Genomic DNA, 72,089 nt, shown 5'->3' with positions numbered 1-72,089 from the left:
GTGGATGGTTTCCAAAACTGTAATGAGTGCTCTGTTGGACATTAAGCTTTATTAACAAGGCCCTTAGTGATTGTTCCTAACCTGGCAGATTTTGCACTTAGGTGTCGAGTATGGAGCCTACATCTCAGGCTTGTCCTGGTGGTCCATCTGTGGTGTGCTAGCTGAAGGCTCATTGGATTAAAGCCTCCCAGGTGTCCCTGCCTCCCTGGAGTATGCCTGGGTCAGTGTCTACCCTCTCAGCATTTCCCTGTGCGTGTTCATCCTCAGACTCACTGCTGGACTCATCATGTGCAGCCGCAGCCAATGTGTTTACGTCTTCATCGTCCACTGCGTCCCCCCTTTCCAGCGCAAGATTGTGGAGAGCGCAACATGCAATCACGATCACCGACACGCGATCTGGGGGGTACTGGTGTGTGCCCCCTAACTGGTCCAGGCATCGGAAACGCATCTTGAGAAGACCGATGGTTCTCTCCACCACAGCCCTTGTGGAGGTGTGGCTCCTATTGTCCCGCTGCTCAGCTTCTGTTCTTGGATGGCGGAGAGGCGTCCTGAGCCACCTTTTGAGGGGATAGCCCTTGTCACCCAGCAGCCATCCATCAAGCCAAGCCGGAGCACTGAAGAACCCCGGCACCTGGGAGTGTCTGAGGATGTAGGTGTCATGGGAGCTGCCTGGGTGCCTTGCACAGACTTGTAGAATCAGCATCCTGTGATCACACACTATCTGCACGTACATGGAGTGAAAGCCCTTCCTGTTGACGAAGGTACCGGGCTCACCTACTGGCACCTTGATGGCCACATGTGTACAGTCTATTGCACCCTGGAGACGGGGGAAGCCAGCAATGGCCGCAAAGCCTCTGGCTCAGTGTGTCTGGCTTGCCTGGACTGAATGGAAGTGGATGAAGGTCAATACATGCCTGAACAGAGCGTCTGTAACCTGCATGACACAAGTGTAGACAGCTGATTGGGAGACACAGCAAAGATCATCCACCGACCCCTGGAAGGAGCCAGAGGCATAGAAGTTGAGGGCAGCTGTGACCTTCAGAGTCACTGGCATGGGGTGTCCGCCCACAGTTAGCAGAGATCTCAGGCCCTATCATCTGACAGATATAGATGACTGTCTCCCTTGAGAGATGGAGCCTCCTTCGGCCCTGCACCTCAGACATATTGAGGTAGCTGCTTCACCGCCTGTATACCCTGGCAGCAGGATAGTGGCGTCTTCTGCAGCCCCTTCCACCCTGGACTATCTCTTGGCCCTGTGCCTCTTGTGCCTGCACCTGTCCTCCCAAAGGCGGCTCCGCTGGAGGCTGAATGTGCACTCCTGACCTCCTCCCTCTTCTAGCCTTCCCTTCCTCCTCAGAGGAGCTGCCTCCACTGGACAGTTCAGCTCCCATTCCCAGGCTAAGGGAAGGCTTCATGAAACCTGCAGGCCCAGAAAAGATTACTCACTGCAGAGTGCTGACCTGAAGGTTAAGAGTCCAGAAAAAGCAGCTGGTACGCGTTTTGAAGTACTGCAGATCACACAGGCAAGTTTCAAAGGCTTTCAAAAATAAATACTTGACTGTGCACAGTCGCGACCCCAGTGAGTTGTCTTATCCCACCTGTGGATGAGGTTAATACAAATGTGTCCTACCCGCCTGCCCGTTGCGCCCGTGCGCCAACCTGAAGATTGTACGGATGCCGAAAAATCGGCATCGATTGGTGAGTCAAGGGCCTTAAGTGGCCCTTTAATTAATGGCGGGCGTGCGTTGGACATCATCCCGTGCCCGCCCAGCCAAATATCACAATGGCGCGCGGTGACGTTGGGACACTTGCCCGATGTCACTGCGTCATTTTACGCGCAGACGTGCGGGGCCCACCCCTGCATGCCAATGGGAAAATTCTGCCCATAGTGTTGGAGAGTTGATTTTATTTCCCACATTCTGATCTTTCCACTGAAGTTCACAGAACATTAATTCAAACTCTTTTTGGAGACACGTTTCCTAGTCTCGCTATAACTTTTACTTATTTTGAAATTAAAAACCTTGGCAATAATTTCCAAGTCAATAGAAAATGAAAATGTGTGTGGTGACAAATCAGCTGCCGATTCATTACGAGCCAGTTTAGTGCTGCTGCTGCAGCCTGATTTCACCCCCAAACTATTTCCTCTGATGGCTAGGGTCCAGAAAAAAGGGGGCATAACCCCAACATTAGAGCTAAGTAATTCAGGAGTGATAACAGAAAGTATTTCGTCACACAAAGGATGGTGGAAATCTGGAGCTCTCTTCCTCTAAAAAGGTATTGAGTCTAGGTCAATTGACAATATCAAGACTGAGATTGATATGATTTTTGTTAGGTAAGGATATTATGGGCTATGGAATCAATGTGGGTAGATTGAGTTAAGCTACAGAGCAGTCATGATCTTATCTAATGACGGAAAAGACTCAAGGAGCAGTTCCTATGAATATGTTTGCAATGTATACTGCAAGACATTAGGAGATCACATTTTCCTTTAATTTGCAGCTTGTGCACATGCTTAGCATACAGTAAGTTTAATAACCTTGTGGTGCTTCTCCATTTTACTGCCTGTCTGTAAAGCATTACCAATCACAGGGGAAAATCAGATTGGCTCTGATAGTGAGCTGCTTGATTTTGCAGAGATCGAAGAAACCAGGATGGTTCTCCTTCGAACACGGAAAGCTAAGGGGAGATTTAATAGAGGTGTTTAAAATTATGACGGTTTTGATAGAATAAATAAATAGAAAAGACTTCACTGTTGAGGGGGTGAGGGGGTGAGTGGCTGGTGGGGCTGGGATAGGATGTTGGTAACCAGAGGGCACAGATTTAAATATTTGGCAAGAGAGCCAGAGGGGGCGATGGTGATTTTTTTTTACACAGCATGTTGTTCTGTTTTGGAATGAATTGTCCAAAAGGGCGGTGGAAGCAGATTCAATAGTTTCTTTCAAGGTAGAATTGGAGAATTACTTGAAAAGGGAAAGGTTTGCAGGTCAATAGGGAAAAGGTAGGGAGCAGTGCTAACGGTTCTTTCAGAGTGTCTGGATAGACTGCGGAGACAAAGGCAAGGAAGCCCATTATAAGACTAGTGCTAAACAAGCTCCTACAAGGCATTGTCTGTTTCAATGCTAGACTAATCAAATCAAGCATTAGTTAGCCTGTTAACTTAGGACAAGGTAGCATGGTTTATTATTTTTCTTAATTCCATGGAAGGGCTTGAAGTTAAGTGAAGTGAGTGAGATTTGATTGTGTTACTTTGCATATTCACTTGCTGCTGGTAAAATACAAATATTTTGTTCTGACCAGGTGACAAGGGGTGAACTGGCTCCCCTCTATTCAACCTCCTTGGTTGGTCACAACAAAGATTTACATTTCTTTTTCACCAGGATATGGCTTTCCCAAATCAGAATATATTTAATTATTTAAGCTGTGAGCCATAAGAAGCCAATCAAACAAGGTTTTCTTGAGTCAAAAAAGAGCAGATTTAGTAACCATTAACCCCAAGAAAAATAATAAAAATGCTACATCAAGCATTTGGTCCTCATGCAGTTATTAGGGCCCACACACAAACATGCACATACAGGTATCAAAAATAAGGAGAGTTAGAGCCCTATTAAAAAAAAGGTAGAAGAATATATGGGTAAGTGTCCTTTGATTGTCCTTGAAGCATAGATTTTTGAATGCTGTGGCTGATTTAGGTTAGCTGGTTTCTTGGGTGCAGTTAGATGTAGAAGATATTGCAATTATTATGAGATCTTAGTTCACTGGTAGGTTTCTGGTAGAATTGGCTTCTCGAACAGGGCAACGCACTTATTTTAAAAGAGAGAGAGGGAAAGATTGCAGCCCTCAGCTTGTTTCCTCTGCTGATGATTTTCTTGTCACTGCCTGTGTCACTTGCAATCTCTCTCTAGTGACTGGCAGCTTTGTCTTCAAATACTTCACCCGTTGTGTATTTTTAAGAGGTTTTAGGTGTGTCTGTCTTTGGCATCCATTGTTTCAGTATACAGTACTTTGCATTTTTAAGGCCTCTTCCTTAGAGAGTTACAAGTTTTGATGGGTGTCTGGATTATAGGAAATGTTTCTCATCTTCACCTTGGAATGTGGCCTTGTACTTTTAAGTAATTTTTCTGTCTCCGTTCAAATTGCAAACTTTCCAGTCCATTGAAAGTTGAAAAATCATATTTTCAAAAATAAAGGAGCAGAGCCTCGTACCAATATAACAACTCATATCTGTGCTTATCTCATGTACTGTTATAGGTCTAAAGATTGGAAAAGCGTATGTGAAAGATGCAATATCCAGTTCAAATCACAAGGTGATAGTGTGGTTACAGCTCTCTCAAGTATGGTGTTCTATGATTAGATACTCTTTCAAGTTATCAACAGTCACAGATTGCAACTCTTTTCGAGTACAATCACAGTTCTTGGTTTCTGGGAGTGGGATATGAACCCACAACCCTCTGATTCAAAGGCGAGGGTGCTATGAACTGAGCCACAGCTGACACCTCATTGAACAGTACAGGCACACTCCTGAATGTAAGATGAGGGGATTGCTTACAGGTGTGACCAGTGCCCATAATTGAATATCTAAGGAGACCTGAAATTTTTAACACACAAATAGAAAGAAATAAAGGAATAGAACGTTATAATAAAGTTACTTTCAGGTGCATCATCAGATTGCATCATATTTTACTAACTTTTTATATTCTCAATTATAATGCTAATACCTATCTACCCCTGTGCTGTTGCTTTAAGACTTTCTAATTTTCCTGAGCTGATTCCTTGTGGCTAGAATGACGGAACTCTTCTTGTTTTCTGCCTTGTGTGCATCTCTTGAAGCTCCCACATAGTAAAACATAATACCTCCATATCATGTTGATTCACCCCTGTGGTAGTCAGTATGTTTATCCCTTCAATATGAAGAATTTCATCCTTGTATTGCTAGACCTTGATACTGTTCACTAGAAATGTGATTTTTTTTTTGTATTCTTCTTTAAACTAAATTAATTTGACCCAAAAATGGCATGTCTGTTGAATTTTCTTACTGTGATTTCCTCCATTTTAAAAGTTCTTTTGAGTAATCAAGGTTCCTTCCTCTCATAGCTATCATATTAAATGTTGATGACATTCTCTTTTGTGATGAGGAGGTGTGAGACCAAGGCCTGCCCTGAGCACAAATTATAATTCCAATAGAATATGTCACACTAATATTCAGAAGTTGCAGCATGCCTAACCTAATTGATTCCACCACAGACAATTGACGTAATTACTGTTTTAACTACAGCAGCATTGTAGTCATATTCAATCTGTCAGAATTTGTGAAAGGGTGAGATATGAATAATGCCAGACTTTCATTCTTCTCAGTTAGGCGGTGCATGAGAGGTCAGGATCCCTCTGATTTTCCTTCACTCCTTTGGGAAAGTGAACCATCTCCACTCATTCCTACAAAGTTAAACAAAGGGCCCCATCTGTCCAGGTGGACGTGAAAGGTCCCATGCCACTATTTTAAGAAGAGCAAAGCAATTCTCCCTGATGCCCTGGCCAATATTTAACTCTCAGCCAACACCTTTAAAAATCAGATAACCTGGTCATTATCATATTTTGGGGATCTTGCTGTGTGCAATTTGGCTGCCACCTGCCTGCCTGTGTTATAACAGTGACCACAGTTCAAAAAAAAATATTATTGGTTGTAAGGGATGTTCTGAGATGGTGAGAGGTGCAATATAAATGTAAGTATTCCTCTTCTTCCATCCTTCCTTTCCAGCTCAGTACTTCAGTGTGTGGGAATTATAGGAATTACATAATAACTCACTACTACATGTTGCTGTTCCTTTAAGGAAACACATATTAAGAAAATTGCTCATTTCAAATGTAACTCATGGTGTATTGCAGAAGACATTGTACTGTATTTCCGGTGGTTTTGGGGTAAATCTTATCAGGTCATCCAGAAAGGCAGCTCTGGTTAATTTCATTGGAAACTGATACATCCAGTTGAGCAAGCAAGAGCAAACTGGAAATGAATTCATCCCCACAAGAATTTTAAGTTCCAAATGGTTCTGAAGGTTTTTGTTCACTTTTTTTGGTAGTGTAGCTGAGATGTACAGTTTAATTGTACTTTAAGTTTCAATTACTACTTGTGAACAGAACTTAAGATAATTTAAACTACATATCTGCATGAGATTATGCAAAGTAACAAGAGAAATGGCTTCTCCCACTCCCGTTACATCTCCAAGTCTCTATTGTTGGCCCCCCCTCCTATTTCTCATCTTACATGCTGCCCCTTGGCAACATCATTCAAATACAGTGCCAGTTTCCACATATACTCTGATGACACCCAGTTCTCCCTCACTACCAGCTCTCTCAACCACTCCACTGTCATTAAGTTGTCACACTGCTCATCTGACATCTTGTACCAGATGAGCCGAAATTTCCTTCAACTAAATATTAAGAAGGTCGAAGCCATGGTCTTCAGTCCTCACCAGAAATTCTATTCTCTTGCTGCCAATTCCAACCCCCTCCCTGGCATCTAGCTGGGGGTGAACCAGACTGTTCACAACCTTGATGTTATGTTTGATCCCGGAATGAGTTTCTGACACATCCATACCATTACTACCATCATCTATTTCCACCTCTGTAACATTGCCTAACATCCCCCCTGCCTCAGCTCATCCACTGCTGAAACTCTCATTCATGCTTTGTTATATCTGGAATTGACTTGACAATGGTCTCCTGGTGGCCTCTCATGTTCTCCATTCTGTGAACTCAAGGTCATCTAAAACACTGCTGCCTGTGTCCTAAATCGTACAAAGTCCCATTACCCTACCACTACTGACTGACATTGGCCCCTGGCAAAGCAATGCCTTGATTTTAAAATTCTCATCCTTGTTTTGAAATCCCTCCATGCCCTCCTTTTCTCTGTAATTTCTTCCTGTCCTACAACTGTCTGAGATACCTATGCTTCTCAAATTCTAGCCTCTTGAGCATCCCCAATCACTCCAGCATGAGTGACCAAGCCTTCGGCTGCCTCGGTCCTAAGCTTTGGGACCCCCTCCTTAAATCTCCCCAACCCTCTACCTCTTTTTTTCCCTTTAAGATGATCCTCAAAACTTACCTCTTTGACCAAGCTTTTGATCATCGGCCCTAATATTTCCTGTGCCTCAGAGTTAAATTTTGCCTTATAACACTCCTGTGACAAACTTCAGGATGTTTTATTAAATTAAAGGTGCCATATAAATACAAGTAGTTGTTGAAGTTGCTCAAAAATAAAAGCATCTTGCTGCCAGCTGGGCCGAATATATTCAACGTTCTAAATAACTCAAGAAACCTATGATGTCTGAATAGTGTCTGTATATAATTAGGGTCTGTTAGAGATGATGATGAGAAACAGAATGGTATCTTATAAAAAGCATAACATATGTGGTTTTAACAAATTCATGGAGCGCAGCTCATGTAGCACAACCAGGAGATACATATGTATCATACCATGCTCAAGAAGTTAATGATAGCATTGTTATAAAGTTCAGACTACATATGGTTCCAGTTAGTACATCACATGTCTACTGACTGGCTCAGCAATTTAGACCAGCTGTTTTATTCTGTTGAAACATGCATTCTCATACTGTTCTTTTTTTGGTCAGCTGAATTATAAAGGTTTAGCAGATACACCCATTTGCTTTTTCTCCTTGTTAGTTTTCTCATTTTACCTCCTCTCTCTAGCTGGGGTCAGTTCCATGATTGCTGACCACTCAGGTCTGGTACCTCACCCAAATGGACTCCAGAGTTAAATTGCAAGGAGAGATTACACAAACTAGGGTGTATTTCCTGGAATTTTGAAGGTTAAGGGTGATCTGGAAACAGACTCAATAGTAACTTTCAAGAGGGAATTGGACAAATACTTGTAAAGGAAAACAATTACAGGGCAATGGGGAATGAGAAGAGGAATAGGACTAATTGATCTTTCAAAGAGCCAAAGGAACAATGGGTGAATAGCCTCCTTCTCTGCTATACAACTCCATGATCTTCTGTTTGCTTGACATAAACTAAAAACTAATTTTCCTGTATGTGAAGTTACCCCTTTCCAGTTGCAAATCATCTTGTCATTCCCCTAACAGAATGCTATGGATGTGCAATGAGTAATTCTACATCTTTTTAGGCTGTGTCATCTCCATAAAAAGAACAAAGCGGTAGCTAGTTGATCAAAATTTCAACTGCAACCCCAGGCTTTTGGGAGAGTCTAATTCCTTCAAATAAAGACACTGATGAAACTATGCAGATAACAAATTCATAGGCAAATTTGATCATGCTCTTGGGAAACACTTAATTGTGCTGAAAGGCTTAACCTTGAAATTGAGGTTGTAATTTCAGCACAGTTGGAGTAAAGGGGCAGGAATTTTGGTGAAATCCCTGTCTGGCTTTAAAAAAATTCCGCTGGTGCTTTTGGAGAAGACCTGACAAGATAGGATGCCTGGGTTCCCTGGAAACAGAGAGCCTACTTAAATCTACAGGTTCCATAAGGGAACACCACAATGCTGTATCCATAAGGGAGGTACTCTGAAATCCTGCTGGCTCTGTAAGGCACCAACAATATTATTTTAGTGATCCTGTTCCAGGGATTTGGATGGTGTCAGGGCAAAGGCAAAGCTTCTACTCTTTTATTTTTAGTTCATTGCAGTTGTTTGAATGATTTGATTGTTTTGTCTTCTTCTTTTATTGGTATGTTTGTCGAATCAGTCATGCAGGGGTTGGATGTTTTCAGAAGTCTGGTAACTTCTCAAATTGGGAGTTTTCTAGCTGGTTTTCTCACCTTTTGGTTTAATGTTCCTTAACTCTTCTGATCGAATTAACTCAAAGTGAAAAAGCAGCTAACCAACACATTTTGGTGAAAGAAATATGGTATGAAAGAAGCATTGCATTGAAGGGAATGCACATTGCAACCAAGACTTTTAATATATTAAACAAAATACATAAAAATAGAGGATTCCTATTTCTAACTAGTGAATCAACAGCTTTGCACTACAGGTTCTTGAACAGCTCATGCCTTTTTCAGAAACTGGTCACATTTTGTTTCCTTTATCTGCCATAACTTGCCAATACTTCTTCCACAGATCCTTGTTGACTTGTATTATTAATTCAATATATGCATAGTAGCCCATTTCATAGGAACCTAAACCTATTCCAAATATGTTTATTTGTATTTATTTATTTATTTTCTTCCTTTTGTTCCTCCCCCTTACAGCTTGTGCTCAGCCAGCCAACGGGATGGAACAGTTTATAAACTTCGCCAGGGTTGTTCTTAATGGCACTTTGTAGTCAGTGGCAGGAGATTGGCTTTGTGGGTGGGAGAGAATCTTTTGCCAATTTTTCATCCCCTGGAGATAAAGTACTCCTTTGCACTAAGATCAAGGAATCTGGCTGAAAACTATTGAAACCTGTCCATAGAAGTTAGCCAAATCTGAATGTTAGCTAAGACTGGGATTCAAACCGAAGCACTTTGAATAGAAGTCCATTACTGTGCTGTTGGAAGTATTGGGCTATCTTTCAAATATGTAGGGAAGATGCAGTCCGGAGTGAATGAGGGACAGGTTAATTATGAAATAACTTGGAAAGTATAATCTTCAATGACAAAGGGAAGGATTTTATGGCACTCCCTGCCAGGCATGTTTTTGGTGGGGGGTGGGGGGTGGGCCTGTAAAATCTGAGGAGTGGCCAAGCCCATCACCTTCCTGCCCACCTGTCAGCTATGCCTTATAGCAGGATATCGGCAGCCCGTCCTTTTTAAATAAATAATTAATGGTCAATTAAGCTCGTTACCAAGCCAATTGACAGGATGAATATGCTGCCCATGCCATAAAATGGTTGGCGCGGGCAGGCCTTTTTTAAATGAAACTACTTGAAAGGCAGGAAGGGGGTTACATCCTTTGGGTGGTGCCCTGTGCACACCTTCTCCCATAATGATACCCCCCTTTGCTCCTTCCCACCTGGCCCCCAAAACTCACCTCCCTCGCTGGAGTCCCCCCTATCCCCCCACCCCCCCCCACCCCACCCCCCCACCGTCCAATGCTCCAGACTGCTCTTTCCGGGACCCAAATCCTCTTAATCCCCTGGCCTCCTTGCAGTTCCAACAGTGCTCACTACTACATTCTGGCACTGCTGGGACTGCTAGAGTAGCCAGCCAATCTGATTGGACTTCTTCCCAACTGAGAGGCGTAAGTCCCACTTTCTGCTCATTTCGCCTGCTGGCAGCACATTATGTCTGCAAGGTCAGCTTCTTTCAGGTGCCTCTGCTGCAGGCTGACTTGTGCAACAGGAGGGCGAGCAATTTGCTCCCTGCCCATGTGAGATCCAGCCCATAGTCTTAAAATTCGACTTCAGTCTTTCGATTGCAATAATGATTAATTGAAAATAAGCTGCTTTTGCATTCATTGCCATTTTGATGAATTTCAACATTTTTTTTTATTTTTCAATGATAGCATTACTTATAAATGATTAAGAACCTAAGCAATGTGTTATTTACAGTGTTAAATGCATTTGTGTTTTTTAAATTTGAAACTCATGCCATCTGCAGTACAGACTGGAAATTGTTGTAGCCCTTCGGCAAGTTACAATGCTCAGTTATCACTTTCACAGAAAAAGGCTTTAAACTACTTTGTAACGTATGTATTTCCATGTCATTATTATTTATGATATTGTCATGTTGTCTCAGATGTTGGTTGTGTAGCAGTCAGACTGCAGCCATCATCCCTGAATGGGGATAAGTAAAATTGGAGAAATACCCATAAATGCAACAATGGGGGTAATTTTGATTTCAGGTGAATTTACAAATAGGTGATATTGATTTGAACACCCATTATATATCTCCGCACATTTTTACCTCCACCTCTCCATTTCCCTCTTCTCCTGTATAACTCAACTTAAAACAAATCTTACATTCTCCCTTCCTAATTTCTCCTCCTTTGGCTCAGTGTCCAATTTTACCTGACATTTTTGTGAAATCCCTTGCACCAATTTTATATGATAACTATTTTATATTAATGCAAGCTGTTGTTATCGAAAATACAGGATTAAATCTTATGAAACTTCCTGAAGGAATATTGAATGCTTTGGAATCCAACCCATGAAATAAAAATGGATCACACGTACAGTTTGATGAAGCTCCACATTGTCTTATTTTTCAAACAGAGCAATTTTCAAGTGCTTACGATTTCTGCACTGTAATATAAGTTCCCTGATTGCGTCCCCACCTCACCCCTTCTCAATTTCAAGCAGGAATAAAAACTTAACATGGACAATTTAGGAAAGCAAAGTAGCAGGTGCTAATGTATCAGCTTTAAGTTGCTGCAATAATAACCACTTCCTGAAATAAATACAGTCCCTCTGCATACAAACTGCCTCGGAGAAACCAAATACTGCACTCGGTTCAATTTATGGTATGTGGGATGTAGAGCCATCTGGTGCTGAAAGGAAGAAGTGATGGTGACTGACAACTTGTTTTGCAAACTTAAGAAACTCAGGCTCATTTCCTGTTACCTCATACTGGAACTATTTTTGGGGGTGGGGTGGGGAAGTTAGGTGTCTGACATATGCAAAATACCCATGATCCTGTTTAACAGCTTCCAAATAAAATTACCAAGAAATCTACCCTAATACAGAGTGCATACCCTTGGCTCAACTCCATTGGAAGAAGCACTGAGGGTAGCAAGATCACATAATGTGCTCTGGATGGGGGAACTGGTTGGATTTTCTCTTGGAGATAAAAGTTGGTTTGTGGCAGGTAGTGAGAGATACAAAGTGGGAGAAAAACCCATCTGACCCCATCCCTATCACTATTATTGATGCATCTGCCCATATATTAATAGGAGAGACCACCGCACAAATCTCATGGAGGTTAGGTTATGTGTTCACACAAAGGACATCCTCCATTGCATTGTATGGCAACATACATGTTAAATGAGCTGGATTTCAGAACAGACCGATGAGTTCAAAACTGGGTATCCATAAAGCTCTGTGGGCTATCAACAGCAACATAATTGTATTCTGCTAGAATCTGTAGCCTGATGACCCGGGCTAGTCCGCACTCTACCATTACCATCCAGCTAGGCAACAGCACTGATTCAGTGAGGAGTTTGGAAGAGCATGCCAGGAGTTGCAACTGAAAATGAGGTATCAACCCGGTGAGACTACAAGACAGGACGACATGCATGCTAAACAATGGAGGCAGCATGTGAAAGGCAAGGCTAAGTGATACCACAAGCAACAGATCAGATCAAAGCTTTGCATCTCGAGTTATGATTGGTAGTGGACAATTAAACAATTAACAGGAGGAGTAAGTTCCATGAACGACCCTATCCCCAACGATAGCAAAAGACAACACTGAAGCATTTGCAACCATCCTCAGCCAGAGGTGCCAGGTGGATGATCTTTCTCGGCCTCCTCCTGGGGTCCCAAGCATCACAGGTGTCATTCTTCAGCCAGTTCAATTCATTCCACATGATATCAAGAAAAGACCTAGTGCACCTGGTAAGCAAAGGCTATGGGTCCTGACATCCTGACTGAAGTGCTGAAGATGTAATCCATAACTAGCTGCATCTCTAGCCAAGCTGTTTCAGTATACCTACAACACAGGCATTTACCCTACAATGTGGAAAATTGCCCAGACACATCTTGCAGGGCAAATCCAATCTGATCAATTACCACCCCATCAGCCTACTCTCAATCATCAGCAAAGTGATGGGAGATTTTGTCAACAGTGCTACAAGCAGCACTTACTCATCAATAACCTGATCATCGATGCTTAGTTTGGGTTCCTGATTTCACCACAGCCCTGGTCCAAAATGGACAAAAACGCAAATTGAAAGTTGACTGCCTTAATATTAAGGCAGTATTTGAATAAATGTGGCATCGACGAGTCCTTGTAAAATCAGGGGGAAAAGCTCTCCATTGGATGGAGTCATAACTAGCACAAGGCAAAATGGTTGTGATTGTTGGAAACCAAACATTTCAGCCCCACATGCAAGGAGAGTTGATGATACTCCTAGAATGATACTACTACAGCAACATGCAAAGTGCCTTTGACATTGCAAAATGTCCCAGGTGCTTTATAGAGGCACGATCAGAATATATGGATTGTGAGAAATGGAAGGAGATATTCGAAAAGGTGACAAAAGCTTAGCTATAGAGGTTGGTTTTAAGGAGAGCCTTAAAAGACAGATAGGTGATGTAGAGTTTTAGGGAGGGAATTCCAGATGTCGAGGCTTAGGCAGCTGAAAGCCTGGGCGTCAGTGGTGGAGCAAAGGCAGGAGGAAATGTACAAAAGGCTGGTCAGAGGGATTTAAATATGAGAATGATAAATCTGAAACATTGTGCGATTGGGAGCCAATGTTAGTCAGGAAGGAGGGGGGTGATGAAGGAATGGCAATTGACATGGAATTGGATCTCGGCACCAAATTTGGATGAGCTGAAATTTACAGATGACAGAGAATAGGATATCAGCCAAGAAGCATTGGAATAGTCTTGTGTGGAGAAGACAAACACACAGATGAGGATTTCAGCATAAGACGAGGCAGGGGTAGTCACATGCAACATAACGGAGATGGAAGGCAATTTTTGTGATGGAGCATATACAGGTAAGATACTCAGCTCGGGGCCACAGAATAGCGAAGGTTAAGCATTCAAGACCAATCTGAACAACTTTGTGAAAGAAAACATTGTGTTTCATGAATACTCTAAAACATGGGCCAAAAGAGGAAACATAATGACATCTAGGAAAAGAGCAAATGGAGATGCAGGATGATAGAGCTGAAAGAAGTGTTGTAAAATTACAGTTCAGAGTGCATAGCAATCATATGCAATGGTAATATCTTAACTCAGAACTTAAGAATTTTGAAGGTGCAGTTAGAAGCTCTCAATGCAAATTCTGTGAGTATCCAAAATGAGAAACTCTGGTATTCTTATATACCATTACACCATCCAAAAGCACATTTTGAAAGAGAAACACATGAAATGTATATATTCCCAAGGGGATGGTTTCTTCAGAGCAAACGAAGAATGAGATAGTTAGGTCACAAGTGTATCATTTGGCTTGACACTCCCGATAATCAAGCCATTTTTCTCTATTATAATGGGGTATTAAAGGCTTTAGGTATCTTGTAGTCAACATTACACAATTATGTGCAGTTCTTTTAAGATGTAGACTAATCATGTTTAGGTGTAATCATTCTTTGAGAGTAAAATGTATCTTACAATACCCAAAATCTGAAATTAGGAAAATGAGGGGAATCATTATGTCTCTTCCAGGCAGCAAATGTGACCCTTACTGTACCTGTAATTGTAACCCCAGAAAAGGGGTAATTCAATTTTTTTCTACAAAGAAACATATCTTTTGTGCAAGATCCATAACACACATCTAGGTTCTGTTGAAAGGTCATGAGGACTTGAAACGTCAACTTGATTCTTCTCCGCCTATGCTGCCAGACCTGCTGAGTTTTTCCAGGTAATTCTGTTTTTGTTTTGTTATTTACCGTTGCATTGATCTATAAAATGTTGAGACAGGAATAGTTCCGATAACAAATTCAGGAGGCTTCTTTACACAAAATGGTTAGAATGTGGAACTCACTCGAGGCAAATCGTATAGCTGCATTTAAAGAGGAAGCTGGTTGAGTTAGATGAGGGAGAAAGGAATAGAAGGATACGCTGATAGGATGAAATGGAGTAAGTTAGGAAGATGTTTGTATGGAGCAAAAACATCAGTCAGACCTGTTAGCTGAATGGCCCGTCTTTGTCCTGTAAATTCTAGGTAATTCCATTCCACATATTGCTCAGTGTGAAGAAGAAATTACTGATACAATGTTGTAAATTTACCTTTTTACTGGTTTGAACCTCTGACCCCTGAAATTAAAAGTATTCTGGATTTACTGTTTCCATGTCACGAATTACCTTGTGTATCTCTAAGGTGACCTTTTGATCTCAAAGCTCAAGTTTCTTCAGCCTTTCCTTATAACTCAGACCTTCTGCAATAGGGATCAACTTGGTGACTCTTCTCCACACAACCTCCAGCAATTGAACGTATTCCTTTTTTTTTGGTGACTAGAATTGGACACAGTTCTCAAGGTGTGGACTGATCAGACGACTGTAGTTTAACCAGGACTTTCTCTGATTTATATTCTACTGTTTCAGCTTTGTAGTTCAAAATTCTGTTGATTGCTTCCATAGATTGGACACAATATCTACTACAGCTCCTAAGTCATTCACATTCACCGTGTGTAGTATTATATACTTACCTAGATTAAAATAATCTATTACCTTTATGCCCACTTACACAATTCATTTTGTAATTTGTGAACTGCCTTCTCCCTTTCACTGGCAAATGATACAAAACTAGGAAGAGCAATGTGACTAATTTGCATTGAGTTTCTGAATCCAAATCATTGAAACAGTACCTCGAGGCATTCATTCAAAACCTCTCCTTACCCTATTATTCCTCTAATAAATACGTGTTGTTTTCTGCACTTCAGAATATTTCTTATTCAATCTCAAGATTTACCCTGGAATCTAAGCTTGGAGCTTAGATAATATCCTTTTATGTTCAACCTTGTTAAATGCCTTTTGGAAGTATGAGCACACAAAATAGTTGGGTTTCCTGGTCAATGTGTATAGTCACTTTCTCAAAGTAATCGAAATTGGTCAGGCAGGATTTTTCACTTCAGAATTGTTGTTTACTAGATTGTGGTTGTATATAATCCTCAAGTTCATTCCTGATAATCAATTCTAATATTTTGACAATGTACGTAAAAGAATGGATTGAGAGAAATCGTTAATCAAATCTCAAGTGTGCAGGTAACAAGAAAAAGTGAGTATGGTTTACCAAAGGGGAAGGGCTGGCAGTTTGTTTGAGCATCTTACTCACTGTATGCACAGTATAAAAGCACACAAAATATTAACATGTAATCTAAATAGAATAAAAGCATTGATTAACCTTTGGTCAGTTAATCAGAGACATTCTGGGGGTGAAACTGGTCCATTTCAGCTGCATAAACCAGCCTCCAAGTGAATCGGCAGCCTATTATACACTCTTGACAGTTTTTATTTTCCGTTGACTTGGCTCCATGCTAAAACATTGCGAGGATTTTTAAAATATAATTTTAAACTATGCAAAAGCAACGAGACTAGAAAATCAGTCTGCAGAGTTTGAACTATCGTTCGGTGGACTTCAGTGGAAAGATTGGGCGAGTAAAAATTGGCTGCTGTTTCGCGACAAGCCCATTTCACACTGCTGGTGTAAACCAATTTCAATCATTATGTTCTTTCAAGTTTTCTATGCAACCGACAACAGCAAGAGGAAATGGCCATTAGCTTTCCACACTGAACTGAAAGTGGCAGCATTTGAACATTATGCGGCTAATTTAGGCTTTCTTTAATACTGATCAATTATGCAGTATTGAACTAAAAACAAGGCTACACACTTAATAGACAAAAGATTTATTAATATTTTGTTCTTGTTCACATTTTATTAAAGGGAATCAAGAGATTTAGAGCCAATATCAAAAAAATATGAAGACAGTGTAAGATTTTACCGGTAATTGGAGTTAACGTTTTGATACTAAACCTTACCAGTAGAGCTGGCACATTAAAGACAAAGATACATCTGATGTGAAAGCAGCAAATCAAAGTTTGATACAGTTTGAGAACATAATGCAGAGTTGACATGACAATTACAAACATCTTGGTTCAGATCTAGTGCTTAATGGTGGTTAAAAACATCAATATAACTGCATTTCAAAGGTAAAAGCCATTCATTTATGAATTTGTGCTGTTTTAACACAGACGAGGAATGCCAATTTAAAAACATGGTTTCTGCAATTAATACAAGTTTGAGGAAATTCAACAATCGTCCCAGTACACGTATAAACACTGCATAACATTTACCCAACATGCTGAATGTCATGGCATCCATGTGCAGCCATATTGTTAAATCCTCACATATGATTGGGTCCTGAATGTTGATACCAAAATGCATTAACAGATGCTACTACATTTCCATTTAAATTGAAGCAGAGATAGTCCAATCAAAAAGCTTAATTTCCAAAAATCTAACAAAGGGAATTCATTAATGAATTAATTCCCTTGTGTGATTGCAATATTTCGACAAAATGGTGGTACAATACATAAAGAAGCAGGTGCAATTTAGCAAACAAAGATTTTTAGAGTCAAGATATCTAGGATAAAAACTGCATAAAAAAAGAAAAATGTGGCGCTTTTCCCAATCTAATCTAATCCAACGCAGTCTCAAAGCACTTTACAGCCAATGAAGTACTTCTGAAGTATTGTCACTGTTGTAATGTAGGAAATGCAGCAGCCAATTTGCACTCAGTAAATTCCCACAAACAGCAATGACCAGATAATCTGTTTTTATGATCTTGATTGAGGGATAAAATATTGGCCAGGACACTGACAACAACTCCTCTGCTCTTCTTCAAAATAGTACCATGGGATCCTTTACATCCACCCAAACTGACAGATGGGGCTTTGGTTTAAACGTCTCACCTGAAAGACAGCACCTGACATGGGTTTTATACTGTCACTAAGTAACACTTAATGCAAGAGTTCTACCAATGATTCACTGAATATTGACTTAGAGCTTGAAACACATTAATACCATCTGTTAACCTTGGACAATCTATCTAATATTTATATCATTAACAAGTGTAACCTGGTTAATGTCAAAATATTGAGTGTTACAATTAAATTACAGTTGCACTTAGTGCATTTTAGACACTGAGGAACTTCAGAATCAGTATAACTTTGATGTAACCACTGACACTACAGGGGCGATTTTAACTATACCTGCTGTAACTTTCGTGCCAGGTGTTCACAGCTGGGAAAAAGATTGGGGTCCAAAGATGCCCAAATAGGCAAGTGTCGTCAAGTTATTTCCATGCAGACTTTGTGCTTCTTCCCATTGGCTGCCTACCCAGAATGGAGAGGTCAGCCAGTGGAATTTAAATGAGGCCCCAGAATGGAAATAAACTGGGTGTCAATACTGGAGCAGTGGGAGTTTCTAACTCAAAATGCTACCCACCCAGTCAATGCTTTCACAATGTTGAAGTGCCTTGAATATTATGCTGACATGAAATATATATTACTACCTACAATTGTAAGTATATCAATCTTGGGAGACTCTGGTAAGAGTTAAGTTGCAGTTAGCTCAGGGTTGGGCTGCAGTCCTGCTGCTGATAACTTTGGTTTGGTTAGTAATTAGTACCTTTCAGACTGGGCTATGTAGCAGTCTGAAGTGAGCAAATTTAGACATTGTATATAAATCTCAAACATATAGTTAATTCTTGGATGTGGATATATGGCAGAGGTATGATGCTCTTCTGCTATTAGTCACAATACACAGCTCTGGAATTCCCTCCCTACATCTCTCTCTATCTCACTTTCCTTCTTTAAGTCACACCTTAAAACCTCTCTCTTTGACCAAGTTTTTGGTCATCTGACCTAATATCTCCTTCTGTCGCTAAGTGTCATACTTTGTTTTATAATGCTCCTGTGAAATGCCTTGGGACATTTCATTACTTTAAAGGAATTATATAGATAAGTTGTTGTTGTCATTTGTCAATAGCGGAGATTGTGTAGAATTGTGGACTGCCTACACTGCAAAATTTTACATTTTATAAACTGATTTGATACAGGTAATATTTGCTATCTAAAGGATATTTCACAGAAACACAAGGGCAACCTTAACTATCAGTGGAGAATGCCTACTGCTCACACCTTCTTGCCAGTGGGAGGCCCAAGCCATTTCGAGGCAAAGGCATCATTTGCAGTCTGCAGTGGCCAGCTGTACATGCCCCACAGGTTCTGGGACGGTGGTGAATGGGTCAGCACACAAGCCAGGCTAGTTAACAAGTCAGAGCCTGGGAGGGGAGGGAGAGGCTTTGGACAAGCCAACAGCCTCTTGAATTTTTTTTGCTGGTCCAGGAGAATATTTTCTGGGATGCTTTGTGAGCAGATTTCAGTAATCAGTGTAAGGGCTGCCAGCCATTTGTTATAAATGGGCGAATCACATATCGTTTAACCTCCATCCATTTTGTATCTTGAAATTGCAAGTAGGTCATATATCGGGGCAGCTAGTCGAGGACCATGGTCATTATATTACTGTGCTCATTGTGATAAGTTCTGGCTTCTAATAATAATATTTACCAGAATTATGCCAGGACTAGAGTAGAGAATCTGGAATTGCCCTCCTTAAAGCAGAGAAGATTAAGAGAATTTTAATTTTAGAATTTTAATTTCAGATTTTCAGCATCTGTAGTATTTTGCTTTCCTTTTAAAGTTAAGTGGAGTTTTAACAGAGATGTTCAAAATGATCAGTCTTCTGAGCAAGGAGAAACAGTTTCACTGGCCAGTAATCACAGGGTACAACTAACAGAGGAGGAGATGAGAACTTGTTTTAACGTGGCAAGTTACGATCTGGAATGTACTTTCTGAAGCACAGTCAATAACCTTCAAAAGAGGATTGGATATAAACCCATCGCCTTTTATTCCCCCAAGTAAAGAGCAGAATAGATACAACTTCGACTATAACCATTATGCAGACCACAAAGGCTAAAATAAAAACATGGAGGGAAAGTAAAGTACAGATTAAAATATATAGAACATAAACTCAAATATGACTTACCAGCCTTTCTTTCTGATTTACTGCTTTAAAGATGTATTTGAGTCAAAACTAGAAATAAGATTCAATCTAGTTTCTAAGTAACAGAATTGCTGTATTGCAGAACAGCTGATGTAATTACTTAAAATAGGCCAAAAATATATTCTCCAACAGCTTAATGTAATTTCTGGATGTTGGACCTCAATCTGTTATGAAAGAATTGACATTCCTTTGCCAGTTTCCAGTTTAAATGACCATTAACAACCAGAGTTTGAAATGTTGAAACTTCGCAGTTCTGCTGAAGGTTTTATAAACAAAATACATAACTGACAGAGGTATTTGTTTAAATATTTGGGTGATGTCATTGTATTGGGTCAATGTAGCTCAGGGAATCGCTACCATGGTGTTAACTGGGGTTTCGCTACAACTGATTATCAGGCTGATATGTTTGCTGCATTTTCTCCAAATCAGGCACAGTGAGTAAATGGAATGTGCTTATTTTGTTGTCTTTAGTACATTTTCCTCCTCACTTCTACTTAAGCACTGAAGCAACCTGCAACTGGACAACAGGATAAGAGATAAAATCTAGTTTTCATGTGCCCCTTTCTGCCACATGGTGCTAACATTTCCCCAAAAGATAAATGGCAAAAAAAATTCTACGAGGGTAGAGTTTATCCTTTAGGCACAATCCGGGTACCAATTGCACTAAAAATTACATTCGTTTTCCAAAGTGAATTTAGGTTCAAATTTCCACTCCTTAGTTGCATAATCACAAATGGAAAATCTTCCACAAATCAGCACAGTTAGGCAGCATTTTAAAATGCAATTGTTTATTGTTTCTCCTTGCATTAAAATTTTTTATATATTAGTCCACTATCTGAAAGTAAACCCCATTTTTCATAAGATCATAAGAAATAGGAGGAGTAGGCCATTCGGCCCCTCACTGAAAAGGACTTTGATAAAACTAGTCAGATCCAATTACCAGTTTTGTTGGTGCATCCTTGTAAATTTCTTAGCCAAAGAACAGGTGTATATTAGTGCCCTTGTGACCAAAAAAAAATGTTTTAAGGAACCTCCTCACCGGACACAATTAACAGAGACTTGCCACTGTGATTAATTTGATCAGGACTTGTGGCCAGGGATGGCTTTCAGCATGATTGCTTTAAATCAGTGTTAAAGATTGTGGAAACTCAATTTATACTGCATGTAACTTAGGCTTGAAATAAGGCAAAAGTTTGGCCAATTTTGGGTGAATCGTGCTGGAAAACCCAGTGCAACCTAGCAAAAACTCCACACCTGTATATTTGACATTTGTCTGTTCCTTACATGGTACAGAATAATTACTTGCTGCTTAACGATCACTTGTGCCAGTTGAGTTTGGAATATCTTATAAAAAGTCAGTGACATTGACCAAATTCTAACAGAAAATGCTGGAAAAACTCAGCAGGTCTGACAGCATCTGTGGAAAGCGAAACAGAGGCCTGAATTTTTCCCCAGTCAGGCAAGCTCGGCGGGAGCGGGCGGTCATGGAGCCGACCACCGCCCGCAATCGGCTCCGCACTGCCATTTTATGGCGGGCGGGCCAATTAAGGCCTGCCCAGTGTAATATGCGAGCTGTAGCGCTCAGCTCTACCTGTGGAGGTGGGGGGAGGAGGGTGTGTCAGAGCCAGTGCTCTTTCGTGCATGCGTGAGAAAGAGCGCTTCAATCTCCAAGGTATGGAGCTGCCCCAGGGAGACTGAAGCGCTTTTGAAATAAATAATTAAATGGAATAAAAATTTAATGAAACATGTCCCCTCATGACTGTGTCACCTGAGATGGGACATGTTTTTATGTCAGGAGTTTTTAAAATAAAATTTGTTAAAGCTTTAGGAAACCTCATCCAGCTCGTGGATGAGATTTCCTAAAAACGTAAAGGTCACTTGGCCTTTTCACCTGCCCGCCAACCGTTAGGCTGAACGGGTAGCGCAAGTTTGAAATTAATTAGTTCCTTAATGGCCTTTTAATTATCGGCAGGCACACAGCTGACTCCGTCACGCGTCCGCTGAACGAAACATCGCGAGACAGCATAATGATGTCGGGACGCATGCCTGTCATCGCGTGTCATCTTACGCGTCGGCGTGTCAGGCCCAACCCTGCACGCCGACTGGAAAATCCTGGCCAGAGTTAATGTTTAGAGTCTGTAGAGGGTCATACAGACTCGAAACATTAACTCTGTTTCTCGCTCCACAGATGCTGTCAGACCTGCTGAGTTTTTCCAGCATTTTCTGTTTTTAGTTCAGATTTCCAGCATCTGCAGTATTTTGCTTTTATATTATTTGACTAAATTCTACCCTGGTAATTACTTTAGAACCTTACCCTTGTTAGATGACCAGTTTACAATACTTTCTAGATCTAAGCTATGCAAATTCAGTAAATGCAAAGTCAACACTTTCACAAGCTGAACCAGTATTGATTTACATTTAAAGAAAAAAAAAGACCAATTTTTTAATGGATTGGTTGTAGACTTTACACCACGTAAGCATGAGGCAACATCGCCAGTAAATTTTTGACAATTCCAGCAAAATATATATTCAGACTGATGTTTGAAGGAAAGAGAAGTATGAATCTTGCAATACCTTGTATTCAGTTTCTTACATGTAAACATGGAGGAGGGTATCACAAAAGAACATTACTTCAGATTAATGGCAATCAAGAACCATTTTAAAGAATGATACCAACATGGAGAACTGCCCTTCTGAATATTCTTGGAAACAGTAGTACTTTAATTCAGATCTGTGCACTTTTGACCAGAAATGGCTTATATAAATTCTATTCCTTCATATTTTATATCCCCCACTTTTGTTTCCTCTAAAAGGAAGCGTCCATCTAAAGTAAATGCCATAATATAAGTCGCTATTTTCCCATTATCTTCCTCAGATTTTAGCGACACAATGATCTGATCGTCCGTGTCTGGAATGAACTTAAAGGAAGAGAATCCATGAGTGGGGTTAATCACTCCAATCTTGCTCACCAAGATCTCCTTAAAATCTTGAGTACATTTAATAATGAGGTTTGTTCCTCTGTGCTCGTCATCCTTCTCATTATAGCGCTCACTGCTTGCTCGCCGTGGCAGGAAAAACCAGCGCTGCAGTCGATCACTCCAAGCTGCAGATTCATGAATGAGGTATCCTATGTTGTGGAGGTGGGAAATGAAAACGTTTAATTTTCAGACAAGGTCATTAATATTACGAAGACACAATTACATTGAATCCTTGCTTTTAAGCTTCCTGTAAAAAATCTTTCCGAATTGCACTTATTTTAATGACCAAGCAGAGTCATTTAACAAAAAGAAAACTGCACGTAAGACAGTAAGTAAAATATCAAAGAAACCTAGAACATTAATAAGCATATTATAAACTGCAGCTTTTAAAAAAAATGTGGCCTCCTGACTTTAGATATATAATATACAAAAGCACAATAAAACCAATGAGAATGGCTAGCCAACATTTGAAAATGGCATGGTAAAAACAACTAAATTACATTATAATTCTAACTGATAGACTTAATCCTGAATGCAGTAGACAAAAAGTGCTAGTGACAAAGGCAGCATCGGGTAATTGGCTAATAATAGTATCAATGACCCTTCTGAGGCAGTATGAAACTACACAATTTTGAAAGATTAAATAAAACTATGCAGACCCTTCCATGATGAAGGCATACTAAGGTTACAAAGTAAAGGCATTGAAAATGGTGCCTTTCCAACTGAAAGCCAATAACCACCACCAACAATATTTGGATGCTCTTAAACTCTACTTTAAAGGCCTTAATAGTTAAGTGGTAAGCAGTGAAAATTAATACTTTTGGTTATCTGGATAACTGGTGTATTTCCAAACAGATTAGCCAATTAACTGATTGGTGTAATTCCCAACTGATTATCCAGTTCCATTAACTGTGTTAACCAGTTCTAGGTGTATTTGGCATGCTTTCCTGGTCCTTACATTAAAATATAACTAAGTTGTACGTTTCCAGTATAAAGTAGTAAAGCCAAGACAGTTAGCACGCAAAGTGCATGTGGCAATAAATCTAGGCAAGCAATGCCAATGGTAGTGTTACAAAAGTTTTTTTCTTGACAAAACAAACTGCAGCATAGGCTATAGTTTAAGAAAATCATAATTTTATTAGCACAATGGGAACAAGATAGCATATTGCTTAGGTAATAGGTTTGGCTAATATTTTATTATCAAACTAAATAAATGGCCATGATAGAAACCATTGGCCCTGGCAGTATGGTATGCCAGAGCTCTAAAGAAGAAAGTTATGGGACATAATTTTACTGTCCTGAAGTCAATGTATTTTTGAATGTCGCCACATTTACGACCCTGCCCCACCCCCCCCTCCGCTGCAATAGGGCTGTAAAATTCTGCCCTTGATCTTTTGAAGGTCGCGGTGAACACTTTACCATCCTGACAGAAATTTAAGTCTGACAATATTACAAAAAAAGAGATGAGATACAACCAAGATGTTTTTGTGAAATGAAGCCATCTACACCAAACCATCAGATTTCTAGGATTGTTTCACAGGAGTAAAGTGGACTTTGTGTAGCTTGTCTTTGTTTAGGCTAGCATTAAATTCTAGAGGAAGTTAAAAAAAACATTTTAACATAAGTTGAGTGGGCAAAAGAAAATTCTTGCAGGTTGTTGAGGTAAAACCATTGTGGGGGGGTGGGGGGGGGGTGTAGAAACGGGGAAATGGAAATGAAGGAATGACAGGGGAAAGGAAGGAAAGAAGGATAAGTCCATAGAGGTAAGGAATTTTTAATAATCCAGGACTATTGTTGATGGTGCAGATCATGGCTGAAAAGGGCACCCAAAATCAATGCTCTTTAAATGATAAACTTAAATCTCATCAGGAGTCAGTGAGATACAAATTCTAGAATTCACATTCTTATCTTGGGTTCAGAGAAAACAATGGCTTTTTAAAAATTCATTCATGGGATGTGCTGCTCATCCCTAATTGCATCTGAGGAGGTGGTGGTGAGCTGACTTCTTCAACTGTTGCAGTCCATATGGTGTAGATACATCCATAGTGCTGTTATGAAAGGAGTTCCAGGATTTTGACCCAACGACAGTGAAGGAACGGTGATATAATTCCAAGTCAGGATGGTGTGTGGCTTGGAAGGGAACTTGCACGTGATGGTGTTCGCATGCATCTGCTGTCCTAGTATTTCTAGGTGGTAGAGGTCACACGTTTGGAAGGAGGTGTCAAAGGAGCCTTGGCGAGTTGCTACAGTGCCTCTTGTAGATGGTACACACTGCTGCCACTGTGGGTTGAAGGTGGAGAGAGTAAATGTTTAAGGTGATGGATGGGGTGCCAACCACACAGGCTGATTTGTCCTGGATTACATTGAGTTTCTCCAGTGTTGTTGGAGCTGCACTCATCCAGGCAAGTGGTGAGTTGAGTCAATAAAATCCCCATGAGCTCTGAAGTACACCAGTCAAAGCACTAAATTCTAGAGGAAGTTAAAAAGTGCTTTAACATAGGTCAGGTGAGGCTAAAGAAAATTCTTGCAGGTTCTTTCGAGGTAAAACCATAGGGGGCGGGTGGACGGTGGCGGGGAACAGAAATGAAGGAATAACAGGGGAAAGGAACATTCTGCTGGGACGGTCAGTATCAGTCAAAGCTGCACTGGGACATTCACATGAGTGATTGGGATATTAATACAAGTTTTCTCCATGTACATGCAACACCAAAACATCTTCCCTTCTCCAAAAGTTTCTTACCTGGGGCTTTGATTCCAGCAGCCGTACGGAGTGCATTGTAGTGAGACACCCAATTTTCATGATTTACATCACCTTTGTAACCAATAACTTTCACCCACTCCGGATTTTCATTGACTACCTCTCCTGTGGTGGTAGTCCATTCCTTACCAAGTCCACCCACATAAAGGTGCTCGTCTTTTACTGCCAACCATTCAGCTTTGAAACCTTAAGGAATAGCAGAACAAAGTAAGGTCAGAGCAAAGGGCGGCAGTGGCATTGTGGTATTGAGTTTGAGGATACACTCATGTTATTTGCCTCTGATAGTTGTGGATTGCTGCTGTGCTTGGGGTTCCTACCACTGCTCCCACAGTACCATCATTAAACAGGTACAATGGGAAAGCTTGTTAAAGGTGCTTTTAACAAAGTGCCTCAAACAGTAGTTCCCATGTAGCTGTTTGGAATAACTACTCTTTTCTCCACAGTATTTTAATTTTCTTAGAAAACCGTATTTTGTATAGATTAACCTATTTGGTAGAGATTGAATTCCAATAGGCTGGGTAAGTGGTTTTGGGAGACGACCAGAGTGTGAAGAAAAAACTCTCCACGCACTCAGGGTAAAATGCTAAACCCAAGGGCTAGTTATATTGGCAATGACAATGGATTGGGACAGATCACCTTCCCAAGTTCTCAGAGGGTCAAAAAAATGCAACTTTCACTATCATACATATAAATAACAATTTTAGGTTTAACAAAATAATAAAATGTGTTTAATAATCCAAGAATTGACTACCGGTGATGACTATAATAATTTAAAGTGATCAAATAGTATGGCAATAAGCTCTTTCTGAAGAAGAAACATTCAGTAAATCTTCTGCCTGTCTCTCTACCTTCACCTCTTAAGGTGTTTGTAAAGACTCCATGCTAAGGCGACGAGATTTTTAGTGATTGACTAACTACAATACTCCACAAGACTAGCAGAAATTATTTGTGCAAACGAAAAATAGAATAAGTTACTGTGGTACCTTTCTCAACAGTTCCATCTCCATCTGATAGAATTACCCAAGGGACTGCCTTATCACCATCAACATCATATACCACTCCTGTCCTATCATCCACAGTGTAAAGCTTTCCATTAAATGCTATGAGTTCTGACAATTCCATGCCACGTCCTTTTTCTGCCAAATGTGTTTTGAGAATGGACTCATTTTTGTCCCATTCTAGAGTCACTTTATCACCACTGTTTGATAATATCAAGTAGCCTTTCTTTAAGTAACTAAACCAAGTGTCACTGTTCATTTCATTCTTTGAGTTAGTGTCCAGGTCAGCAATCAGCCCAATACGGTATCGGATGCCTTCCAGGGTCTTCTGTGGGGGCGAAAGAGGGTAAGTGTCATTGTATCTGTCCCTTGGAAAATTATCAATCTGCCAGTTGTGAACATTTCGTGAATGAGGGCTATTTGAGGAACTCTTGTGAAAATATAACAGGTATAGTATGAAGAGAACTATAGCAGCTGCTAGTATAGCCTTCCATTTCAGGTGAAAACGTGAATCTCTTGTTTTTGTCATGGAAGCTATAACAGGAAGACCACCAATAGATATGTGAAGGGAGCTCATAGGATTACTTCCATCGGATAAACCATATAGGCGTACAGACATGAAGCTGCAGCAGAAGTTGAACCTATGTGAAAGAAAAACAAGATTAAACAAATTAAAATTCAGAAGAATTTCTTTATAGCTTATTGATTGACAATAGAAAATTGTGAAGAATATCTTGCATGATGGTTCTAAAGAGTGCTAATTGTATGTAATTTCAGTGCAATTATAGTATTCAGCAAAAACAGAAGACATTGCTTTGGTAACTATTGTGGCTTCAATGCAAATAAGTTACTTTTACAATAATTGGCATTACTAGATGCCACAGAATGCAAATCTTTACCACATATAACAAGTCTGTAATTAAAAAGATGATATGCATGTTAATCCACTCAGCAGCAGCTACAGTCAGGGAATTTAAAACATCCTAAAGGGTTTTAAACTTTAGTTGACACTGAAGCAAAGCCTAACATTATACCAATAAATCTACTCAAATGCAAAAGATAACTTTCTTGCTGTAATCTTGACCTTGCCTAAAAATACTCAAATTTTTGATTAATAAAACTGCTTAACATGCTCTTCCCTGCTCACCCTATTTCTTCTGTTCTGATTGGTTTAGCATGACAAAAATAAAATTGAATGCTTCACTTGTGCTGTTTGCAAAATTTGCATTGAATTTTAGAATCTAATCTAAGTTGTTGTGTAAAGTATAAGTGGTATGATAGCAACACTGAGCTCTGGGGCACCCACAGAGTACTCCCCTCTGACCCCACCCTGACATTAGCCCACTGATCAGTTCTCACTATTTTCAGCCAGTTTCTTATCCATAACCAAGTCTTCCCCTAAATCCCCATAACTTTAAATTTAAAGATATACATGAAAAATGATCAAATTCTTTTCAGAAGTTTTCTTAAGACATATATGGTTTACTACAGTCAACTTGGGTTGTCATTTTCTCAAAAGAAATCAACAAGGTTGGAACTGCTATTTACTAGGTTGTTGCACAGATGTCCCTCAACAATGCACAGATAATCATCACATTTACTCCCACTAAATGATTCAATTATTTTGCTTGGAATAGAAGACTAATAAATGTTTGGATGCCTGCATCTTTTTTGGCACTCTTTTTGAATATGGCCATCATGCTGGCCTGATTACAGTCTATCAGTATTTCTCCAGTGTTCATTGAGTCAATCAGCACTCTAAATCTCCTTACTAGTCTCAACATTTTGAGTTAAATACGTTTTAAACTATATATATGTATATATATATCCGTGGGCAGACCATGTTATTCATAACTATTCCAGTGAATGCTTTGAGAAAGTGTCATTCAGAATACTTATTATCTCTTACTTATCAGATTCAAGTATATTTGCATCTTTTAGGATTTTCACTTTTCACTGCAATACTGAGAATTTTTTTTTTACTGTTTGCAGTTACAGCTGTGTGTTTTTTCAGTGTCTTATTTCCTCCTCTGATCAACCTTCTAATTTGTTTTTACATAATCCTACATTAATCTTAGTGAGTGCCTTCTCATTTCTCACTGAAGGATTTGTGGAGGTCACCTTTTCACTTTTGAATGTTACCTATTTAGGATCATGCACATTTAATTTGAGCTTGTTGATCTTAGGCTATCTACTTGCGTTGCATGTGAAGCATTATATTATTAAAGGTGTGGTATTTGCTTTCTACTGAAATTTTGGCAAACCACCTCCTCAAAACAGTTTATCTCAATTCGCACTCACCTATTTGAGTTTACCCTTTTAAAAAAAATTATAAACCAGGCTCCTGGTCTCTTGTATAATTGGGTCCCAGGTTATGTCAAACTTGATTGCTCTGGGGTCATGTCACAGTCCAGGGGTGCTATGATTTCCATTTTTTGAAAGTAATCTGTGTCAGAAATCTCTGCTGCTTTTGGACCTAGAAATAGCAGTTAAGAATTGTAATAATGCATTACCAACACTGACTCTTACCCACCTGAATTTCCTAATTTATATTATGCTGAATAAAGTATTCCCACTTCATGTAGCTAAGAAATTAAAGCTAACTAGAGTAATTCTTCCTATGGTTTATTCCCTTCCATTAAATCAACTTCTTTTACCTCCCGGTTATTCTAGAGATTTTTTGGTCAGTAACTTTTCTGTCCTTTCTGAATACTTGATTGCCTTGAATATTGAAACAGATTCTATGGCCTCAGGTCATCTACGTTTCAGATGTTCCCACCACATTTATAAATGTTGTACAATGACCTCCAGTTCTGTCATCTTATTTCTACTTCTTCCAGTGCGCATATATAAGCACCTTAATGTAGATTTAGCGGAGAACTAAACATATATTTCTGTTCCTTTGAAGCACAAACGGAATTCTTTGAAGAAGAAATTCACTTTCAAACGATCACAAAGATACCTAACTGCCATTTCTAATACTTAGGTAAACGGTTTAATTTGTTTTTGACATTTTTATGCCACAGACTCTTGGAGTCTGCAAACTTACAATACTTGTGGAAATGGCCAATTAAAATTGACCAGCTCAGTCAGTCAAACAAAAAGCTTTTAGAGGAAATTAAATTTCAATTTAAAAATAATTATCAGGATTCAAATTGATTGTTCCTATTCCAGCTGAATAGAAAACCTAATTTTGCAGCAAGACCTGATGGAGGTTTGTGTTAGAAAGGTTTACTCTTCAAGATATTCCCTATTGCTTGTGAAGTCTAGTTGTCTTTGAAATATTTCTGAAATTAATTCAGTAACTATATTAAGGTTGGTTTTGCTTTTTTCGAGTTCCTGCAAAGTCTTCTCTGGATCCATTTCCATTTATGGGAGGAAATGAAACTTGGAACATTTATGATTTTTTCATACCACTCCAATACATTGACTTCTTATGCCCCAATGCCTCAAACTTAAGTTTCTCATCCTGGCATTTAAATCCCCACAGAGCCTTGCCCTTCCCTATCACTATAACCATCTCATGTCCACCCAACATTCTTTGGAATCTTGCCTATTGCGTATGCACCCAACTCTTCATCCCCTCCATTGGTGGTTGTGCCTTTAGCCCAATTATCAAGAGATCCACCTTAAAGAAAGAATGTTGTTTTCTCGTGTACAGGGCACGGTCGTCAATTGCATGATGACTAGAACCAACCAAACTTGCCCAGCTACTTCTTCAGTATGCCTCTGCAAATACTGTTCACATTCCACTGGGGTAGAGTCCCAACAATAACTTCACATTCCACTGGGGTAGAGTCCCAACAATAACTTCAATTTCTCTTGCAAGCTTTTCTAAGTGCAGTTAAAGACACGGGTCTCATTTTAGACTGCATTAGTGTTATTTTGTCTTGTTCAGACAAGGGGATCCAAATTTTCATGGATGGTTTTGAACTGCTGGACATGTAATTTCCACTTCTGGTTGGGGTCTGATGGAGAACTGGGTGGGAATGGAAAATGCCAAGAGCAAAGGACAAAAAGTGCAAAAGGACACTCGTATGGTGCTACTGTTCCAAAATCAGAACTGGCAAACAAAAGTGCCATGGTGACTAACCTTGACTCCCACTATGCAAACGGGTGACCCTTACGATTTTTAAACATCCAATTTCAATTCAGATAAAATTTGCTATGCTTATTTCATAATGTATTCTTTGTAATCCTGTAATAGCACACGAAGCTCCACCGTTTTTCCATTATAAATGTAAATTACGAAAAAATTCTATTGAACAACATGGAGTAATTTATATCTGCTTGCTAACCAGTAATTACATGAAGATAGCACCAAAATACGTTCAGCTACTCCAATTAAAAAATATATTTTTCAATTACTGCATGATTTAATCAAAATATTGCACTGCAGTGTTTAATTTTATCTGGCAATCACAAAGGGTTTAGACCTGGCACATTGCAAAAGGCTTTACCTTTTTGAGCTGGCATCAAGTTTCCATTCTGTGATGAGCTGAGCTTATCAGATTTTAGTTCTGTGGGTAACTATTTGTAGTCTAAGTAGAAAAGTGAAAATGACTTTGTGGATTAGCGACCCAGAAGAACTTAACCGATGAATCAACTCCACGTAATGACGGTAAAATGGTTTTATGATGGTTTTTGATAAATTCACAATTAAAGGAAACGCTGCAATAATTACTATATATATTTATTTAAGGCCATAATAGATAAGCACTATGACTCAGGTTGGACCAATTAGTCTTGGCATCAGATACATTGATGTAGGAAAAACAGTATTCAGGAATAATAGCAAAGTGTTCATGATATACTCAAGACACCAGTTTCTAAAAACCTAACAGAGTGCTTTAGAATCAGAGGTGCATACAGCTTAGACAAGCACTACCTTGAGATCTAAACAGGCAAACTACAGATATGACCATATGTGGCTGTTTGCCAGAGAGTATCAACTTGCAGGAAAAAACCCACCTCAGCAGACTATATCTGTCTACAAATAAGACACAGATTTCTCTAACACCACATTTGCCCAATAGCAACTAATAAAAGAGCTCATTATTCAGTACTCCAGCGGGGTTTCAGCTTCAACAGCTGAATCTTGCTTGATATTTATGTTTGATTTTTTTTCAAATAAATGCTTTAGTTGTGAGCTCTATGCTTCTCCATATGCCACAACTATGATCAGGAACTTACTTTGGGCAGGTTATATAAGCAAACTTGCATTCTAATGGTTGCAGTTCACAAAGTAATTTAGATTCAACCTTTTTATTTAAAATGAATATCAAGAATTGCAGTAGCACATATTTACTAAAATATGCTTATTCAGAGAAAAACAGCTAATGGTAGATTCACTGGTTAAGTTTTTGGTTCAATTATACAATACCCAGTAACAGGAAATTACAGTCAACTTCATCTCTGTGTTGGGTTGTCACCATTCTGCTTATATTGTGGATTACAATATAGGAAAAGAAAGACTTCTTAAATAATCAATTGAGGATTCATACTTGAACCAAAAAGCTTTCAATAGTGTCACAATCATTTGCTTGATATATTACTGATCGACAACAAGCACCTTGGGGGAAAAAGCATTACTGAAACCATAGCCTGAAAGTTACAGTGAGCAATGTTACTGTATAATATTCCAAGACAAGTTCCTCGCTATCTTAAGAGAGGCGTTAACGCTTTTATTTCCATGGGGCTAATGTCCCCATTAAAATGGTGGTAAAAGGCTAAGCATTCATAAGGTAATTTAGGTCAGTGTAGATTCTTAAACTAGAGAACACATTTTTTCAAAGCAATTAATTCATTTCCTGATGAAATGTTGGAGATTTCTGACCATGGGATTTATATTATTGCCGTTTGGTTGTAGAGAAAAGCAGGCTTGTGTAGTGCTTATGTATAGATAAATTATAAAGAACGACAGAGGTCCCATGGTGTGGTTATATGGTGAAGAATAAATAGACTTTGTAAAAGAGCATTTCATCAAACCTTTCAAATATACCAAGGGTTTCACTGACAAGTTATTTTAAAGTAACTGTTAATAAGTAAGAGAATAAATTCTTATAGCAAGGACCACTGAACCTTGACAGCAACCATTCCTCACGCATGGAACCAAGCAGAGAAGCCCCACTCCCTTGCAAATAGGTTTTTGCTGTATATGTTCATTCCTTTCCATTTGATTGGTTGGGACCATTGCAGTTTTTGTAATAATTTCTGATCTTTCAGCTTGGCTGGCATCCCATCCATCACCAATGCATCATAGCAGCAGTTATGCCACCTACAAGATGCATTGCAGTAACTAACCAAGGCTTCTGTGACAGCACCTTCCAAACATCTACCACCTATAAGAATAAGGGCAGCAGGTGCAAGTGAACACCATCACCGGCAAGTTTGCCTCCAAGTCACAGACCATTGTGATTTGGAAATATATTGTAGTTCCTTCACTGTCATTGAGTCAAAATCCAAGAATTCCCTTCCTAACAGCGCTGCGAGTATACCTACACCACTTGAACTGCAGCAGTTCAAGGCAGTGGCTCACTACCACCTTCTAAAAGAGCAATAAATGCCAGCTAATTTCATGAAAGGATAAAAAAAGGCTTTCATTATTCTCCAATTTCCATCATTCTGTTTACTCAGTCCAGGTCTCTCCATGTTTCTTCAGACTCTGTCTAACTTTCTGCAGCATTTACGATCTCCCATTTGCCCAGCTACTTGAGCGAAATATGATGAAAATTTTTTGTCTCCACCCATTCATTTTCCCTCATCTGCCAAATGGGTCCATTGTCGGTAAACATTTCGCACCTTTCTAGCTGCCCCCAGTCTCCACAAGAAACAAAGCAAATCAGTAGTTTTGAACTGGAGCCTAAATCTGCACATATGTGTAAAGTGGGTGTTATCGGTTACATCATTGATCTCAAGCTATTCCAGGTTGGGTCCTAAAATTAAATTCTCAGCATCTCATAGCTTTCCTAGGAATGGTAACAATAAGTCTGCAAAAATAAAAAAAAAACCTTATCCAGTTCTCCTTCACTTCCTACAGCTGCCATTCCTATGACTAATTTTAAAATAGATTGAGTAAACAGTCAAAGATATAAAAATAAACATTAAGAGCTTTTCCAAGTGCATAAAAAGGAGAGTAGCTAAAGCAATTGCTCATCCCTTAGAGGATCAGACTGATAAAAGTGCATGCAGTATTAAAGTAGGGAAGTCTTGCTAATTCCAATTCCTTACTTTGAAGCTGGGTAAAGTTTGAGCAACTGACTTAGCTCCGGTAGGCCACCAGCCAATCTCTCGGAAGCTTTGGTTTGGTTTTCTATTAAACCTTAGCTCAGATGCACATAGCTGTATGATCACCAGCAGATCTTTGTGAATGGTGCAACCGACAAGACAGTTCACTGGAGAAACATGACTCCAAGTAATCTGCAATAAATGGTAATAAAACTAACAGAGCAATTAACTTTGGTTCAACTTACCTCAGGTATTTCATATCAGTCATTACCAAAATTCTTATGGAAGACTAATGAATTAGGATGTTGAATTAGGATTTTATGGGGGAGAAACCAACATAGTTTAAAACCTATACACTAAGCGAATTGGCTCCCATAAATCTACAGGGAAATAGTGTTCAAACTATTGTAAATAATCCCAACCATAAACAATACACGGCTCTCTGTTGCTAGCTAGGATTAGAGATACTCAATCCACTGCCAAGTGCCACATAAGTCTGCCCCAAGGCTGGCTGGAGGAGGGCAAGATGGTTGGATATCGACCCTACTCATTTCATATTAAAACGCTTTCTTGAGAAATATTAACATTTTATCTTTCTCATTGATGCATCATAGTTTGAGTTACAATCCGTTACAGTAGTGCCATTAAAATGGGCCACAGCATAATTATAGTGCTACTCATACAACGTCATGACGAGTTTTCCACTTTGCTATGATGCAGAATCAATTTCAGGTTCAGGAGTGAAACTCTCCATGTGGATGCACACTTCTGATTTGGGTGGTGGTGGTTGGAAAAGAGAGAGATGGAGAAGAAAAAGTGTGATTGGGATCGATTGTGATTCATTCCAGGCAGACAGTCAGTATAAACCACAATATTCAAAGTAACTCAGTAGTTACCAGGCTAAAAGAGACCAGCAACACTGCCACAGGCCACAAGTGGTTAGAAAGAAATGGAGTCTTCCCAGGGGCACCCACAGGCCAAAACCAAAATAAAAGTGTAGCTAATCGATCAGGTAGCCAAGCAGTCATTGTCACTATACTTTTAAACTTATAATCATACTTAAATATACAGAAATTTACATAGTATATGTAAATCTGTGGGACCAATCATGACAGAATCACTACATGAAAGACTTTAAATCTGAAAACACATGCCCAAAGCTGGTAACTCACTCCCACAGGAAATAGATCTTATTCTGGTCGTAACAGACAGCCCAATTTCCAATGGAAAACATCACTAAGGTTTAATAACTGAATAATACCGTACTCCCACTTAAAGCAAAAGAGAAGGGCATGGTTGCAAAAAGACTGCAGGATACAGAAATGGGGGAAAAGTTTATATCAAACAGTTGCAAAACGATGTCACAAGTTGTAACAGGTGCCATCGATTTGCAGGACCTGGGGGATGTAATAATGATTGACAATCAGATTTTTTTCCATACTTTTATTGACCACCTCATATTCCTTTTATTATTAACCAGATCTCTCTGCAGCAGTGGCACAGGAATTGGGCGAGACCACAGATATATTTTTTACAGCTGAACTTCCTGATGGAAGCAGCCCAGGGCAGAGCATTGCCACTGGTTCCAGGGACCCCGGGGGGGGGCGAACACCCTCCATTGCCCTGGTAACGCCAGCCAAAGGGGGCCCCGGGTTCCATGGCAAGGAACCCTCGCCTGTCGGAAACGCGTATTATCCCGGGGATCTAGAGAGCGATAAAAGAGCTGAAAACACTTACCGATCGGACAGATCCAGTGTCACCGCCACTCCAGGCTTCACTCCCACATTATAGCCTCTGGGCGGAGAGCTCGCTCGCTCACTCACTCACCTGTGAACTTCCGCTCGGAGACAGCCGCCCCGCCCCCCTCATTCCCCCAAGCCCAGCCAGGGTGGTGGGGGGAGGGGGGGGGTGTAGAAAATGAATGGCGCAGGCGCAGCCACACCACCACAAATACGCATGCGTCGACCGGACCCCGTTCCATCAAGGCGCACGCGTCAGCCGGAGTGATTCAAGAAGTGCGCACGCGTCCACCCGGCCGGTTCGACTACTGCGCATGCACCGCCGCGGCTTCGTCCCCGCGCGCAAGCGCATTATGCTCCCCCATCGCTGAGGGCCACGTCTGTTTGGAGAGAGGGTTCCTGCTGAAGGGAAAGCAGCGACTAAACAGCCATTGTTTACCGGTTGTTCCGTGGCCGATTCTCCGGTGGCGTTTTTTTGTTTAAATCGGGAGGTTAGACTGTGCGAGGCCTGGCTCTGCCGATCACTCGCTACCGGGGTGGAGGAGCGACCGTTTCCCTCCCGGCGCCATGGCCGTGTCCGCCAGGAACCTGCGGGTCAGCGACATCCAGGACCCCGGCTCCCTCTTCGAGCGCTACGGCACCGAGGAGATCCGGCAGGTGGAGCGGAGGGTCCGCGCTGAGATCGAGCAGAAGAAGGAGGAGCTGCGCCAGATGGTGGGCGAGAGGTACCGCGACCTGATCGAGGCAGCCGACACCATCGCCGACATGAGGCTGTGCTCCGAGAAGGTGGTCACCTCGGTGCGGGACATGTACGAGTACTGCACCCGCATCAAACCGTCCGCCACCGGCAGAGCCGCTCCTCACACGGCCAAGCGCAGCCAGGTGTGTGTGTGTGCGCCTGCCAGCCCAATTCTGCACAACAGCCCCGGGTTTATATAGTGTCCTCATCACAGGGGCCGAAAGGGACAAAAAGCTGTGCCACTCATTATTGCAGCTTATTTTTCTGTTGAGTTTTGACAGGGTAGATGCTGAGGGGGCTGTTTTCCCCTGGCTGGAGAACCTAGAACTAGGCGGCCCAAAGCAAAAAAACACTGAGGGAGGGAGGTGGGGGGGTGGCGCTGGAAATCTGAAATAAAAACAGAAAATGCTCACATCTGTGAAGAGAGGAACAGGGTCAGCGTTACGGACCTGTGACCTTTCATCAGGACTAGGGGGCACAGTCTCAGGATAAGGGCCGATCGTTTTGGACTGAGATTAGTAATTTCTTCAATCAGGAGGCTGTGAAATTTTTGGAATACTCTATCCCAAAGAGCTGTGGATTCTCAATTGTTGAGTATTTTTAGATGCTATGGGGGTTAAGGAATGTAGTAGGAATAGGGGGGAAAGTGGGGATGAAGCCAAAGATCAACCATAATTTTATTGAACAGTACCAGGCTCGAGGGGCAGCGTGACTTACTCTGCCTCCTATTTCTTATCTTCTCTCTACCCCCCATTCCACTGGTCTCTTCTTTATGAATTCATTCTGGTACAATTTTTACTGGTGTCTAAAGCAGCACTAAGCTTATAATGGTCTGCATACGGTATTACGTATTTTTGCGTTTATCAATTTTCAGCTAACATGTTTTCGGTGTTTTATTATGACATTAGCAAACACCTAACTCACCCAGCATTTACAATTTGTATTAATAGTACTTGTTATAACAAAGTAAACATCTCATGGTGTTTAACTGACCAAAAGAACAGTATCCAGCATTAGTTGTATAGTCAGGAGAAGTAACCAAATAAATGTATGGCCAAAGAGATTAGTTTTTGAGGATGTTTCCGAAAGTAGGATAAGGCATACTGATGTGAGAGGAGTTGAGGGAGAGAATTCTAGTTTATAAAATAGAGACTGCTGAAGGTGAGATGGGTGATAGACGCTTGGGAATTAGTGTCGGTTTGGATACATGCAGCAATGTTTTAGTCAAAGGGTTGGCAAAGTTGATCTGAGTGATGACCATAATATTGATGTGGATTTGAGGTGGTGGTATGGGCAGAGACAGATGATATTTAAAGTGGAAAAAGGCACCTTGCTGACAGTACATGAAATTGGATTTATAAAGCAACTTTTAATGCAGAAAAATCTAAGCAGTGTAATCTTAAAAAAAAAGGATATTGTACCAAATAAGAAGATATTAAAAATAGTGAACAAATCCTTTGGCGAAGAGGTGGAAGGATTTATGAAGGGAATTCCAGTCTGATGCTTAGGTGGCTGATGGCATTGCCACCAATTGTAGGGTGAAGGAAAGGGAGAGATGTACGAGGAGCTGGCATCAAACGAATAGTGATTTCCTGAAGGGCTGGAAAATATTAGAGATTGGGAGGAGTGAGGCCACGGAGGGACTTAAACATGAGAATAAGAATTTTAAATGTTTTTGTGCTGGAGGAAATTCTTCAGGAAAGAGTATGGCCAGCTGAGTTTTGGGCTGAAGTAATGTAGAGGTTGAAGAATGGTAGATTGATGAATACATCTTTGGAATGGAAGAATCTGGAATTAACAGAGGCATAGATGAGGGTTTTAGATGGAATGGTGATGTAAGTAGTAGAGATTATATGGGGTTGGCAGCTCGCTGCCTGTGGGTGTTGTTCAGGAATAAGAATGGCAGTGGATCAAATTGCAAAGGAGAAGGACCTAGTAGACAACTGCCAGTTAGGGTGCCATCTTGCACTGCCATTGTATATGGTTCGAAATTTATTCATAAATTAGGTCATCAATGTTGTATACATAGAGTTCAGTAATAAACACCAGGAGCAGGATCTTCTGGTCAGCGAGCGGGGGTGGGACCTGCTCGCCAACATGTAAAATGACAAGGGATGATGTCGGTTGGAACTCCCGATGTCAACCCGCGTCATTTCTGTTTTCAGGTTGGTGGGGGCACAGCCAAGTCAGCTGCGTGCTCGCCGACCTGTCAACGGCCCATTGAGGCCATTGAAAAACTAATTAAAGTCATTATTGGACCTGCCCGTCCAACCTTAAGGTAGGCAGGCAGGCCGGGAACCCAGGCTGGCTTCGGAAAAGGCATGAAACCTCATCCACGGGCGGGATGAGGTTTCATGGGGGTATTTAAATTTTTATTAAAGGTTTCAATAAAAGTTATGGACATGTCCCAACTCATGTGACAGGGTCACATGAGGGGACATGTCAGGGAAATTTTTTTATCATTTGTATTACAAATTTTAATTCGGAGCCGATCTCTCTGAGGCAGCACTTAGCCTCAGGGAGATCTGTGCGCTGTTACGTGTGCATGTGCGAAAGAGCGCACTCCCGGCTCAGGGAATCCCCCCTGCCCGCACAGGGAGCGCATAATGCTTCCGAGCGTCACGCCTTAATTGGCCCACCCACGTAAAATGGTGGCACGCCTCCAATCGGAGGCGTGCCCGCTCCCGCACTTTGTCCTCCAAATGAGAGGGCGGGGGGGAGTAATGTTTCCCCAGGGAAAGAATGAATTTGGACCTAAGATGCGTATTTTATGGTAAGAACTGAAAAGGGTGGCATCGGTTTTGCAACATTTAGTTGGAGAAAATTCAGGACCATCCGTGACTTGATGTGGAAAAAGGCAGCAGGTTATAGTAGTAGTATGTGGAAACTGACTCCATCATCATAAATTGAGTTGTAGGGGGACAACAGATCACGGAGGTTGGGGAGGGGGAGCCAGAGATGGCACCTTAGGCCACGGGAATAATCAGACTTGAATGAAAAGCAATTGAGGGAGATGTTTTGACAATGAGACAGATCAGAATAAAGCCAGCAGATCAGTCCGTATCTCTGAAAGTAAAAGTAGGCTTTATATGGTTAATATGATCTTGGTAGACTTAATCTTTAAACTAGGTACAGAGGTGTGAGCAACAGTAATGTAAAATGCAGACAGTGATTTTATGTTTTTGCTTCAGGCTCAGCAACAATCCCAGGAGAAATTCTACAGTATGGCAGCACAGATCAAGCTCCTTCTGAATATGCCAGAGAAAATTTGGAGTGCCTTAGAGTCATCACAATATCTCCATGCTACTCAAATGTATCTGCTGTGCTGTCACATTCATAGTATCCTCCAGTTGGACTCCTCTGGTTCCTATTACAGTCCTGTTCTGGCCCGCTTTCCCATCCTTGTTCGACAAGTAGCAGCAGCAGGTCACTTCAGGTTAGTCAGTCATGAATAAAAATAACTCTCACTTCATTTGGCAGTCAATTACCATTATTTTAATATATTTGCATTGTTTTAATACCGATTTTGGAGGTTTGAGCAGAAGTGTTGCAGTGTTTTTAGAATCATCTTTCACATGTTTCTACATCTTTCTAGTTTTGGCTGTATGCCTGTGAAATCGTCTGCCTTTGAGGATTATGATAGTTTTAAGCCGGGTTTGTTAAATGACAGCAAAGTGCAGTTGTTTTGGAATTAATCTTGGTAGTTGTTGAAAACATAAAAAAGCCCTTGGAAATGTTTACAGATCTGTCAGCTGGAAAGTCTAAGCTATCTCATGGGCATCTGTTTCAACGCTCCTATTGAAAAGACAGTGGTAAATTCTGTGCTTGAACTTCATTGATCAAGGGGCAGAGTTTCGGACACAACACAAGCTAGGAAAAAAAACTTTCACAAAACAGGAGACACGATGTCAAGATTCATTGTTAGAATTTAATTAATACAATACTGAGGTGTAGCTTGTTAGAATTTAATTAATACAATACTGAGGTGTAGCTCTGGCTCTTAAAAACTCCTTGCATTGTGAATACCAACTGAAGAACCACCAGCAACTCTTGTGGTGTTATGTTCTGGTTATGATCTTGAAGGTGGCTTCTATTGTTAAATAATTATTGAGTCACTGACTGAAAAGTAGTTTTCTTAAGAACTTCCAGACTTATACCAGTTTTCAGCCACCATCAGCCATTTTATCTAGTGGGATACATCTGCAACTGTAGAAATAAAGTCGGGCTCTTTTTATAATGGGCGGCTGATCCACAGTGTCATCTATCTCGAGTATTTACATTTGAGACACCCCGTCAAGAGTTAGATATTTGTAACTAAAGAGAGTATGGTACATTTGTGGAGAAGAGTTGTGCAATATGTTACCATAGTTTTCCTCCGTATTGTATAGCATTGAATATTTTGTAATTTTCCCACTGTGTCCAATTCCTCAATAAACTTGCAATGTTTTGGTTGCTTCTCTCTCAAACAATGAGTTAACTGCTCTCTCAAACAATGAGTTAACAGGAGTTAAGGTTGCTCCTGTGAAGCAGCAAGGGACATTTTTACTACTTTAAAGGTGCCATATAATTCATCTTGGGGTTGCTGTTGTTACCCACCACTCTGTAGTGTGAGATTATTCATGGTGACTGTGTCGTTATTTTATATTTTAAAAAGTTGTCATCAAGTTAGGGTTTCCCATTTCCTTGCTCATCTGAATTTTCCCATTTGCTAAAGCATTATGTTGATTTACTGCAGAACTGGGAAATAAGGTTTCTAAGACAGGGCCAATCTGTAACTTGTTTAAGAGGATGCAGTGCTGTGCAGCTTTAGATAGGATCTAGCTATTCTGAGTGCAAATTGGTCTTTGGATTGGTTCTTTCGAATGATTGATGGAGTGCCAGCCAGAGGCAGCAGTTTTCTGAACAAGGCTGTTCCTTTTTTTTGTTCTGTATTACAGCCAAACATCACGCTTGGCAGCCTTCTCAAGATGCCAACAAATAACTGCAAGGATGTGGGTCAGCGTTATAACACAAGTTCCCATTCCTATTGCCACAACTGAAAATCTTCCTAGCTGATCCAGTTAGTGGGGTTCTCTCTCCCTCAACCACACATCCTTAATAGAATGAAGTTCACTTGGGGTATAAAATCCACTTAGTATCGGGCACAAAGCTCTTTACCAGCCCCACAACTAGTGTGACCCACTATCCAGGATTGGATAAAAAGTATATTCCCATCTTTCGGCGCAAGATTCTAGTAACTTCATTTGTTTGCACATAAGTTTAGCAATTTTGCAGTGATATTGCAACTATGAATGAAATAAATTTTAATTAATTTCCTGTTGAATTTAAAACTACAGCACACAACTGCCTTTTGAATCAGTTGTAGTTAGTATGAATTTAACATTCTCAGCCGGAGTGATCACAAAGATTGTTGGCACGAAGCAGCAGTAGACAGTTTCGGACTCCTGATGATGGTGTTCAAGTGGAATGAGTGACTAATACAGTGGAGCTGTAGTTTTATAGGATACAAATGGAACGTGAAGTAGCTTATAATTATTGGATGCAAAGTGCAAATATTCCTGTTCTTTCCATTACATGATCAGAAATGAGCACACTTTGTTCTACATTTCATTCCTTCTTAATCATTCAGCTTTGTCTCTTAATTGAAATGAAAGCTTCATTCTGCTCTGAAATGGGATCAATACAGGTTCTAAGTCAATCTGTTTGTTTTTTCTAGAGCGTCCATTTTACAAGAGAGTAAAACGCTTCTGAAGGGCCGAGCAGTATCAGACCAAGCTATTGCAGAGGCTCTTTGTTCCATAATGCTCCTGGAAGATAGTTCACCACGCCAAGCTCTCGCTGATTTCCTTCTAGCTAGAAAATCAGCGATTCAACAGTTACTTAATCAACCCCACCATGGTGAGCACTTATTTCTGTAGAAAAAGGAGTCCTGTTTGAATCTAGTCTTTGGATAAATGAGAAAGGAAAACTGTATTTATTGTAACCAATTATTAGGGCTGATCCTAATGGATTACAAACTCTATCCTATCTTGATGTTACTTGTAAGGATTGAAAAGCTTATTCACACGTTGAACCTTACAGAAATTAATTAGTGTTATGTCTTTAGGTGCTGGTATTAAGGCACAGGTATGTTCACTTGTTGAACTGTTAGCCACCACATTGTACCAGGCTCAAGCTGTGTTTTATACACCGACTGAAGGAAAAGTGCCAGATACCACACTGACCAGCGGCCTTCTCTTTAACACGTTGGCATCCATCACAAGTGAGTCTTCAGCAGGTATGTGGGTCTATCAATGCCAGTTGCTTTAAAAATTGTTTCTAAACTTGTTAAATGCCTACAGAAATTATTCTAGAACTTGGTTGCTTGCTGACTGACAACTGTTTGGCAATTGACAGCACAACTGGGTGACAAATGGAATAAACTCTAGCAGAGGTGTAGTGACTAGCATTGTTTTGTAGGTCCCCATACTATTTCCTCTTTTTGTAAATAATATGTAACAGTATTTCTTGTAATGTAAAATTCTCTGAATATGCTTAGCTATCTGGTCAAATAGTGAGTACAGACTTGCTTTTCCAAAGGATTAGTGGTATGTGTAACATATAGGCTACGTTGGATCATGATCTGAGCTGAATTGTTGATCTTTCTTGGCAGAAATAGTGGATGTGGGAATGGGAGTGAGTAGCTGGGAAGAGAAAAACAGATTTGGTTAAAGCTCCTGATAACAATCCAGTGACTCCTGTTGAAAAAACTTGCATGTTGGTACTGTTGACTTAAGACACGGTTGGACTCCAGTATTACGCCTCCTGTGATCCACTGGTCTGGCTTCTTTCACCAAATTTACAAGAAGGATTGCTTGCATGCGATACTAGAATTGGAGAGATACAAGCAATCCCAGAAAGATACTTCAGCTTGAGTTTGCCCACAAGTCTATCAGGGTTTAAAAGTGTCAGCAGCATAACTTGGAGCTAAAACAAAAACAGAATTACCTGGAAAAACTCAGCAGGTCTGGCAGCATCGGTGTAGAAGAAAAGAGTTGACGTCTCGAGTCCAACATGACCCTTCAACAGAACTGAAGTATAGTTAGGAGAGGGGTGAAATATAAGCTGGTTTAAGGTGGGGGGCGGGGGGAGAGAAGTTGAGGGTGGGGTGGTTGTGGGGACAAGCAAGCAGTGATAGGAGCAGATAATCAAAAGATGTCACAGACAAAAGGATCAAAGAGGTGTTGAAGGTGGTGATATTATCTAAGAAAAGTGCTAATTAAGAATGGATGGCAGGATACTCAAGGTACAGCTCTAGTGGGGGTGGGGTGGAAAGACTGACAGGGTATTGGTTGTAGATTTAAAAATAATGGAAATAGGTGGGAAAAGAAGAATCTATACAAATTATTGAAAAAAAACAAACAAAAGGGAGGGGGAAGAAACGGGGCGGGGGGGGGTAGTTTAAGATCTAAAGTTGTTGAATTCAATATTCAGCCCGGAAGGCTGTAAAGTGCCTAGTCAGAAGATGAGGTGCTGTTCCTCCGGTTTGAGTTGGGCTTCACTGGAACAATGCAGCAAGCCAAGGACAGACATGTGGGCAAGAGAGCAGGGTGGAGTGTTAAAATGGCAAGCGACAGGGAGGTTTGGGTCTTTCTTGCTGACAGATCGCAGGTGTTCTCCAAAGCGGTCGCCCAGTTTGCGTTTGGTCTCTCCAATGCAGAGGAGACCGCATTGGGAGCAACGAATGCAGTAGACTAAGTTAGGGGAAATGCAAGTGAAATGCTGCTTCATTTGAAAGGAGTGTTTGGGCCTTTGGACGGTGAGGAGAGAGGAAGTGAAGGGGCAGGTGTTGCATCTTCTGCGTGGGCATGGGGAGGTGCCATAGGTGGGGTTTGAGGAGTAGGGGGTGATGGAGGAGTGGACCAGGGTGTTCTGGAGGGAACGATCCCTACGGAATGCCGCTAGCGGGGGGTGGGGGGTGAAGGGAAGATGTGTTTGGTGGTGGCTTCATGCTGGAGTTGGCGGAAATGGCGGAGGATGATATTTTGAATGCGGAGGCTGGTGGGGTGATAAGTGAGGACAAGGGGGACCCTATCATGTTTCTGGGAGGGAGGAGAAGGCGTGAGGGCGGATGTGCGGGAGATGGGCCGGACACGGTTGAGGGCCCTGTCAACGACCGTGGGTGGAAAACCTCGGTTAAGGAAGAAGGAGGACATGTCAGAGGAGCTGTTTTTGAAGGTAACGTCATCGGAACAGATGCAATGGAGGCGAAGGAACTGAGAGAATGGGATGGAGTCCTTACAGGAAGCGGGATGTGAGGAGCTGTAGTCGAGGTAGTTGTGGGAGTCGGTAGGCTTGTAATGGATATTGGTGGACAGTCTATCATCAGAAATTGAGACAGAGAGGTCAAGGAAGAGAAGAGAAGTGTCAGAGATGGACCATGTGAAAATGATGGAGGGGTGGAGATTGGAAGCAAAATTAATAAATTTTTCCAGGTCCCGACGAGAGCATGAAGCAGCACCGAAGTAATCATCGATGTACCGGAGAAAGAGTTGTGGGAGGGGGCCGGAGTAGGACTGGAACATACCCTATAAAGAGACAGGCATAGCTGGGGCCCATGCGGGTACCCATAGCCACACCTTTTATTTGGAGGAAGTGAGAGGAGTTAAAGGAGAAATTGTTCAGTGTGAGAACAAGTTCAGCCAGACGGAGGAGAGTAGTGGTGGATGGGGATTGTTGGGGCCTCTGTTCAAGGAAGAAGCTAAGGGCCCTCAGACCATCCTGGTGGGGGATGGAGGTGTAGAGGGATTGGACATCCATGGTGAAGAGGAAGCGGTTGGGGCCAGGGAACTGGAAATTGTTGATGTGACGTAAGGTGTCAGAGGAATCACGGATGTAGGTGGGAAGGGACTGGACAAGGGGAGAGAGAAGGGAGTCAAGATAACGCGAAATGAGTTCCGTGGGGTAGGAACAGGCTGACACGATCGGTCTGCCAGGACAGTTCTGTTTGTGGATTTTGGGTAGGAGGTAGAAGCGGGCCGTCCGAGGTTGGGCGACTATCAGGTTGGAAGCTGTGGGAGGAAGATCTCCAGAGGAGATGAGGTTAGTGACAGTCCTGGAAACAATGGCTTGATGTTCTGTGGTGGGGTCATGGTCCAGGGAGAGGTAGGAGGAAGTGTCTGCGAGTTGACGCTCAGCCTCCACGAGGTAGAGGTCAGTGCGCCAGACAACAACAGCACCACCCTTGTCAGCGGGTTTGATGACAATGTTGGGGTTGGACCTGAGAGAACGGAGTGCAGTAAGTTCAGAGAGAGACAGATTAGAATGGGTGAGAGGAGCAGAGAAATTGAGATGGCTAATGTCACGCCGACAGTTCTCAATGAAAAGATCAACAGAAGGTAAGAATCCAGAGGGAGGGGTCCAGGTGGAGGGAGAATATTGGAGGTGGGTAAAAGGGTCCGTTGAACGGGGAGAGGACTCCTGCCCAAAGAAGTGAGCACGGAGACGAAGACGGCGGAAGAAGAGTTCAGCATCATGCCGAGCCCGAAATTCATTGAGATGAGGGCGTAAGGGTATGAAACTAAGTCCTTTGCTGAGCACTGAACGTTCAGCATCAGAGAGGGGAAGGTCAGGGGGTATAGTGAATACGCGGCTGGGGCTGGGATTGGAAGATGGGGTGGGGATGGAGGGACAAGCAGGGGTGGAGGGTCCCAGATGGGTGTTGGTGTCGGTGAGTTGTTGGAGCTTGCATTCCTTAGCACTTGAGAGAAAGAGAGAAAGTTTCTTGTTGAGGCGTCGGATGAGGCGAAGAATAAAATGAAACTGGGGGCACGCGCAGCTTTGAAAAAGGGTGCGGCGGTGCTGCTGGAGGGAGAGGTCGAGTGTGTTCATATGGCGGCGCATGGCACTGAGTGTGGATCTCAGAATGCGACGGGAACAGCAGTCCGAGAAACGTTTTATGTCCTGGAGATACCTGTAATCCTGGGTGGGTTCGAAACAAGAGGGATGGAATTTCAGTTGAAATCCACGTGGGGTGAGTCGGAGACGGAGACAGTCACTGAGAAAGGAAATATGGCTGTGAAAGCGGGTTTTAGTAAACACCTTGTCAAACACCAGGAGAGAAATGGAAAGCAATGAAGGTGAACAGGGCAGAAGAGACAGGCGGAAATCCTGTCGGAGAACAGAGCAATACTTCTTCAAGGAAGGCATTTCTTGAAGAGAAGTGGCAGTCAATTAAACACAGAGATAAAAACAAAAAGCTACTGCGGATGCTGGAAATCCAAAACAAAAACAGAATTACCTGGAAAAACTCAGCAGGTCTGGCAGCATCGGCGGAGAAGAAAAGAGTTGACGTTTCGAGTCCAACATGACCCTTCAACAGAACTGAAGTATAGTTAGGAGAGGGGTGAAATATAAGCTGGTTTAAGGTGGGGGGGGGCGGGGGGAGAGAAGTTAAGGGTGGGGTGGTTGTGGGGACAAGCAAGCAGTGATAGGAGCAGATAATCAAAAGATGTCACAGACAAAAGGATCAAAGAGGTGTTGAAGGTGGCGATATTATCTAAGAAAAGTGCTAATTAAGAATGGATGGCAGGATACTCAAGGTACAGCTCTAGTGGGGGTGGGGTGGAAAGACTGACAGGGTATTGGTTGTAGATTTAAAAATAATGGAAATAGGTGGGAAAAGAAGAATCTATATAAATTATTGGGAAAAAAAAGGAACGGGGGAAGAAACGGGATGGGGGGAGGGGGAGTTTAAGATCTAAAGTTGTTGAATTCAATATTCAGCCCGGAAGGCTGTAAAGTGCCTAGTCGGAAGGTGAGGTGCTGTTCCTCCAGTTTGCACTGGGCTTCACTGGAACAATGCAGCAAGCCAAGGACAGACATGTGGGCAAGAGAGCAGGGTGGAGTGTTAAAATGGCAAGCGACAGGGAGGTTTGGGTCTTTCTTGCTGACAGACCGCAGGTGTTCTGCAAAGCGGTCGCCCAGTTTGCTTGGAGCTAATTGTTCCTGCTACACTAAAGAAAGCACTGGTATATAATAATAGTATTGGATTCTGTGTCTTGTCAAAAATCAGTTATGTGAGAGCTGCAGCTTTAAATCCAGTTATCTGAGATAGAAGATCATTGCGTTTAGGCAGTATGCGCGTTTGGAAATACTGGTGAGAATATTTGTTTTATTCACAGGTGACTAAACACATCTTTGCTTAACCTTTGCAGACAGAGGAATCACAGTGTTAAAAGACGAGATGAAATCTGAGACCTGGTTCAAATATTTACCACCTTCTATTGTGGATTTTCAGCCGCCTCTTAGGACACTCGCTCATCCAATAAACCGTGATTACCTGAGAGACACACTTCAGCAATGGATCAACATGTAAGCAAGTGGATTTTATTTACATAATGTTGAACACTGAAGAGCAGAAACCAGTAACAGAATAAAACACTGTGGGTTAACTGCCAAAATTACATTTAACAGCAAATGTAAAAAGCTCATGGATTTCTTCACCCCTAAGATTAAGATCATTGAACAGTTTGTACTGCCTCCTCCTTCCTTTTTGTGCTTGTTTCTTTGAGCCTCCAGCAGTGTCTGTTTTTCAAAATTATTTTAAAAAAAGATAGTGTACACATTTCAGAAACTTTTATTCAGGTGAAGTTAATATTGGGCTTTTTAAAACAGGAGCTGTTGATGTGCTTGTATGCATAGCTGGTTAAAGAGAAAAACTGAGACACAACTTCAAGTGTGATAGACTGCTGATTACACAGTTGTGCAGTGTTCCCTCTATGCACTTGTGCATGTGGTCATGTAGCAATCTGGAATGTATCGCATATTGAAATAAACAGGCTGCTCTGTTCATCAGGAGAAATTCCAGCATTATGTCAGTCGTGGCTTTTAAAGCGCATATTGCCCATGGACAAAAAGTCATATATGAAGGCGTTTGTAACCTACCCGATGCAAAGGAATTGCAATAATTTTTATTATGGCGAAAATTCCAAATGCTTTATTTTCTCTGGAGAAATTAAATTCTGCCTCAGCCAATAGAAGTAAAATAATGTATTTTTTTTGAGTATGATTTGAAGACAAACTGGTATTTCATTATGAAAGGAAATCAGCATTTGCTTAGTCTCACTAGCTCACCACATATGGGAGGCTACAGTTCATTCAAATGGAAAGCCCAAACGTTCCTTCTTCCAACATCTGTGGTTTGCCCTATGTTATGTCCCCTTATCAACTTAAGCCCATAACTTCTGACACAGACTATAAAGAAGCAGTGTTTGCTGCCAGTGCGGTGCATGCGCAGTTGTACTGATGTGGTGTCATTGTGAGCAACGGGTTCCATTTGCTGGTGATGTCTGTGTACACCACATTACTGATTTCACTGTTTTTCAGTGAAGTGACCTATTGTACTTGTAGCCATTCAAATTTAAATTGTCTAATCTTGGTTCAAAGGTTCATACAGTTCCCTTATGGCATTCTAATTTTCATCTGATTCCCTACAGCAATGCAGTAGCCCAAGAGGCTGATAAATAAAAAGCAAGCAAAGACAGAATGCAGGGTTATTTTCCCTTGCAAACTCAAATGCCTCATTTTCTTTCTTGTTAAACATAAGATAAAGTTGATAATATATGGTTATGTAGTTATCTGAAGCTGGTAACAATGGGAAAATTGGATTATTCCAGAAACTGATGAAGCTCTGGCACAATTCGATTGTGGAGCTGTGTTCTTAAAGTTTGTGTGGCACTACACTTGCTTTCATTGTGCTATATATGCAGTTGCATTAAGAGTTTCTTTTCTTCAGCATTTGAAAGAAAAGTAAGGCATAATACATGAGATGGTTTGGGAGTTGGTTCCTATGTGGCAAAGTACAGCTTTAATCGCCTTGGTACAGAATATGCAGATACTCAGGCTATGCAATAAATCAACACTATGGCTCCTGCTTCCCCACTCTGACCATAAATCGAAGCCATACACTGGGGCGTAGCATCATTGGTCTACGCTTACTCAGAAAACCAATACACACGCAGATCTGTCTCGACGGCCATCTTTGCGGTAGCAGGAGACAGCATATAAAGAATGCTGCCATTGAGTCAAGCTGATGGAAACTAATGCTTTTGTAACATAACACAGCAATTAACTAAGTTGTAAATTTTTATTCACAAATACATTTTACCATAACCCTATCCTCCTCCTCCTACAGGTACCATGCCCTAAGAGGGCATTGGTGACCATGAACTTCCATTGGATTGGCTTGGCAAAGTACTGCGGTGGTTTGCCATTGCCTTCAGTATGGCTGACCAGAAGACTGTCCCGCTCTTACCACCTGCCATCAGGCATATTGGAAGGACTTACAGGCTGTTAATCAACCTGTTTGGCCACATTATGAACTCTCCTTATGTGACCATCAAGTCTGAAGTGGGACTTGAGCCTGGAGCTTCTGGTCCAGGGACAGGGATCCTACCCACTGAACCACTAGACCTTCCATAATCCTATACAATTAATAAATTACATGCTCGATTGGTTCTTGGAATCTGCTTTAGCACTTATCTTAGATAAAACCTTCACTTTTTATTCATTACCATGAATTTCCATGACAATGGCACTATATGTCACTACAAATTCTTCTATGTACAAGGTGGCAATGGAATGGGAGGGATTCTAGAATTTTGTTCCATAGAGCCCCCTAGTAGTCAGAGCATGCTCTAGTATCATAATGGTCAATATGGCAAAACAGATTGGGGAATATTAGTACAGTATAGCAATTTAAAAAGTTATATGTTGACAGAAACATATAGCTAAAGATCATGCAAACAGGAAGTAAAATTTGTGAAAATAAAGTGTGTGCCCTATACTTGATCAAGACTTTAATTTTCTTTAAAAGGTGTAAGGATGACATAAAGATGGGAATTGGAAACCTGTTGATCTACGTGAAAAGTCTGAAGGGTCTTGCTGGAATTAGAGATGCAGTGTGGGAACTCCTAACTAGTGAATCAATAAGTCAGAACTGGGAAACTGTGTGCTGTCGACTACTGGAGAAACCTTTCTCCTTCTGGGAGGATTTCCTTCAGCAGCTCTTCCTTGACAGATTGCAGGTAGATAACATCAGCCATATCCTGATAAATGCTTTTTAGTGATTTAGGTTCTTTCTCAAACTGAGTGGTTGTTAACCTGCAGCTAATGATTTCTTGTATTCTGTATAGTGATAGGGTAAACGTATTCTTTATTTGTGAATTTAGGAAAAGAAATGATCCACTCCTGTGGCTCCAAAATAACCATAGAAGATATGTTTCAAAGGTTAAAATCAGGAGAATTGGTCTGTATTTTATAATTACTAAGATGTGAAAAATCCAGCTAAAAATTATGTTTTATTTACCTCTTTTATAATTCCAGCAATCTGACATTACACAGGGAGACATAGGGTATCTGATTCATCAGAGAACTCCTTGTCATATATTAAATTACAGAACAAATCTGCTTATTGTTTAAGATTATTACATGGATTATTAACTTCAGCCCTAGCCATTGATGTCACTTTCTTGGGCTGTTCCGATTGTTCGCAGCCTTGGTGTCATATTTGAGATTGAGCTGAGCTTCCAATCTTAGACCCTCTTTATCAGCACATCTGTAACATGAACTATTTCTGCCTCTACTTTACTTTAACCCATCTGCTGCTGAAACTCTCATCCAGTCCACTGCGATTTCCAACCTCAATTATTCCAGTGTTTTCCCAATTTACCTTCTATCCCTCCCCTCTATAAACTTTCACTAATCCATAACTCTGACTATTTCCTTTCCTTTACCAGATTTTGCTCTCCCATCACCCCTGCTCACACTGACCTACATTGGCTCCCAATCCTTTCAAGGCCTCAAATTTAAACTTCTTATCCTTGTGTTTAACTTCTATCCATAGCTTCATTCCTTCCTATCCCTAACCTCCTCCAATGTTGCAACACTCCTCCACCCACTTCCTCTCCCAAGCTCTTCAGACGCTGCTGTTTTATGCAACCCCCCGCGCCCCGCCTCCCCCATGTCTCACCAGTAGCGGCTTTGTCTTCCATATCCAAGTTGTATGCCTGGAACTCTCCATATACCTCGCTACCTCTTCAACTTCCTCTCCCCCGTTAAGATCACTTGTAAAACCTACATCTTTGACCAAGCTTATGGTCATTGCTGCAACATCTCCTCCTTTGGCTTGGTGTTCATTTTATCCTTAATGATTTGTAAAGACCCACGGGAAGTTTTTATGCTACAAGTATTATAATTGTAATAGAGCTTTGCTATCGAAGCTTCTCACTTGCGCTTATTAGGACAGAATTGCAAGAATACCAAATTTCAAAGGGAACAAGAAATTTGTACTGCTGAGAAAAGGGTGTTGATTGTTTGGCAAGTGGATTCTGATTGGTTGAGGCATTGCCATGGAGAATACATCAGGGAACATTTATCTCCAAGATTTTTAAATTCTAATGAGGCAAGTTGACTCTGGTCAAAGTGTTACCATGGCAAATGCATCAGGGAATAGTTGTCCCCCAAGCTTTTGTTTAATTGAAAAAGACATAATGCTTGGACATGTTCTTTTTGTTTGCAGAGGACGGGACCCTGCAAACGAATATATGTAACTTCTAGCAAGTGTAAGTGAGCCACATTGCGAACCTGACTGAATCTTAAATTGGTTGTTAGTGTTATTCTTAGCACACTCTGGATTGGACAACAATTACTGAACAATCGCAGAATTAAAAGTATTTAGATGAGTACTTGAACCGCCATAGCATACAGGGCTATGGGCCAAGTGCTAGAAAATGGGATAAGAATAGATAGATGCTTGATGGCTGGCATGGACATAATGCGCCGAAGGACCTGTTCTGTGCTGTATAACCCTGACTCTAATTTAAGACTATCAGTCAGGCTCACAATGTGGCTAAGTTACCCTTGCTAGAATCTACGTATATTCATACATAGGACCCTGTCCTCTGCAAACAAGAAGAACATGTCCAGGCATTGCACCTTTTCAACTAAACTAATGCATAGGGGACAACTGTCCCTGGTGCATTCCCTATGGTGACGCGTCAACCAATCTGCACCCTTTTCTCATGCAATGTAAATTTCTTATTCCCTTTGAAATTCAGCATTCTTGGGATTTCTGTCCTGATGGGTACAAGATTGAAAGCTTCAGCAACATGTACCTTTTTTCAGCAACAAAGTTATGATTTGAATGCTTATTGTCACATTGAGACTAAAATCAAGGAATACTGTATCTTATTTTATAAAATTGAAAATGTAATTATAGAATAATTTATTTTGTTGTGGGTGGTAATTGGGGATGTTGGTTCTATTAGACACATTTAATAAAAGCCCTTCTTTCCTGTAGGCACTGACAAAAGAAGGTTTAGAATCCATCTCAAACAGTTCCAAACAGCTCTTAGTTTCGGCTCTACAGGAACTTCAGGTCAAGAACCCCAGCTCTGCTCCCAACAAACCTGTTGAGTTCGAGTATAATGTTGCTGCATTTCTTTGGTCAGAGAGCAGTAACGACCTTTTATCAGACACTGCCTGGGTCAGCGTTACAAATCGTAGCCAGTTTTTAAAGAGTGGACTCTCTATGAAGGCCCAAGCTCTCACACTCTGTGTTCAAAGTTTCTGTTCTGCACTTGACTCCAAATTAAAAGTTAAATTGGACGATTTAGTTATGTACCTTCCACCAGATTCTTCTGCAGTTAAGGACAGTTTAAATGATCACTCATCTTCACAGCTACAGAGTTCAGCATTTGATAGGTACGCTGATACAGCTAAGGTTGAAGAAATGCTACGGACACATTGCCTTTCTTGTGTACAATACATCCTGGACTGTGTGAAAGCAGAGCTTAAAACGGCAGAAGAAAAATTACAAAATTGCACATACTCGCCTAATGATTGCAGTCTCAACGCTGTCCTTTTCATGGCACGGCTATGCCAATCTATTGGAGAACTCTGCCCTCACTTAAAGCAGTGTGTTTTGGGTAAGTCGAGTAGTAATGACCTGCTTGTACGTGAGCCCCGTCCTATCAAGAAGCTGGGCAAAGGGAAGCTGCAAGAAATGAAACCAGCACAAGTTAAGTGGCAGGAAGTAAAGGATCAGCTCTTGCAACAGAGCACGAGTGCTTATAAGATTTGGAATGTTACTATATCAAAGGTCAGTGACTACCTGATGCTTGCTTATAAATAGTGTTTTTTTTTTTACAATACTGAATTGTTACGTGAATTCAGGTTTTCATCCTTAAAAATGTAACCAAAGTTTAGGAAGACCGAACCAGAAAAGGTTGCTGAACAGTTACAGGGCAATGTGATTCATTTTTTTCCCCTTCTGGAAAATATGTTTGCCCTCGAATGTACTCTGGTCAGCTGTTGTTCTACTCTCCCAGTGCTCTGATTCTCCCTTCTATTTCCAGTTCAGTCTTCCTCTGCTGATTTGTAATCTCATAGCCCTTTATGTCCTTCTGGGCTATCTCCAATTTTAAATTGGTTTTAGGAACCAGAGTTGAAGTTGGAAGGAAGGGGTTGTTACATCATTGCACTAAAGGAGGTTTCTATCATTTGTTGCTCTGGGGATGTAATGTTTAGATCATAACATTTCCTTCTGCATGCAGCCCAGGCTCCTGTTACTGTTTTAAAATTAAATACACCCCAGCAAATAGATACAGTGGGAGCTGAGGCTGGGGACTGAATGAAGAGTTGCCATTCAAATATTACAGAGCTGGAAGAATGGATTGTATATATTGCAAATATTTATCTTTTGTTATTATAATTAGTCCTATTGAGATTTACACAGTCAGAGATGGGCAATTTCTTCTTTCGCCTGATTTAATTTCATATTTTAACCATATATATTAGGCTTTTGTTCGATTGGGACAATTCCACTTGTACCTAATCTACTGTATTTGATATCAAATCCTAATAGGACATACTGGCGATCCTTGCTAGAGTGTGCCTGGAATTCTTTTTCACAGCAAAAAAGTGCATTTTATAGCCCATTGTTCAAATCTGTTTTAACTGCTATTACAAGTGGTGGATCTGTATAAGAAACATGGCGATTTTATTGTCTCTGACATCATAAGGCCTTTGATCAATAGCAAAAATTCATAGCTTCCCCCTAGGAGAGCTCCCAGTGATTGCCCAAGCTGTTGGAAGCATTTTCTTAAATTTTACCTGAAACACTGCTCCAATCGCTTCTCTTTGCTGAGGGATCCTGGTGTAATTGAATGCTGCTTGGAGAAAGAGAGAGAAGAGAAGGAGGAAGGTTTCAACCACATGGACTAACAGCTGCGTGCTTTCCTTTTGCCATATGTTTCATCTCGCTTTCTAAAATCATGTTGCAATGTAAATGAGAGCATCTGAACAGGAATTTGGGAACTCAAACCTATAGAAAAGCTTTTTACCCTGTTTTATTCTGTGAATATATACAGAGACTTTCATGCAGATAATAGAATCAGGCTTTACGTGAAGAAATCCTATTCAAATGTCTTAAGTTTTAAGTTATTATATTGTAAAATACTAAAGTTTAATTCTTTTATTACACTGACTTTTTCACCGTGACACAAAATGCCTTTTAAGAATTGTGTTAAATTGCAACTTTCACCCCAAGAACTACCATCTTATTGAATAATTTGCTGAGATTAGGAGCAGTAAACACTTCTGAAAGCAATGGTACTGTAGCTTTAATTTTCATTTATTTTGAGGATGCCCAGTGGGACAAGGAAAAGTTCTGCTTAATGATCAGTTTAAAATCATGGTGTGGTCCTGCAATTAATGTGCTATTAAAAGTGATTGGTTTCTACAATGTTCACCTGATATAAAATGATAGGTGTGACCTGACATTGAGTTCCACTGTCCAGCCAAGTCATCAGATGCCACTGAAATGAGATGCGGCATTGCAAAGCTAATAACAACAGTGCAGGTCTATTTGTAAGGCTCCTACACCTGGGGATGTTGATAAATTTTAGCTCAGTCTGAGCAACATTTGTGAGATGAAATGACTTTTGCATGGTGTTTGTGGCTTGGTAATAACTGATGGCTACATAACCTATGGAATAGAGATGTTTTACATACAGGTGCTGCAGATTGTTTGGATTTATGATTGGCAGCATGCTTTATTAGATTGGATACATGTTAAGAAATATGAAGATTGTAAATTTAAGTAATCTTTAAAAATCTTTAAAAGTTGCAATAGTGAAATTGTAGAATATGGGGAACATTTCATTTATACTTTGAGAAATTTAATGTAATGTTTTACGATTATGGTGCACTGCGATTGTTACGACTGGAAAGAGAAACACAATTTACTTTAAGAATGATGTAAAAACTAGTTATTGTACTTTCCTAGTTTTTTTCATTCCTTTATAAAAATATTTTTGATTTCTTTCTTTTAAGGCTCTTGTTTACCGTTTCACTCAAACGTTGCATTCTCATACAGCTGGAGCTATTTTATCTACAGCCACCAACTGGGATGAAATTGAAATTCAAGAGGAAACAGAAGCTGGAAATAGTGTTACGTCCAAAATTCGTCTTCCTGTTCAGGTTTGAAGGATTGTTATTTGTCTGTGTTGGAACTCTTTGGATAGTTTTTCCTATATTAAAAAACATAACGGACATAATAATCGCTATTTCTTCCTTGATATGTGATCAATTTGTGATTATTTTGCTTTTATTCTGGTAAAATCTCAATTTATTTTGTCCGATTAGTTTTATCAGTAAGATTGAGACTTTAGTTTCCAAATACGGGGGCTACTCCTCCTGCACCTGCCCTCTTTTTATTCCTTCACAACCCCACCCCCCCCCCTCCAACTATGTATGCTGTTCAGCTGCTCCCTGTGTGTGATGCACTAAATTGTAGTACAGCTTGTTGTTAGGGTAATCCCCAAACTACTCATGTTTGTTGCTGTGGTGGGGAGATGGTAGATGGTGATGGTAGCTACTCTCATTAGTATGAAGAATTACAATTATGTTATAAAAATCTTCCTCCATGTATAACAAAGTAAATCCAGAAATTTTCACAAGAAGATAAACTTTAGCCTCAGTTTTCAATACTGTTGAATTATAACATTTATCTTTAAAATTCAGAAGTGATGTTAACCCATGACACACTCTCTATTTTTCACCATTGTTAGCCTGGAATTTAGAATTGTTGTAGAAAGCAGCAAAGTGAGTGTGGTGGAGACTTACAAAAATGTTGCCAGGGCTTGAGAATTGCAGCTATGAGGAGAGATTGGATAGGCTGGGGTTGTTTTCCTTGGAACAGAGGAGGCTAAGGGGTGACCTAATTGAGGTGTACAAAATTATGAGGAGCCTAGATAGGGTAGACAGGAAAGACTTGTTTCCCCTAGCTGAAGGATCAGTTACCTGGGAGCATAGATTTAAGGTGATTGGTAGAGAGGACATGAGGAAAAACTTTTTTACCCAGAGGGTGGTGGACGTCCAGAATTCACTACCTAAGTTGGTGGTTGAGGCTGAAACGCTCCGCTCATTTAAAAAGGTACCTGGATCTGCATCTGAAATGCTGTAAACTGCAAGGCCATGGACCAGGTGCTGGAAAGTGGGATTAAAATGAGCGGCTAGTTTCTTTTTTCTCTTTTTGGCCGACACAGACACAGTGGGCTGAATGGCCTCTTTCTGCACCATAACCTTTCTATGGCTCTAAGAGGTTTGGAACATTCATTAGTTCACGTGTGCATAATTATTTCTACTGTTATTTATAGTAAAGTACAACTGTTACTTGACTGCTGCTGGAATTTGCTGGGCTATTTGAAGCAGTAAGAGTAGTGCTCATAGTAATGTGAAACCACAGATGTCGGTAATCTAATCTAGATCATGTGGCAAGAACATAAACCCTGACTATATACAATACAGAATTGAAATGTAAAATTGTACATATAATTACAATACTACTACTACTGAAACTTTCACTCTGATGATGATAATGGAATGGGAACTCCATTTTTGGAAGGCTTCTTTTGCATGTTTGAAATGCTTGGAGGAAATAGGGCCCTGATGTGATTAAGGTAGGCCAAAAATGAGAATTTTTTTTTAAAGTGTATATTACATGAATTTTTAAACTTGCTCAATATGCCTTACTGAAGAGCAACAATTCTATCTAGCCAGGCTTTTTTCTTCCTCCTGTGAGACCTGATCAGTACTGGTGTGATTTTTATTAAGTAGTCAGAGTAGGAAAAGAAGAGATGGACACGTGAACATATATTCTTTTGTTCCCTTGTCCAAGTGTGACTCTATAATGTCCAAGTCTGTTCAAGAGGTTAACAATGCTTCCATATGTGGGGAAGCTTTTCCAACATGTCCGTATGTGCAAAGATTATCGCAGAAATTTAGAAGGAGCCGACAGTTGTCCTACACTTTTCCAGAGTGCACTTTTGAGGTTCCTCCAGACTGCAATCCCAAAACAGTCAGTGAATTGATGAAATACTGCACTTTTTACGCTGTTAGCCTTGCTATGAAAACCCTGAAAAATTTACACCTCTTGAATGAGATGTAACTGGGTTTCTAATGTATTATCAAGTTCATAATTATTGCTGTAAATGCCCACTGGTTTGGAAAAGCTGATTTTTTTATTTTATATTTATGAAATATCTCATTTCTCAATGATGACAACATTTCACGTTCTTTTTTCAAAGTTGGTTTATAATATTTCAGTTTCTATCTTAATCCAGTCATAATTCATTTCACTATCTGAAAATGTAAATTAAAAGTGAAGGATAATAAGTGCTTTTAACTTCCTAGTTGTCTGTATGTGAGAATACTTGTGTGTGATTGACTGTCTACTGCATGCTGACATCACTGCTGCTGGGTGCCTGGAGAACCCCATGGAGATTCAAGCTGCCTTTGGGATCTCTGCAGAGATTGCTAGATCTTTGTGGGTAGTTTTTTTGAGGTCAGCAGCCAGAGTATAATTTAAAGTAATATTCTGGGTTAACTTTCTCTATATTCATAACAATCTTACTACCTCTAAGATCACCTCATAGACGCTTCTTTGACGAGCTGAAAAGTACAAGTCCTGCCCTCTAATCTGACCACAGTTACTTTGGATCAGCCTTGTGACCCTTCTCTTCATTGCCTCCAGTCCTTGAATCTCTTGCTAGTTTCTTGGGAACCAGAAATATTCAAGGTTCAATCTATTATTTTGGCTCCGAAGGTCAACATTCTTTTGACTTTGATTGCTGTTCCATATAGATAGGACATGGTTAATGCCAAGTCTGTTAAGACTGCTAGGGTTTCTTCCATTTCATCCGTACCTATTTCAACACCATTGATGTGATATTGCTGTTTTTTTCTTCCTATGTGCATCATTCTATAATTGACTACGTTAAGAGATTTTTTTTTGCCTATTTGAACATTTTTGTTCAATTCATTTTGTAATTTCTGAGCAATTCCAGTGCACCACCTGGTTGTATCCAGGTCATTGATGTAGATAACTTTTCAGTCTTGGTGGATTTGCCTCCAGCTGCTGGAGGTGCAAAAATATGTCCTAATCCACAGTGCCATTCAATCCCTTTATCAGAATCTATTGAAAAAAAAATCAAATTGTATAAAAGAACTGTGATATCTTTGACAATTATCCATGTTTTCGGAATACCATGTTTCATAAATACTGCTGATGTTTTAATGAGATTTCCAAGTGTTGCGGAGCCCAACTGAAGGAGCTGAATTGATATTCATGGTTGGTATGAAGATATTCTGAGGCACTTCAGATCAAACTATCATTGTTGAAGTTCACTCAGCTTCCTCTTGTCAACCTCAGTAACTTCTCTGAGTCAGCTTCTTGAATGATAGCAACCTGCTCTCTGTAAAAATAGTTTTCTGAAAGTGTAGTTTGAAAGGCTATTATAAGCAGCCTGTCAGAGACCATAGTTCCTTTTTTTGTAAAAGAGATACCAATAGGAAGATTTCACTATATAATTGAGAAAATTCAAAGTTGCTTTAGCAGTTAGCATTAATTGTTTTATAATTACTAAACCAATTGAGCTATTGTTTATCTTAAGTAAATTAATTTTTCAAGAACATTCAATTATTATTCTAGCACTCAATTTGTTTTGTGTCTTTGATTTTTCTTTTGATAGCCATCTTGGTACGTCCAGTCACTGCTTTTTAACTTTTGTCAAGAAGTAAACCGGGTTGGTGGTCATGCTCTTCCTAAGGTCACACTTCAGGAGTTGTTGAAGACTTGTTTGGATGAGGTGCTTACTGGTTATGAAACATTATGCTCTGTAAAACAAGATAAGGTACGTATATAAAAAAAAAACTTGTCAGGCCACATTGGTGTGGCTCTAACTAGTACTGTAGCTGCAACATAACTATACAAAGTATGCAGAGAAAATCCTGAGACATGAATTGCACTTCGAAAAATTAACAATTGCAAGTCTCATTGGAGTCAGGTATGCGTCACTGTCTGTAATTCCTCTCTAGTCATCCTTTGCTCTTTATTCTATTCAGTTGATCAGTTTGTTTACTCGTGAAGAATTGTCTTTCACTTTTACTATTAGGAGATAAACAAATCTACATTAATTGACTGGATAATGTATAGAAAATTATGACAGGGTATCTTTAATTTCAGTGGGATAGTGGAATTTATTTTGCTTCTGTCTCGTGTTGCCTAGGAAACTGTATGTGTTACCATTATTATCTAAACCAGACCATGTTCACAATGGTGAGAGCAACTCACCTCAACTTGCAACGTCTTTTATATTTGGTTAGTTGCTGATGGCAACTGTAACTCTTTAAATAAAAACATTGTTTTCATGAAGCAAAAATAAAATTATTGAAAACAATACAGAAATTAAGCAGCCAGCTTTGAGTTTATGGTGTATATTAAGTCTCGTATGTGTTACTAATTCACTATGCAGCTCATGCATCCATGCAGAAGATCATTCTCTTTACTGTGTCATTAAATTCAAAAGTAAGAGATTGGGATGAAGGCTGAAGCTTTTTGACCGCTTTTCTACTAGCATAACTTCCAGTAAAGTTACATCAGTGGAGTGGGAGCAACTCACCAGAAATTCACAAGTATTATTTTCAGAAACTTACTGCATCAAAAGATGAAAATATTATGATAATGTAAATGCCTTAAAATGCCAGCCTTCTAATCCCCAATTTTTATGATGTATATAATCTCTGACAAAAAAATCTGAATACCTTAAAGTTCTTATAGATGGCTTGTTTCATTCCTTCTAAATGTGTCTAGTGCATCGCAGGCCTCAATAGTGCATGGATCATGCTCAAAAGTGTTCTGAAGAGATCTGGTGGTTAAAGTTTTTGACCTCTGATTCTCCAGACCTACTGCTGCGAAAATAAGTAACCAGAGCTGTAATCTCACAAAAGTTGGAACTGACTCCATTTTAACATGCAGTCCAAACTGGTCTACAGCTCTTCAAACACCAGAAAATCCTTTAAAATATTTCATCTAAGTATGAGAAGTGACAAATGAAATTCACACTGAAATGTAAAAAGAGTAAACAAGCAAATAATTTAACTGTTTTTTCTTTCAGTATTTCAGGAGATTACTGCAACCCTTCTTATTATGGTGGGAGGCAACAGCAATTTTGTACCTTCCCCAAAGCACTTGTCTCAAATAGCTGCTTTGACTTTTTGCATCTGTTTCTTCAAGAAAATTACTTGTGTAAATACCACAAACTTTTGAAGAACTTTTTAACCCCGAATAATCCCTTTTTATTTGATTTACAGTCAGATGATTGCCATTCAAATTACTAGTTCCTGATTACACTTGCAGATCCTGCTTACATTGGCAGTACTTTCCTCACTCTCTCCAATTACAATCTGATCTCAGTATTTGGAAGATGCTAAAGTCAACAATGCACTTTGTATGGGCCAGGAGAGAACTTGTGGCTTTGTTTGTTTTTCTTTCATTGCAGCTTGTTTTATCTACTGAGTTAGATCCTCATTGCTTCAAATTATTTCTCATTCAAGAGATAGGCAGGTAACCAGCTGAATTATCTTTGTCAAAATTACATTACTAGAAGGATAAAATTGTGTCCTGATAACCTTCAGTTATAAATTTGTTGTTCATGGCTTTTTTTTTTGTTCGCCAAAGTTGGTTCCTTTTTCATGCGTATGCTGAGTTGTTCACAAGAGACAGGCTGTCTGTCACTATGGCTACCATGATAGCAGAATTTGCTGATAGCTTCCTGTGGTTATACCCTGCTACTTTCAACAACAAGGTGTGATTGTGGAGTTTTAAGTAAGATCCACTGTACCTAAGGATTAGAAGTCCTTCATTCAAAAACTGTTTTCTTTCTGACTTACAAACATCTTAGAATGAAAGATTACTGAACTAGCTTCTTTGGAACATAATTGCTAAATGTGACACTAACGTTTTGATGTTATTCAATTTGTGTTCTGCTTCAGATTGATTCTGCGTTCCCTTTAACCCAGAATAGAGCTCTGCAGCTACTTTTTGATCTTAGATACCTTGGTTCAATTTTAACGGCCAGAAATGAAGAGGTAAAAAGCAGCAGGATCCAGCAGGACCCGAGGTACGGAACTTCTGTTAAATAGCAAAGTTATTCAATTTTATATATTTTTTATACTCCTGATATCAGAGATCCAAATGTTAACGTTGATATTCTTCTGTGTTTTTTGAACAGGGTTCAGAATGTGGCAGATGCTTTGGAAAGTCATATTGATCCATTTGATTTGGATGTTTTTACTCCACACCTCAACAACAATCTAAACAAACTTTCTCAAAGAACTTCAGTGAGTACAGCAGCCATATTCAAAACAAATTTGTCTCATGTTTTTCAAGTTGCAACCTCGGCTAGAATATTGGGCCAATACTTAATGAAACTGAGTTGATGAGCTGATGTAAGGGTGGAGTATTACTGTAGCTTGCTTTTGGCTGGTTACAGAGCCACAGCATTGTCTATATTATATAGGTAGCTAAGGTTGTCTGCTTTTACGCTTTCCCCATGATTTGCAGTACAGATAAGTAGAAATAAAATACATATTTTACTAGAAATATATATATATACTTTCCATTAAGTGAAAAGAAGTTTAATTGCTCATTTAGCTCTTTGCAAGCTTTGCAGTATATTTACCATTGCCTGATTAACTTTTAAGTGTTAGCTTTCGCCTCATTACTGTATTGATAACCATACTAAATTTTAAAATATCTCTAAAACATATCTGTACCTTATACTGTATCAATCTTGCTCATACATCAGCCTATGCTTAATGATATAAGTTGGTTCCCTATCCTTCAGTGCCTTAAATCTAAAGTCTTGCTCTTTAAATCCCTAATTCCAAAAATTATCTTTCATTGGCTGAAAGTGTTTTCCCAGAATTGAAAGGCCATGGTCTTCAGCCACGTCAGGCTTTGAAATGTAAAATGTGCCAAAGCAGGGCTTTGAGCCAGAATTTTTCAGCAGCCCCTAGTGTCTGATAGGAAAATGTTGCATTTATGTAGAAAAGACACTGTAAATATACATAATTCTGTCCTTTAGGTACTATTTGGGTTATTAACAGGCACAGAGAAACAATACACCAGCAGAAGTGGACCTTTTAATTCACAAGAACCTCATAACATCTTGCCACTGGCTTCTAGTCAGATCCGGTAAATGAATTTCGTTGCATTCCTGCAGCAGCAAACAGTAAACTTGTGTGCATGTTGATGTGGTCTGATAAGAATTGCAATACAGACCAAGCTTGATCATTAGATACTGTTGGTCTGTTTTCTATTCAAATGGCAAACAGATGAGACTACATAGCTCTATATACCAAAATAATTTTGCTCTGATAATAGGAATTTAACAATTATGGAAACCAGAAGACCTCCATCCTAAAGGATTGCTCATCAAATGTTCTTTGATAACATTTCCTATGAAGGGCCTTGGATGTTTTACAACATTAAAGGTGCTATATAAATGCAAGATCTTGTACTAAATTTAATTTGCTTGTTTGGACACCTGCCCCCCACCCCAATTTTTAAAATTTTCCGGCAGATGGAGCTCTTCAGTCCATCTGACCTTATAGCCACAATATTTCCTTGGTCTATTTCTTATAATCCTAAATATCATTTGTTGATTAGAATCCTTCCTGAAACCCACTAAGTTTGAAATACATCAGCCAACACAGTAATTCTGTTTCAGCACCTTACAAGCATTGCATTGCTTGTTTATCATGCAGACTGAAGTTCTCAAATCAAATCTTCCCAACACACCAGAAAAGTATTCTTTTTTAAGTGGCTCAGTAAGATAGTGAAGGAAAAATGCTAATTTGGCTGAGTAATGCTGCTAATGTTCAAGTACATGTAGACCACCTGGGTTTATAGTAACAGCTTAGTTTACAATGTGTGTGTTTGGTGAGAAGTTCAATCCCCTGTGTGCCGGCTTGCCAACTGGCCCTGGTAAAAAGTGAAGGCGTGTGTGCAGCTGATGCAATAAGCAAATTCCAGTTTCTGCTTTGACAATGCTCAGCAATTCAGCCAACGTATTGCATTTTATTATGTTTATGTAGATAATTTTCTCACTTGCTCGGATCCATAATAATTTGTCAGTAGTGGTTAACTAATCTGTACATGGCATCAATCTTGTGAATCTTTGTTTCCAGATTTGGTTTGTTGCCACTTAGCATGGCGAGTTCACGAAAGCCTAAATCATCTGTTCAGGGAAATGAAGTTAAGAATCAGGTCAGTGTAATTACTTTATTTCTTTTCATATTACTGTGATGTGTGTATATATAGACTTGATTTAAAATATAACTCTTAGTACTTTTTTTTTAAAGTGTCTAAATCTTTTAGCTTTTACAAAATAGGCTTACCTACCTCATTGAAGTTTGTTTGCATTTAGTACATTGACCTGTTTTTTCTTCATAAAACGATAGCAAGGTGGGGCAGAATTTTACATTCAACGTGCGTGTGTGCCCGACACGCCGGAATGTAAAATGACGCACGATAACGTCAGGTGTGCATCCTGACGTCATTGCGAACTGGTGTGATATTTCGTTCGGCGCATGCATGCCTGAGTCGGCCTTTATGTTTTTTAGGAAACCTCATCCACGAGCGGGATGAGGTTTCCTAAAGCTAATACTGATGAAATAAAAACTTTATTTTGAAAATAAAAACTTGTCCCATCTCATGTGACACAGTCATAAGTGGGGACATGTTTCATTAAATTTTTAATGTCCTTATATATTTTTTTAAAAAGCGCTTCAAACTCCCTGAGGCAGCTCTGTGCCTCAGGGAGATTGAAGCGCTCTTTTGCGCACATGAGTGAACTGTGCGCTAGGCCTGCTCTTCCTCCTCCCTCCTACCCCTGCCCGCACAGGTAGCGTTACTGCTTGCGATCCACACAGGGGGGCTTTAGTTGGTCCGTCCATGTGAAATCGCGGTGCGGAGCCAATCACGGTTGGCTCCGCGACTGCTCCCACTGAGCCCACCTGACGACTGAAAAACCCTGGCCGTGGAATTCTGACAAATTAGCATTGCTTATTATTTATGGTTACATCTTTGGCAGCCTTCCTTCTCATGAGAAGATGGTGGTCAACTCTGTGTTAAACGTGGAGCTCAGGAACCCCACTCTGTCATGGCAGTCTCTGCCACATTTGCTGCAGATCAAGGCACTTTGCTGAGAAGGTGCAGGATTTGCTGGTCTTGGTTTTCCCCTGGGCCCTTTTCTTGACCAGCAGAGCTTTCCATTTCGCCTCGCCTCTTCCAATGCCCTACCAAATAGTCAGCCTGTAGAGGTCATGGCTGACAACAAGTGTGTCCTAGTTGTCAGTGTTAAACATCAGCCATCTTAATATCTTGCTTGCAGGTGTCCTTAAAACAGAGGTATGAACATCCAGCAGATTGTGACTCTGTGCCCAGTTCACCTTACAGAAAGTCTTCGGGTACATGGCCGTCGTCCATCTGATGAAAATGGCCGGACCAGCCCAGATGTCTTGGCTTAGCAATAAGTGCATGCTGATGGAATTAACATGCTCCAGGATCTCTGAGCTGATGTTGTCCTGCCAAGAGACATTGAGGATTTGTCAGAAACAGCAAAGATGGAAACTGTTCAGCTGTTTTTCCTGTTAGCAATGCACTACTGTAGAGGAGTGCACTGAGGATGCAGGCTTGGTTGACACGCAGTTTGATGTTCTCAGGTTGCTGTTGTTCCACACTCTTACTCAGCTTGGACAAAACAGCTGTACCTTTTGCAACGCGTGTGTTGATTTCAGCATCAAGTGACAGATTGCTGGTGATTGTAGAGCCGAGATATGTAAAACAACTTCCAGTGTCATCTTGTCAATGCTGATTAATGGCAGTAAAGCAACATCCTGAACCATGACACTTGTCTTTCTGAGGTTAATGGGCAAACCATACTCTTTGCAGGTGTGAGAAAGCCTGTCTGTTTTCTGCTGAAGGTGTTCCCCAGTCTGGAATGAGTGTGGCATCATCAGCATAGAGCAGCTGTTTGAGGACTTGAGGCATTTTTGTCTTGGATCCCAGCCGGGTAAGGTTGAACAGCTTTCTATCAGCTCTGGTATGCAAGTAGACATGCTCTCTTGATGAAGCTTTCATATTCCTTCAGTTCAAAGAGAAGAATATGTCAAAGATTGTTGGTGGCAGAATACAACCAGAATACAACCCTGTTGACCCCACTACGGATCTCAAAGGGTTCCAATCTTGCTCTGTCATAGCTGACCTTGTCCATTATGTCCTCATGGAAAGAGGAGATCACACTCAGCAGCTTCAGGGGTAGCCAATTACTGCAGCAGCTTAAATACACCATCTGTGCTCATCTGGTTGAATGCCTTGGTGAGATCGATGAAGATAATATATAGTGGCCTTCTTTGTTCATGGCATTTCTGTTGCAGCTGCCGGACTGAAGCTCATGTCAATTATAGATCTTCCAGTTCTGAAACCACACTGAGATTCGGGATATTTGGGTTCAGCCAAGACCTGGAGTCTGGCCAGGGCAAATATTTTTCCCACGCTGCTCAGCTGGGAGATGCTTCAATAGTTGTTGCAATCACTGTGATCTCCCTTGGTCTTGTACAGGATCATAGTCTTTGCGTCATGCATATCCTGAGGCATTGCCCCCTCTTTCCAGCACTGACAGAGAAGTTTGTGCGGATGCTGCAGGAGTGCTGGTTTTGTGTGCTTGATGAGTTCAGGTGGGTATAGTATCTGCACCTGGAGCTTTGCCAATGGCAAATGAGTCAATAGCTTTGCTAAATTCCTTCACTGTGGATTCAGTATCCAGCTATGCCATGACAGGATCTTTCTCAGTTACACTGTTCTGTCTAGGGTATAATTAAAGGTCATGTTCCATCCATCTCTCCAACTGTTTATTGCAGTCAGTGATGACCTCCCTGCCTTTGTTTTCATTGGAGCCGGTTTCTTTGATGGACCTGTTGCCTCTTTTGATCCCATTGTACATACCCCTAGCATTCCTTGTGTTGAAAGACATCTGGATAATCTGTCAAGGTTTTAACCAGTCTGCACGCCCAGCAGACTGTTGGACTTTACTTTGAGCAGCTCATAATGCATTCAGAGCCTCTTACGCAAATCCCTCTTGTACTGAATGAGATTTGATCACTTAGTTGCAATAACAGGTTTCATCACAGCGATGTTAGTCTCGAACTAGTCAACACTTCCCGCTCTTGCTTTCCATATGTTGAGAGTGCAATATTGTAAATGGTGTCTTGAAGTGTGTTCCATTTTACTTCTGCACTGTATGTGGGGGAAAACTGTTCAACGAGTCGAGGTACTGTTGGTTCTTATCTGCGTAGACAGTATGGCAGACGTTGACACGAAGACGGTTTTTCTGCTTTGAACGCATGCTAACCCTGGGACACTAGGAAGTGATCTGTTACAGTTGGTGCTGTGGTAGTTGCATATGTTGAGAATGCTGTTGAGAGAGTCGTAAGAGATTGGAGAGAACACGTTCTGAATGATTTACGGAGGGTTCTGCAAGTTCCTTACAGTGAAGCCTTCACTCTGCTCATGCGTTTCCTCTCCACTCTTACCCTGGCAGATGAATGTGTAATGTTTCTCCTTTCAGTGATCCACTCTCGGCAAGGCTTGTCTCTTGTTGGAAAGCCAAGTCAGTGTTCATCCTAATGGCTTGGTTGCAGGAAAGATGACATATTTAGACATCAGTCTGTCTTTGGACTCCAACTCCCTTCGCCTTCAACTCTCCCAAGGTGTCCACAAGGCTGCAGAGCTATTCACATAGCTGGGAGTTTGGTTCATGAGTACATGTCTGGGGGCCACGGCTCCTCAGAAGCTTTAGCCTGCGGCCACAAGGGACCCAATTTCTGTATGTCACCATGAGGAGGCACAGTAGAGAACTTGCAGATGGAGAGGATGTGTATTCACAGGGAGAGGCTTGTGCTTTAGGCTCATCTTTTTGCATTGCTGCTAGGCAGTGGTGTATGCTGAAAATGAAAAGAAAACTAGCAAACAAAAGCGCCAACTCTCTTGACCCACATGCTTGATGCATCACATTGACTTGTTTGGCACTGCTATGTTGTGTGTCCCAAGCTGGTGCTTTGGATCCAGTCAGGAAGGTCAAGAGGGGGGCCTTGACCTGTGGGAAACCCAGGGCCTTCACATTTTGCCCATGCATGTGCCCTGGAGAGGACACTCCAGCTTTGCTGCATAGAGTATACTACTTAAACTTTATAGTAATGATGAATAAAATCCATTCATACTGCTCTTTTGTAATGTACATTGCCATACACAGATACTGATAATTAAGTACAATGATATTCTGAAAAGTGGCACACCTTTTTCTGCACATGCCAAACACTGATTCAGCAGAACAAGTGCATTATATTGACAAAACACCCCTGGGCTCTTCCCTCGTTCCACATACTAAGACAGTGGACAATCTTGATTGTTAAATTGGTACCGTGTATTTTATCTTTATTGTTGGTACTGCACTACATATTCTTACAATATGACACTTATTTTACAAAATGTAATTTTTACTTGAGTGATTTAATTTAACTACTTTCTGTAAATTCAGTTTCAGTTGATACATTGAACTGTCACAGCTGCAACCTTCTTGATGAAGCGTCACTGGGTATTTCATTGCAGCTTGAATAACAATACACAGTAGACAGTATTATGATCCGGTAACAATCAATACCAGTGTATCTGTGGTGAGTGAGTGCTTAGTGGTTGTGTGAAGCTACATTCAAGGCTATTTAAGACTAACTTTGCTAAAACCAAATCTTACTTTGAACCAGCTCAATTCTTTGAATTCTCTCTAAACATAGATAAGAAATCTCATCTCTTCCAAGTAGCCCAACAATAATATGAGCTTCACATTGTTTTTTTTTAAGCTCAGAGCTTCCTGTTTCTCTAGTAGACTGGCATTGAATTTTCAGCTGAAACCGCAATATTTAAAATGTCTGGACTACACTCCCTTATTATAGTATTGATCCTAAGCTGCTAACTTAAGTTAAATATTGTAAGATTTTAAAAAAAACTCTGCTTGCCCTATTGTCTCCACCCCCATTCCCACTTCTTTTATATACTTTGTGCGATTTCTATTTTCTAAATTAAACTTGTATTTTTTTTCCCTAATGTCTTTTTAGTCATTTTCTAACTTTGAAACCTTTATATACCATTTTTCTTTATCTTGGTTTCTATCATGTATTTTGAAGAGTTGGAAAGGAAAGTGATTCCAGCATTTCCTATTGTATGAGGAAATGAGACTGGCAAGAAACCTAATTTTTAAAATCTCTTCCTAATCCTTTGGTTGGTTGTGCAAGTTTTGTGATTAACCAAACCTGCATCAAATTCGAAATGGAAGTTACTCCAAATTGGACAAAGAAGTGCAAATGTCTTATCCAAACTCCTGATTCGATTAATGTTAGCACAATCTAGAGTTAGGAAACAAAAGTGTCATGGATTTTAAATACAGTATAACAGTTCATTTTTGCCATGTAACACAAACCGAAAAAAATTAATCTAAAAGTTAACCATGAACACGTTGGGGCTAAAGTTTATCTTATGGAGGCTCTGATGCTCTGCTCAATTCAAATGCACTGGTTTTATAGTTGCCTGAATTTGTAATTTACCTATATTTCCCTTGTTACCCAGTTGATATTTTTCTGTGGTTTGTGAGTGTTCTACTTTAGTGTGCATCAATTGAGCTGTCTAGCTGAAGCTGTGAATAATCATCAGAATACAGCAAGATTGACTTGCAATCAACTATTTACTCGTATTTTAGAAGTTACTGGAGGTTTAGGCAGCCCAGATGCAAGAGGCAATTTTTCTCCCTTCCTTTGGCTACCACAGTTGAAGACATTGTGACTTTAATATTTGACTAAGATTGAATGCGCCATATTCTTTGAGGACTGAATTTTTAAGTAGCTTTCAAATTACACGTTTTTTATCCAGTGTCATATACAAAAAAAAAATAGATATCAGGTGTTGAGTGCCAACAAGGAAAATCAAATTTGAGCAGCCACAAAATTATTACTTTATCATAATATTGATGATTCAGCTGAAAACTGTAGAGTAAAATATTTGCATAGTCCGCAGAAGGTTAATAGTCTTTGTCTTGTGTTGCGCACTGTATAAAACCTATAAATTTCTATTCCAAATTCATTAACTCAATTTACTGCTTTGGAAAATACGTTTGTATTGCAGTGTGTTTGTTCTCCGAACTGTTGGCTGCTATTTTACCATTCAGCTTGTTTCATTGTCTATCAATGTGCATGCTACAAACATGAAAGTGATTTCTAACACAAAACAAGCATGAATCTATGTTGATATCATCCATTTTATTAAGGCATTATTACTTATTGATGGTGAAAGGCGTTCAACCAGTACCTGTGTAATGGGGAGCTTTTGGATAGTCTGTTTTAAATTTGGATCTTCTTTCTCCTGTCAGTTGCCTGAGATGAGAATGACCATCTCCATATTGGGAATTCCTGATTACCTCTGCCACTGAAGGTTTTCACCCCGGTTTGTTAGTCTGTTGGTCTATAAACAATATATCTGAAAAACTAATGGACATATTTCAACAAAAACTGGTACACAGGGTATGGCCAAGGGAGAGCTGATTCGTTTTTGGTGAAGATGCGCATTCTGATCTGGATCTTGGAATTTTTAAATAGGATTCATTAACTTGGAGATGGGATAAATAGACTTATTTTTAGAATGTTGTGGATTGCTTGATTTAGAATGTTGTGGATTGTCTCAGCAGCTGAGGTGGAATTTGTCACAGCTGTCAAAATATGAGCAGAGTTTTCAGAGCAGGTTGTTGGATGTGAAGCCTCCTCTGAGAGATAGAAGCTTTTAATAAAAAGATTTCTTACATCTTTGTAGTTACAGAGCATTAACCAGGCAGGGAAAAGCCTCAAGGAAAAGCTGCGTAATTGTAAAAGTGTTGAGTTAACACAGTGTGGCAGAGATATGCACTCTTGAGTGCCCTCTTCACTTGTTAGTATTGTACTCATGATGTACACAGGATAGATAGAATGTGTTATAATGTGAACTGTTGGCAGTTTTACTCAAATATTTGAGTGATTGATTTTACTACAAATGATTGCAAATGCTTCATATTTGTTTCCAATGTATTTTTTGGGTGAGTTCTCTTCCACTCCTGCAAATCTAATTTATCAAAGCTTGTGGCTGGTTGTGTTGTCAGAAAGACTCACTGCTTTTTTGATTTGGTATGAAGGAGAGGGTGTTGGGGAAATTAATGCGAATTTGCTGAGCGATATTAAATCCAAAATCCAAAATCTTTGGCTCCAAAGATTAGCTATTCTCTTGTAGTACCTTGAGCCAATGGAAATTTCAGTTGGAGCCAAAAATGGTCCCTAGATCCAGTTTGCTCTGTCAGGTGGACAGCTGTGTGACTGACCAGAACTAATCCAAACTTGTTAGTACTTAAAGGCTTGCAGTTTCTGGAAATGACATTGTTTTGTCATGATTAATAGAAGGGACTGTCACATCACTATCATCTATTTACTTGTGTGATCTGTGTTACTCCAAAAATTATGGCACTGAATCATGACAAATCAGTTTGATTTCTGGTTTGCATATTTTTATTAGTGAACTGTGATAACAGTAGATGACCTAATCTTCCAATTCACAGTGGAAAGTGTGCATAGATGAATGTGCTTTGAAACATATGGTCCACCTGAACTCTTAACAAGAAACCTTTTGTAGTTTATGGATAAGGATTTGTTCTGGGAGGGTTCAGCCTTGTTTCTGCAGGGACAGAAAGGGAGCACATTGGGAAAGCTGTCTTTCTGTTTTGATTTTGGGGGAGTGAGGATGGGTGGTTGAGTTCACATAATTGCTGATTGAGCTAGTTGACTTGATAAGGAAGCCAAAATGATGTTCTTAGAGTTACAAACATATAATTATTGCAAAGCGCATTGTTGCTTAGCTGCAAATAATGAAACAGAATAGGAGCTCCGCTGTTTCATTATAACACGTTGTGTATTGAATGGTAAATGTACCCAGGATATAGCACTTAAAACATTTTTTGTGTTGTCTCTTTTTTGTACAGATGCTTCCCACGTCAATCACAGAAGATACAAGTCAGGGACCTGGCTCCTTATTCCGGCAGCTGGCAGCTTTTCAAGAAGATGATTCTTCATCATCATCATCATCCTCCCTCTTTAAACTAGGGTGGCTTTCGAGTATGACAAAGTGATAATGCCAGCATTCAAAACAAAAATGGTGGATGCAAAGTGTGATGTCAATGCAAATTAATAAATACTGTTCAAAAATATCGACTACCATCTAACGTAAATGTTATTGCTGTTGTAACTTAAAGAAGTACTAATGATGCATTTGTAGTCATGGGCAACCACTTTCATGTAACTATGGTCATCTGTTGCCATTATTAGGATACATATTTTCTAGAAAAATACATATCAGTATCATCTGTCCCACAGTACGCCAACTTGGACCTTTATTGAATTGAAATATAGATCCATTCCTAATGACACTGAATTAGTTAACCAGATTGGTAACATGAGCATGT

At 40.3% G+C, this 72,089-nt stretch overlaps 2 protein-coding genes across 5 annotated transcripts; one reads left to right on the top strand and one right to left on the bottom strand.

The window, feature by feature from the left end:
- Positions 1-22,098: 22,098 nt before the first annotated feature.
- Positions 22,099-35,544, bottom strand: LOC144699839 (soluble calcium-activated nucleotidase 1-like). Of its 3 annotated transcripts, XM_078571136.1 has the most exons (6): positions 35,380-35,544; positions 31,799-31,854; positions 30,876-30,956; positions 26,401-27,056; positions 25,400-25,603; positions 22,099-22,808 (listed from the first exon to the last, which is right to left on the bottom strand). In XM_078571136.1, the coding sequence occupies exons 4-6, from the start codon at positions 27,032-27,034 to the stop codon at positions 22,438-22,440; spliced, it is 1,209 nt and encodes a 402-aa protein (XP_078427262.1). In that variant the 5' UTR covers positions 27,035-27,056; positions 30,876-30,956; positions 31,799-31,854; positions 35,380-35,544; the 3' UTR covers positions 22,099-22,437. The 3 variants fall into 3 exon arrangements, with proteins under 3 accessions (XP_078427262.1, XP_078427263.1, XP_078427264.1); XM_078571137.1 differs by lacking the exon at positions 31,799-31,854 and having other exon boundaries at positions 35,389-35,544; XM_078571138.1 differs by lacking the exons at positions 30,876-30,956; positions 35,380-35,544 and having other exon boundaries at positions 31,799-31,860.
- A 164-nt stretch (positions 35,545-35,708) lies between these two features.
- Positions 35,709-71,834, top strand: cog1 (component of oligomeric golgi complex 1). Of its 2 annotated transcripts, XM_078571134.1 has the most exons (15): positions 35,709-36,263; positions 39,312-39,556; positions 41,837-42,018; positions 42,227-42,397; positions 47,316-47,472; positions 49,976-50,186; positions 52,460-53,260; positions 55,495-55,641; positions 59,193-59,354; positions 61,495-61,622; positions 61,734-61,842; positions 62,589-62,698; positions 63,694-63,772; positions 68,103-68,159; positions 71,610-71,717. In XM_078571134.1, the coding sequence occupies exons 1-14, from the start codon at positions 35,949-35,951 to the stop codon at positions 68,118-68,120; spliced, it is 2,835 nt and encodes a 944-aa protein (XP_078427260.1). In that variant the 5' UTR covers positions 35,709-35,948; the 3' UTR covers positions 68,121-68,159; positions 71,610-71,717. The 2 variants fall into 2 exon arrangements, with proteins under 2 accessions (XP_078427260.1, XP_078427259.1); XM_078571133.1 differs by lacking the exon at positions 68,103-68,159 and having other exon boundaries at positions 35,710-36,263; positions 71,610-71,834.
- Positions 71,835-72,089: the final 255 nt, after the last annotated feature.

This window comes from Cetorhinus maximus, chromosome 24 (genome assembly GCF_964194155.1).
Source record: "Cetorhinus maximus chromosome 24, sCetMax3.hap1.1, whole genome shotgun sequence".
Taxonomy (NCBI): Eukaryota; Metazoa; Chordata; class Chondrichthyes; order Lamniformes; family Cetorhinidae; genus Cetorhinus; species Cetorhinus maximus.
The sequence above is the reverse complement of the archived record's forward strand: the minus strand, read 5'-3'. Positions and strand labels throughout refer to the sequence as shown.

Coding starts and splice junctions, on each gene's coding strand:
- LOC144699839 (XM_078571136.1), bottom strand. CDS start 27,034: ATGTCTGTACGCCTATATGGTTTATCCGATGGAAGTAATCCTATGAGC. Junction 25,604..26,400: donor AGATGGAACTGTTGAGAAAG/GTACCACAGTAA, acceptor CTATTCCTTAAG/GTTTCAAAGCTGAATGGTTG. Junction 22,809..25,399: donor TGCTGGAATCAAAGCCCCAG/GTAAGAAACTTT, acceptor TCCACAACATAG/GATACCTCATTCATGAATCT.
- cog1 (XM_078571133.1), top strand. CDS start 35,949: ATGGCCGTGTCCGCCAGGAACCTGCGGGTCAGCGACATCCAGGACCCC. Junction 42,019..42,226: donor ACTTAATCAACCCCACCATG/GTGAGCACTTAT, acceptor TTATGTCTTTAG/GTGCTGGTATTAAGGCACAG. Junction 55,642..59,192: donor AAATTCGTCTTCCTGTTCAG/GTTTGAAGGATT, acceptor TTCTTTTGATAG/CCATCTTGGTACGTCCAGTC.